General features: G+C 42.5%; 2 protein-coding genes across 9 annotated transcripts; one reads left to right on the top strand and one right to left on the bottom strand.

The window, feature by feature from the left end:
- The first annotated feature begins 11,644 nt into the window (after positions 1 to 11,644).
- Positions 11,645 to 17,863, top strand: zbtb11 (zinc finger and BTB domain containing 11). Its single transcript, XM_011474429.4, has 10 exons — positions 11,645 to 12,119; positions 12,702 to 12,931; positions 13,049 to 13,280; positions 13,345 to 14,357; positions 14,442 to 14,756; positions 14,823 to 15,237; positions 16,101 to 16,218; positions 16,299 to 16,457; positions 16,833 to 17,008; positions 17,091 to 17,863. Exons 1-10 carry the CDS (start codon positions 11,810 to 11,812, stop codon positions 17,630 to 17,632), a joined length of 3,510 nt encoding a protein of 1,169 aa, XP_011472731.1. The 5' UTR covers positions 11,645 to 11,809; the 3' UTR covers positions 17,633 to 17,863.
- Positions 17,864 to 19,122: 1,259 nt separating this feature from the next.
- tp63 (tumor protein p63) lies at positions 19,123 to 45,670 on the bottom strand. Of its 8 annotated transcripts, none has more exons than XR_013655631.1 (14): positions 45,423 to 45,670; positions 42,066 to 42,197; positions 41,860 to 41,989; positions 31,527 to 31,778; positions 25,238 to 25,424; positions 25,050 to 25,165; positions 24,736 to 24,845; positions 24,527 to 24,651; positions 24,195 to 24,277; positions 23,981 to 24,105; positions 21,899 to 22,894; positions 21,567 to 21,714; positions 20,534 to 20,627; positions 19,123 to 20,436 (listed from the first exon to the last, which is right to left on the bottom strand). XR_013655631.1 is itself a non-coding variant. In XM_023954479.2 (14 exons), the coding sequence occupies exons 1-14, from the start codon at positions 45,476 to 45,478 to the stop codon at positions 20,140 to 20,142; spliced, it is 2,013 nt and encodes a 670-aa protein (XP_023810247.1). In that variant the 5' UTR covers positions 45,479 to 45,666; the 3' UTR covers positions 19,123 to 20,139. The 8 variants fall into 8 exon arrangements, 7 of the variants coding, with proteins under 7 accessions (XP_023810247.1, XP_023810248.1, XP_078802408.1 ...); XM_023954479.2 differs by having other exon boundaries at positions 21,899 to 22,044; positions 24,515 to 24,651; positions 45,423 to 45,666; XM_023954480.2 differs by having other exon boundaries at positions 21,899 to 22,044; positions 45,423 to 45,666.
- Between the last annotated feature and the right edge of the window lie 26,262 nt (positions 45,671 to 71,932).

Here is a 71,932-nt window from a genome sequence, read left to right as displayed (position 1 = left end):
TCATAAAATTGCTGAGATGATTGAGTGTTAAAGAATCAAATTGTACCAGGGAGAGATTTTTTTTTTCTTGATACAGACATAAAACTGCTTTTTAACGGAAGGTCCAAGCTAGTGAAAGGTCAACTGCATGAGTGTTAAACATGTACTGAGGCTTGTCAGCAAGTTAATCTGCCCCGTTGCCCTGAGGCCCAGACACAGAAAAGGGCATAATTCTAACCCTATTGCATTACACTGAACAGGCTCATCTCACACCCCACAGCATGTTCTTGTGTCTGTTGTTTAGACGAACTGCAGGAATTCCTCATGATTTCAGTGATCTCAGGGTTCACAGCACATAGTCACTGTTGAGGAGAATAGAGTCACATTCTGGACACAGAGCACTGATGGATTAAAAAAAGAGGTCAATAAAGCATCTATGTTCAAATGGAGAAACCTTCTCTCTTTAGAGGGGGAGGTCTGAGACAATTCTTGTCTCCTGTGTTCAGTCCTGTGTTGACATTTTTTCCTCAGGAGACCAGAGTGTGGTCACACCCACCACGCACCAACAACAAACCACTGATGTGTACCCCCCACCACTACAACAAAGGAAGAACATTAGCAGATCATTCTGGATTGTTGACAATGCAGAGGTGCTGCATCCTGCATCCATCCACTGTTTCCTTGAGGCAAGTGGTAAGTACTACACTACAAGTACTACACTGCAATTGTCAAATTTCCTGATCTTTCTAACAGTCGCTACGCGTAAGGAGCGCTCAACGTGGACTCAAGGAGCGTGCACTTACTTGAACAGCACTAACTGGCCCTTGCACAGTGCAATAATTTGGGGGAGGGGGTAAAAAAAAAAGGAAAATAGGTACGACATGCCTTTGTCTCACCCACCTCACCCTTACTTATTATTATGTGTTGTTCACGTGTTTAGTGTGAGAATTTGGCCGCAGCATGCCCGTAGAAAACGTGCATGAAAGGTTTGCCCTGCAGATTTATCGAGAGGTTAACAATCTTGATAGATTTTACACAACCACCTGCGTGTCCCGTTCACATTTGTCCATTTTTCGCCTGCAGACACCCCGTTTCCACATGACTGAGGGTTGACTTTTTTGCCACATTTTTAAAGCAGTCAGCACATAAAAATCCTGAATTTCCCCATCAGCTGTTAGAATTTAACAGCCAAACATCTTGAAGGTGAACTTTTAAAGTTCAGATGCGCTGAAAAACAGAATCTTTTGACAACATGACCTGGATAACTGAGAATCTCCACATGCATATTCTTAAGAAGCATAGGCATTTCCAAAAGGAGGGCCAACGAATAACACGGAGATTGTGGGCCTCGTCACAGCGTGCCACATAGTTGACCCCAATGTCCGTATTATGAAATTGTTGTAATCTCTCTGGTGCCAGTCTCCAGTACGGACTGCCTGGCTGCCTGCGGAGGTGCAATACTGCACTGTTCCCTGGTGCCAGTCAGCGTGTGAAATGAGAGTCTTCTTTCTCTGGGGTTGCCACAGCGAATCATCCTTTTCCACCTCACTCTATCATGAACATCTTCTACCCTAACATTATCCAACTTCATGGCCTCTGTTAAGACATCCATAAATCCATATATCCCCCAAAATTCACACTGCTTAGGAGTGGTGCAACAAAACTTACTGAAAAGCTACTGGAAGAATAAACAAAATGTGATATCCACATTATCTTTGATTCCAGACAATGTTGAAAGAAATATTTAATATTACCAAGCGTCATGGACAGGAACTTCTATCAGGAGTGTCCAGGCAGATGACAACAGGAACAAAGAAACAAACAAAACAAACAAACAAAAAAATCAGCAACTACAAGAACATAAGGAATATAAAATAAATTTAAAAAATGCAGAAGCAAGGTTGGTGGTACAGTGGCCTCACTCAGGCACTGTGCCACAGCGGGAGGGTCCTGGTTCAAATCCTGCTGGGACCTTTCTGTGTGGAGTTGCATGCTCTCCTCATGCACGTGTGGGTTTTCTCTGGGCTCCCCAGCTTCCTCCCACAATCATAGGTTGTTTGGTTACTCTAAATTGTCCCTGGGTGTGACTGTAAGTAGGTAATGGTGTGGGATTGTGTGGCTCTGCAGCCGGCTGGCAATGTGTACAGGGCCAACAGTAGCCGGGGACAGGCTCTGGAAAACCCAGAAAGGGATGAATGGATGGAAAAGCCTAAGCAATGGAGAAGAGATCTGGGCACTCCACTGTCCTCCCACAGTCCCAAAACATGAATGATAGGTGAATTGGTGACTCTGAGGTGTAAATGTAAGTGTGTGAGTGTGTGGCCCTGAAACAGACAGGCAGTCTGTCCAGGATGTACCTCGCCTCTGTCAAACGAAAGCTGGGTCGGCTACAGCAAGCGTGATTCTAAATGGATGGATGGATGGATGGAGGGATGGATGGATGGAGAATATGAGACTATTTGGATTGTGGCAATTACCTTTCAAAAAAGACATCAAGGCAATCCATTTGGTCTGTTGCCTCCATTTATTTTCTGCTAGAAATTTGAACTAAAGGGACAATCCACAGAGTGCTACACTCAGGAGAAACTTTTGGAGTTTTTGAATGAGTTTTGGGCATTTTGTCTAGTACTTTGTGGATTGTCCCATAAGAGAATTCATAAAATCTCTTGAATTTAATGTGGAATCAGAACAATAATAGAATAAAATAGTTAAAAAGCAATGATAGGGATGAACACAAGCCACAGTGTGACAGAAGAAGTAAACACCACGGATGATAAATTGAGTTTTAGTAGAGCTGGAGATCACCCTGTTGGAGCAGATCGGCTGGTGTGCTGTGAGTTGGCCTGATATCTGTGGGCTGGGCTGGGACACGCCTCACCATCAGCTGGAATAGCAGGAAGAGATGCCAAGACAGGGGGAGACCTGAGAATCCTTTTTTTTTTCTAGACTGGCAAATGTAATCATGAATTGACGGTCAAATAAGTTGTTGGGCTGTAGCAAAAGTATTAAAAAAAAACTGAAACTGAGTGGGGTAAAGGAGGGGTCCTCTCCTTTCATTAATCTTGTGGTTACATGGAGAATGTGTCTGGCTCCAGCTACTTAAAAGGGCTTCAACCAGGAAGGCATGAAGTTGCCCTTATGGCATAAACATGTAATTACAGTCTGAGCTGAAAATGAAGAATACCACAGGCAGATACTTATTAGTGTTCCCTTGGTATATTGCAGTTCCTATTTCGTGGTCTTGCTGTCCCTCCATTTTTTCTGTTACATTGGTTAATGGCTCACTGTGTTCTGTGTCCAGATTGGCCGGAGACCTTGTCAATCAATCTCCTCCGTGCTGTGTCTCCTGTACAGATACATTTAGCTCTCCAATTCTACATAAATCTTAGATCAGATAGGTCTTTGTTTTCATTCTATTATGTTGGACTCATTTTTCTACGAAAGTTTAACCTTTGAGAGTTTAAACAAGACAGAAAAGTGTGAAAATGTTCGTGTCATGTCCTTGAAGTGTAACTCCCACAATGAACAAGGGAACACTATATAAACAGGAGAAACATTAAGTTTTTGTTTTCTAGTACCATGATGTTTCACGAAATTATATAAATTTTAACTGAGATCAGTAGCTTATTTTTCTTTTTCCATTATTCAGCAATAATGCTAACTTGGAAAAATTACTAAGTTTATTAAGAGAAGACATTGAGTTTGAGTTTTTTTCTCCATCTCAAATAACATTTTATTTGTTTTGGAGCTTCCTGAATCTTAACCAAGCCGGGCAAAGCGCTGAAGGATCAGTCCAGGCGGTGGCATGAGCAGAGTGGTGGCCATGAAGCTCTTACATCATCCTCTTTCATTCGGTGGTCTTTGTGATGCACAGCTCAGTTTCCTCAACACGTCCCAACTGCCAGCCACCTTTCATAATGAACTTTCCCTCCTTTAGTCTCTCGTGTCAGAAAGAAGGTGCAAAAGAAATGTGACCGATTCCTCCATTTTCAGAGCAGTCAAATCTTCATTGCACGGGCCTCCCTGCCACTCTCTGCTGGCAAAAGGACCCGGTGTGTAATGGAAAAGTACTTGACTGCCACAGGAGCTGCAGCAGGCTTTGAATCTCTGTCTGGCCTTGGCTATAACAAGAGTGAGACAGTGAAAGATAAGCCTGTCTCTGCTCGCCTGCCTCCCCAGCTGTGACTTTCCACACACCGACATCTTTATCTTGTCCAGGAGTCAAGGAAACATAAAGCTCCAGTCCAGCACAGGTAGTAGTAGTTCAAGAGATGGGAATCAAACACAGCAAAGTGTTGTTAAAAACTCAAAAGTGTTTTTGGTCCACAAATCAATTTCCTACTGTCTGTATGTGAGCTGCTAATCTATAATAAATGTAAAAAAGGCAAATCTAATGCTTTAAAGAAAAAAAAAACTGGAAAAAAAAACAATGAGAAAATAATCTTTCAAATTATTAAGTAAAAAAAATACATTACCTTTATTTCAATTAAAATTTCAAATCCAATTTCAAACTGTTGAGTTAAAAAAAAACTTCCTCATAGATTTGTAAGATTATATTAGAGAAAAGTTAAAAAGTCAAATATCTTTGTTTTTATTACATTATTTATTCAACATTTTTTACTTACATAATGCCCTTTCTGTAACCAAAAAGACTGGTTGTAACTCACTTTTTCTAAAATAAGAATGTGCTTCAGAGCTTTATTTTGGGCCATTTTTCATTTTACAAATCAAAGTCCTATATCATGCACCAAACAAACATTTATTTAGCTTTTAAGTGTCTTAAGCAGTGTTTTGATCCGTTAACACATTTCTGAGGATTCCTGCGCTCTGAGTACCAGACCCTCCCTTGAAAACGAGCGGGTTTTCTTACATTGTGACGCAGATAAGTGCGAACAGCCCCGTTCAGGAAGAGTCTGTGCTGCCAGCACCGCCCCCAGGCTAACTAACACGCGCACACACACACACACACACACACACACACCCACCCACACACACACACACACACCCACGTTCTCCATGGAGCTGGCGGTGATTGGCAAGAACGCTTTCCTTTTATATGCACAGTATGCTCATCCATCTTTGCAAAAGTTCGGATGTTTTTTTGTTATCGTGGGTAAAACACAGAAACACCACCGAGGCCGACTCCAGGATGACGTCATGAGATGGGCGACACCCACAAGGAGCGAAAGCTGGTGCCTCAGAGATCCAGTCGTCTCGTTTCCTGATGGGAAAAGAGCTCAGGAAATGCTGAAGTTTGTGCTCCTGCATGGAGAAATAGCATCAGCTGACTCAGAAGCACTGAGGAAGATAATCACAGAGAATAATAATCAATCGGGGGATAATTACGGTTCTCTGTATCCCTTGTGCTATCTTGGATGACCCCACCCTTACATTGACATGTTCTCCCTACCATGACAAAGGTGGACCTCCACCAGTGAGGTTCACAAATCACTGAAGAAAAAATGTTCAGCGCACTGTCTAGTGGGTCTAGATGACCCAACTCCCAAAGTTAAAGTGCCTAGGATAGCACAAGGGTTACTCGCGGATTCTGCGGATTCGCATGTGTCTTTGGTCCCTAACCCCAACGAATACGGGGGAATACTGTATTTAATTAACAATTCATTTTTTATGTGCCAAAGGTAATATATTATATACATGGATTTTTTTTACTATAAAAGGCTCAAGAATAGCATAGGCCCTTGAATGTAACAGCTGTTTAACAAATGCACTGCAGGGCTCTTTTTGATTTTAAGTCCCTTTAAAATTAGACTCAACAGGTTGTTCCTATTTTAGCTAAATCAGAGAAAAAGACAAACATTTAGGATAGGAGGTGACAAAGGGGTGGAGATGAGTGCAGATAGCAAAGTCAAACTGAAAATATGCAAAGGATTAGTAGGAACTGCTGTGCATGTTTGACAAGGAAAAACTTAGAAGGAACCGAATCTGAAAGCAGATCATGACTGAACACACATATTGATTTAAAACTAAAGTGATAGAGTGAAAATCCTTGTGGAAACTTAACACTATAAATAAAAAATGTTGCAATAAAATGGCGAGTCGCTAATGAGTCATGTATGGGTGCTCTATACTGCTCTCAAAAAAAAGAAAAGAACATTTTGTTCCCTTAAGCAATATTGACATAAATAGTTTTTGTGCCCTAACCCTTAAATTTGCGGGTTCCTACCAGAATGTCAGATGGTGTTCTAGGTCTTAATGGGCTAAACAGCAAACCAACAAGGAAACAATATTAAAATCAGGTGAAAAGGGTCCAATTATTGATTTAGGTTCACTCCACACCTCAGACCTTCGCATGTTAAATGCACACATTACCAGCAGTTATGACTCTTAACAGTTTTAGGTCAGAGGTCAGAGCGATTTTAATTGCCATTGTCAGTGAAATGAATAAAACAGTTTCACAGACTAGGAAGTCCTGCGGGGCCAATGTGCCACATACAACACTAAGAATAAGAATAAAATAAAAATAATCAAATAAACTGTAATGAGCCACAAACATAGACACAGAACAATAAAAATAAATACAATAGTGCAACAGAGAATTAATGAAGTGCATGTTTACCATATGATTTTCCACCTCAAAAATACACGAAATTACAGCAGTTTTATGATTGACATCCCTAACAAGTACCTGTCCTAATGTCTGTAAAGAAAAAGCTCTTTTTTAAGATTGTGGGCAGATTTGTGTTCAGAGTCTGAGAGACTATCAGAATAGCCTCTAGCCTCTCAGACAGTGAATCTTGGTTTAACCACAACAGCAGAGGCACCTTAGTAAAGATGAAACATTTCTGTTTACAGACAATATCGGTTTACAGAAAACTGTAATAAAGCAACAAACACAGACGGTCCACAGATGAGGGTTATAGAGGCTCTGGTGAGAGGCCTCTCCCACACCAGTGTTTACTCTGCCTTCAGGGCTGAAGAGTGAAGAGAACAATGACGAAAGCATCAGCGCCGGTTCAAACTACAGCGAAGGTAGAACAGCAGAGTGAGACCAAAATGAAACGAACATGTTTGGGGGGTTTGACTTAAAGTCATTTGAAAGAACGCGGCCTGGTCTGCAAAGAGAAAAAACTGAGAAGAAGATGAAGAAACTGAATCAGACTGATGACAAAGTAGATTTTTTTTAAAAACAAAAACTTTAAATCTTAGATGTTTAAAAACAGACACAGTATTAAAACTATATCCTAAATCCAGTTTCTTTACTTGTCACACTAGAATTATTTTCTACAAGATCCTAAGAAATAAAAACTCGTGTATTTCTAAAACAAAACAGTTTGTAGCAGTGGCGATTTCTGTAACCCTTGTGCTATCCTAGGCACTTAAACATTGGGAGTTGGGTCATTTAGACCCACTAAACAGTGCGCTGAACCTTTTTTCTTCAATGATTTGTGATCTTCACTGGTGTCCATGGATTACATGAAATCTTTTCCACCTTTATCCACCTTTGTCATGGTAGGGAGAACACGTCAATGTAAGGGTGGGGTCATCTAAGATGGCACAAGGGTTAAAGGCCCGTTCACACCGGGACGAATTTCGCCGGCGATTTTCGCCGACGTTTAACGCCTCGTGACTAAACAAAGGGCACCAATGAGAGTGTGCACACCGACGCGAAAAAACGCCACGCGCCAAAGCGTCAAAAAAAACAAACGCCTCGGGTTTGTTTGTTTTTTTCGACGCGTTGCGTCGAAATCTATTTGACCAATGAGAATGGCGCTTTTGCACACGTGTCTGGAGCTTCTGAAGTTACAGCAAAACACAACTTGGGGGCGCTCAAACACAAAACTGCCTTGCTGAGCACACATACCAGCGAAGAAGATAGACGCCAAGTAGTGTCTACACTGCCGCGAAGAAATAATGACGGACATTCTAAAATATCCCCGAACCAAGCACCAGTTGGAGCTACTGGTGCTTGAAATATTCATGTTTTCTTTGTATTATTCTGACAAGTGCGTAAATACTTGCTCTCTTCTTCTGAGTCAAAAGCGACTTTAAGAAGCGTAAAGTTGCGCAGCGCCACCTTGTGTACAGGAGTATTTCTGTTTACATTAAGCGCCATCTAATGTCAGGGAAGGAAATTGCATGTTCGCTCGGCTCATCGTCAGCGAAAATCGCCTGGGTGTGAACACAAAAAACGTGGCGAAAAACGCTGGCGAATAACGCCTGGCGAATATTCGTCCCGGTGTGTACGGGCCTTAAGACTGCAAGGGAAGCTCGACTTCCCTTATAATGTCACAAAATTAATGGTCAAATATGTACTATTGTATTAACATTTTACTGACTAAAAATGCATTAGAAAACGTTCATCTCAAAGACGAGTTCCTTCAAAATCAGTTACATATAGCAGGTCGGCTGACTCGATTTCCTTCTCATACATTTCCGCAGGGTCACAGTGCATTTCCCTATTGAAGCCCAGCGTCCATTGACTTCAATGGGGCTGCTTTGACCGTTTTTTTTTCAGCGCTTCGAAACTAGACGGTCATTGGATAAACACTGCGATTATGTCTCGTCCACGGACGCTCAGCGTCTCTGGGGGTGAAGGGGGAGTGGGCTCCGAGCTTCTGCGTGATGATTGGAGGGTCTGTCGTAAGACTGCATCTCCTTTTGACAGACAGCCAATCTGTACTATAAGGAATCACTGAAGCTATTCGCGCTCAGTCCCATCGCGGATTCCTCAAGTTCAGTCAAAATAAAAACTGCTGCAACCTATTTCTTTGATATTTGCTTCGTGAAATTGCTTGACTTTTTACTTTTAAATAAATAGACAATTTTATGATGTAGGCCGAAAATGAGCTTCCCCTCTCTGACAGACCAGTAGCCGCCACTGGTTTGTAATAACTGCTACCTGATAAGTCACTGAATTTCATATCATGTTTAATAAATTATTTTACTAAACTAATAAACAGAGATTATGAAATGTTGGTACCATCCCGACTACAAAGAAAACATTAAGTACAATTGAAATAAATCGAGAAATATCAGTTTTTTTTTTGTTTGTTTATTTTTAGCCTGAAAAAGCACAAGGTCAGATTTGGCTCCTTTTTATTATTATTTTATTTTTCTATTTTTAGCCCACTTTGAATTCCTGCTACCCAAAATGATTTGACGAAAAACGTATGGTCAAAATAACCTTAAAAGCACAAAAGAAACTTGCTCATGGGTTTTTCAGAGTAGAAAAGATTTTTTTTGCCATTGATCAAGGTTTACAATTATGCAGATAGCTGCTCCTCTTTTCAGCAATGTGGTCATCATAACAGATTGATAAGCAAAGTCCATCAATCCATTTTCTTACACCGTTTTATCTCTGTCGGGGTCACTGGGTTGCCAGAGCCTGTCGCAGCTATTGGTGAAGGCGGGGTGCACCTCGGAGAGGTCACCCGTCTGTCGCCGGGCACACAATCACTCCCACACACATGCACAACTATGGACACTACAGTAACCAAATAATTGTCATTGGAGTGTGGAAGGAAGCTGGAGTGCTCATAGAAAACCCACGCATGAACAGGGAGAACATGCAACCTCCACGCAGAAAGGTCCCAGCCGGGATTCAAACCAGGACCTTCTTGCTGTGAGGCGAGAGCGCTTTGCAGGCAAAGTAAAACTATAAACAGGTAGCTACAGATATAAAAATGTTCTAATATATTTACAAAAGTGTGAGATTTGCAAAAAATGCAATTTTCAAGAATGTGCAATAAGCATTTACATCCAGGTAGTGACAATGTAGGAACAATAGAGAGCAGAAACGTTATTGCAGGTGGGAATGGGATGAGAAGAACAGCTTGTGGGTAGAAGTTGTTTTTCTGTGTTTCTGTTCTGGATTGCATCAGTCTGTATCTTTTCCTAGAGGCTAATGTGGTAAACAATAGGAGTCTGGGGTGGGCGGGGTCATTGGTGACATGCTAGTTATTCTCTTCGTGAGTCGACTGGCACAAACAAAGAAGAGCTCATAGTCCAGTCAAGTGCCCTCCCCATCTGCTGCAGGTCCTTCTTGTTTGCCTCCATGCAGCTGCTGAACCAGGCAGTGCAGCAGGTCAGGACGCTCTCACTGCTCTCACAAATGAAGTTGTGCTTTCTTCCCCTGGTGGCTGATATGTGATGTCCAGGTGAGGTCAGCAGAGATGTTCACAAGAAGAAACTTAAAGCCCTCAGCACATCCTCTCCTTGTATAAAGAGGGCAGGCTGCTGTGTGCACCTGGATTTACTAAAGTCCATAATTAGCTTCCTTGGTTAGCTGATTTGTTTCAATTTTTTGTAAAGAAGAAATGTTTGAACATTTGCTGTAAGTTTATTGGAAGTAGGCTGTATCTGGCTTTATACATGATGAGAGCCGTTTTAAGTTTCACTAGATCCCATAGTTTCAATAAACACGACTTTAAAAATAGAGTATTTGTAACTGTCCCATAATCCACAATTCGAACAGCTTTTTTTGGTAAGACATATAAACACTATAGGTTTGATTTATAAGTATTTCCCCAAACTTCTACGCTGTACTGTAAATATGGTAGTATTATGGATTAATCTGAACGACCCTGGGAGTATTTCAGGCAGGCAACTCGAGCAGTGCGTTTACCTGGTTACTCCTCCCTGCGGGCGGTTCAGTCTAATCAACTCACCTGTTCAGCGTCCTACTTAAGTTCCAAGTGCGGTCCAATCCTCTTGTTCCTTTTCCGCGAGCTCTGCGTTCGTCAGCCCACCCTCCTCCCCGGCTTCCACCTGTGAGCTCTGTTAGGGGTAGTTTAATACCCAAAGTTTTATATGGAGATCTTTGCTTTATGTATTTGAAAGGAGCCTTGTGCCAAACTAAAAGAAATATGGAAAAATTATTCTTTACTGCATGAGTTGTCTGACTGAAATATTAGTAAACGTGCTTTGTGAGTAAAAGTATGGTGGGTTTTTCCCAAGACTGCTTTGCTTTTAGCAAATTTAGTTCTGACCTGCTTAATTTGTGGTTTCCAGCTTATTCTTTCGTCCATAATTACTCCAAAGAACTTGATTTCAGTCACTCTTTCCAGTACATGATTGTCAATGTCCATGATTCATGTCCAGATTCTGGCAAGATTTTCATTATTGGCTTAGTCAAAAAATAAACCTCACACAATTCACAGAAAAATATATTTTGCTTTATAACAGTAAGTTGTCAAAAGAGACATCAAAATTAGAAACTTCCTTCTGATTTGGGGAAAATATCATTTTCATGAAAAAAAGTGGAAAAAAGATCGGCCGAATTTCCTGTGTTTTAAAAATGAAGTCAGACTGTATTTATAACCTCATTGAAATGTATTCAGAACTCAAGTTCTTTCATTGACGACATTTGTAAATCTACTTCAGAGTGGTTACTGATTTAAGATCCAGATTGTTGATTGCCTTAAAATCTAATTTATGCTGAAAGATTTCTATATTTTAAAATGTATACGTTTTTTTGTGAAGAGCTGTGCCTTGCATCATTGTGTCTGCGAGAGTTTAGTAATGACGATATTTCAATTTGAATAAATAAATACATAAATACAAACAAATACCTTTGACTATGTCGCCATCTTGTGGCGGAAGCCCTTCTTGTTTACTTCCGTCTTTGTCTACGCAATATCCGGTTGTGCAGCAGCCATTTTGTCTGTTCGGGCAAGTCTTCCGTTACGGCAACGAACAGCAGTTCCACCTTAAAAAACAATTTGAAATGTGAATTTATTGTGTATATCTCTGCTTAATCTGCTTTTGAGCGCTAAATAAAAAATCTACTATTTAAGAAGCATCACAGAGCTCCACTCTTTGGCACAAACTCGCACGTCGGCGCGGAAAACGCGAGTAAGCAGAGACAAACATGTCGTGTGAAGAAAGCTACTTGGCTATCAGACGCTATCTGACGGATGAACGGGAGCCGTATGCACCGGGGACGCCAGGCAACACCAAGAGGAAAATCCGAAAAGCTGCTGCCTGCTACGTTGTCCGGAACGGGACTTTGTTTTACCAGCGACGACTAAAGGGTCAGAATGATTTCACGGAGCTGGAGGTTGTACTGCAGGACAGCCGGAGGAAGGAACTTATCAAAGATGCGCACACTATGGCAGAAGGGGAGCATTTCAACCAGCAACTCACATGGGAAATTATCTCCCAGAAATATTGGTGGAGAGGTAATATGCTTAATTACCTTGGAAGAACCTGGGGAATTTTTTTTTGGTAGATCTGTTTATTCGGTGGAGACGTAAAAAATCGACAGCAAGTGAAATATGACAGCTACGCAACCCGGTGACGCTCTACGCACCACGACTCTTTGTCGCCATCTGGTGTTTTTTTGATATACTTAACGTTTCATTTAATCTTTTGTTTATCCTAGACTTACCTATTTTTTTAAAATCTTTTTTTTATGTAACATACCACACTATATTTCTACAATCATGTCACAGTTTTTCTAGTGGATCTAGAAAAACGTTTTAACAGAAGTAACCAGGATGTTTTTGAGCATATATTAAAATAATTTAGATCTGAGAAACCAATTTAGCCCCCAGACCATAACACTGCCACCACAGAACAGTACTTCTGTCATAAGTCTTATGAGAAGATTCAATTAAATTCTGGAAGATAAGATATCTGTCTTGCAAGCATATAATTCACACAGCTAGTCAATAACTGCTTCATAGGTTTAACCTTTTTGGTATAAGTTTGCTACACAGAATGGCAAAGCTGACCTTTTACCCGTGTTTCTGACATTTGAGGAATTCTGAAAAACGTCAAGGACCACATCAGGGAGTGTGCTCACTGTCAGAGCAAGCGGAGCATGGACGACGGGTCTGGATCTCGGTCATTCTCCAGGACGGGGAAGCGCCGGCACGACGAGGAGCCGGAAGAAGAGGAGGAGGAGGACGATGGCTTCTTCGTTAAGGATGTATCTTCGCAGCAGAAATCCAGGGCGCCTAAAGAAAAGGGCAGGCATGAAGTGGTCTTTGTAAGTGTCATGATTCTATTTTGCTTCAAGCCAAACTCTTTCTGAAGCAGAGATGCAGCACAGCAGGGAAAACACAAGCTTGACTGAAAAGGTGAGACGGGTTTATGTCTGTTCCAGGTGGACAGCAGAGGGGAGGTGAATCAGTTTCTGCCCAAACACAGCCAGACGATGCTGGACAAACTCAACAGGCAGCGCCTGGAAAATCAGTTCTGTGACATCACGCTGCTGATCGAAGGAGACGAGTACAGAGCGCACAAAGCGGTTCTGGCTGCATGCAGTGAATACTTCAACGAGCTCTTCTTCGAGAAGGGTGCTGTGACCACACACGAAGCTGTGGTGGACCTGAGCGGTGAGCGGCGTTCCCGCCTTTGCCGGGTGTTTTCTCTCTTCTCTGATTGGTCCCCTCTCTGCAGGTTTCGCTAAAGCCAGCTTCCTCCCGCTGCTGGACTTCGCCTACACCTCCAAGCTGACATTTAACTTCTGCATCATGGCGGACATCGCCAACCTTGCCCGCCACCTGCTGATGACAGAGGTGTTGCAGATATGCGAGTCTGTGCACAAACAGGTGGAGGACCACAAGCTGACGGTGTATCAGAAAGGGGAGGTGCACACCGTGGTGTCGAGTCAACCGGCTCCCCAGGAGGCTATGAAGGATGAGCCCGAGGCGTACGTGGTGACCATAGAGAGCGAGGACAGCGAGCCTGTGGCTTACGTCACCTCGTCCAAAGACGCCTTCATGCAGCAGCCCATCACAGTGGTCACCCAGTCTGTAGAAGGAGAGGCGGTGCACACCGAGGAGGTGGCGCCGATGGAGCCTGTGGCTCTGATCGCTCACAGCGCGCACGTTGAGGAGGCAGAAACAGTCACCCTGATCACCGGCAGCGCAGACGGGATGGAGGGCGAGGCGATGACTGTAGTGACCCACAGCGGTCAGGCTGGGGCCAGCGAGTCCTTGGCTGTGGTGTCAGCCTGCCTGGCGATGGAGCAGCCTCAGGTGGCCGAAGAAGAAACGTATGTCATCAGCGTAGACCTGGAGGAAGCGAACTCCTCAGAGGGGGCCAAGAAAACAGTTTCATCCCAGCAGCAGGGGGAGCAGCAGCAGGAGAAACAGCAGGAGGAGACTGTGGTGATGCAGAAAGCAGAAGCTGAAGTTGAAGTTGAAGCCGTTGTTGTTCCTCCAAAACGCAAACGAGGACGCCCGGCTAAAGTGAAGAAGGTGGTGGAGATGGAGGACATGGTACCGGCTGAGGAGGTTCCCTCTCCAGATGAAGGCTCCTCTGATAAGCAGGAGTCCCTGTCAGATGACCCGAGGAGAAGGCGACTGCGGCAGCGCTCCATGGCTGAGGGTGGCTATGCTCGTCTGCATATGGGCCTGGAAGAGGAAGAGGAGAAAGGTTCAACTCTGCCCCGTGTCACCCCCCCTAAGGTGCAGAAAACCCCTCAAAACAGGGATTCTGTCAGCATGTGTGAGTGGCAACAGGTCATACATGTAACAATGTGTGTGTTTAAGGTGGGTCCCAGGCACGGCAAGAGAGGAAGACCACCGAAGCAGCCAGTGCAGGTCGACGCGACGGATCAGGCTGGGAGTGATTCTGCAGCAGACGCCAGCGAGGTGCAGAACGACACCGCTGCAGAAGCCACTGCAGAGGAAGCTTCAACCAAGGAGTCGGAGCCAGAAAGGGCTGTCAAGCAGCTCCAAGCCGCATCAGAGGGCGCCGTGGACGGAGAACACACGTGCTCTGAGTGCGGCATGTCCTTCCAGAGACGCTACTCGCTCATCATGCACACCCTGAAGCACGAGAAAGCTCGGGGATACAAGTGCAGCGTGAGTTTTCTGCTAAACTGTGGTGGTGCTGTTGTACGCCTGTGCTCAATGCTCGTCTCTTTGCAGCTTTGCAGTAAGGAGTTCCAGTACTCCGCCTCTCTCCAAGCGCATCTGGCCCGACACAAGCAGCACAGGAGCCAGTGGGGCGCTCCCGCCAAAGTCCCTGCAGAACACGGCTCTCAGGGCAGAGAGGACGCCGAAGCTAACGACAAGACCTCGGCATCGGCCACCAAGAGAGAGTTTGTGTGTGACATCTGCGGGAAAACGTTACCCAAGCTGTACTCGCTGCGGATCCACATGCTGAGCCACACCGGCGTGCGGCCGCACTCCTGCAAAGTGTGCGGCAAGACGTTCGCCCACAAGCCCAGCCTGAAGATGCACCGCGCGCTGCACGACAGCGCCAAGCAGTTCCAGTGCGAGTTCTGCAGCAAGACCTTCATGAGCAAGAGGAGCATGGAGGAGCACACCAGCCTGCACACAGGTCAGAGCCGTCATCCCAGTCTGCCAGGTTCAGACGACTTCAACCGTCAACGAGGATGGAGATGGGAGTCGTTTGTTTTTAAAATTCCACCCTGATCAGCTTTAGATCTACTTTCAGTGTGATCCCAGTGTTTTTTTTTTTGATTTATGATTATGCTGTTTTGAACCAAAATCAAAAAACCTGTGTGGTTTTCTAGGTCGTAGTTTCTATAGTGAGGCAAGAGTTGATTCAAAATTCACAACTGTTGGCGCGGAGCAACCCCGCCCCCCTTCCCCTTCCAGTTCCAGCGAGCTCAGAACACGGAGCTTGTGGACCGTTGGTGTCTTTTCTACACAACAATGCCGTTTCTTTCTAACAGCATTTTTTCGTCTGCTCCTGATTCCTAACAATTTAAATCAAGAAATATTTAGTTTGAATTAGTGTTGTCTTTAAATACGTCATCAATTATCAGAAAAATGCCAGAAGAACGTGTTTAAAACACCAAAAACCAGATTGGGTCTGTAAGGAAACTTTTCTAAAAACCCACAATACGCACAAACTGTCATTCTTTATTTTATTTTATTTGTTTTAAGTTTACTATTGTAGTTTCTAGTCGGACATATCCAGCTGTGCTGGTGTCTCCTCATTTCACCTGCAGCTCTGCAGGAATGGATCAGGAATTCCCAGACTCTCCAGTTGATGCTCGAGCTGCACCATGAACTGTGTTGGCATTTTGGTGTTCTGATTGGGCACCTCTGGTTCATCTGTGGTGTGACTCCAGGCTCATATGTTTAGCCCTCAAATGTTGATCGAATCTCTGCGCGGGGGGGGGTTATCTGCCGTGTTTCTCATGAGAACTGATTGTTTTTCTGTCAAATCAACAGGTGAGTCAAAGTACCTCTGCAACACATGTGGAACCACGTTCTACCGAGCGTCTGCTCTGAGCAAACACCTGAAGAGGCACCAGCCCAGGCCGGAAGTGCGTCCGTTCTCCTGTTCCCAGTGAGTAAACCCTTCCTCCTCTCCGCTGCGACCGGCCGATGTCGGCCGCGTCCGCCTCACACTCCTTCCTCTCTGTCCAGCTGTGACAAGAGCTTCTACGAATCGAAGGACCTGCAGCAGCACATGAACAAGCACATGGGCCTGAAGCCTTTCCAGTGTCAGGTGTGCGGGAAGTGCTACAGCTGGAAGAAGGACTGGTACTCGCACGTCAAGTCCCACAGCGTGGCCGAGCCTTACAAGTGAGTCTGTTTGTATGATGAAGGTGAAGATGTTTTACAACAGATGGAAAACTCCTCACTACAAACTCTCTACACTTCTCACAGACAGACATGAACAGAATTTCACACACTCCTCTCCAATCTGGACTCAGAACACAGTGCGCTGTTAGCCCTTGTGCTATCTTGTGGGGTCCAGATGACATCATCTGGACCCCACAAGATACAAGGGGTAAGGTTGAGCTGGAAAAAAAGCCCCACAAAATAATTGGACAGCAAAAGGTGAACCGCGACATAGCGAGAGAACGCCGTCACTCACAAGTCCAGGGGTCACCATGACATTGCAGAGGACAGTGCTGAGGTCGTGAGAAAGGCTGAAGTGCGGCGTTTTGTCCTCAGGTGTAACGTGTGCGGGAAGGAGTTCTTCGAGAAGGCTCTGTTCAGGAGACACGTGAAGAAAGCAACGCACGGCAAGAAGGGCAGAGTGAAGCAGAACCTGGAGAGGGAGTGCGAACACTGCGGCAGGAAGTTCACTCAGCTTCGGGAGTACAGACGCCACGTCAATAACCACCAGGGTGAGGAAGGCGCGGCCTTATTTTTGATGACACTTGTTCTGCGACTGCGTCCTCACGTAGAGTCGAACATGTTCTCTCTTAGGGGTGAAGCCCTTCGAATGCCTGACGTGTGGCGTGGCCTGGGCGGACGCCCGCTCCCTGAAGCGTCACGTGCGCACTCACACGGGCGAGCGGCCGTACGTGTGCCCCCTGTGCCAGGAGGCTCACATCGACGCCCGCACTCTACGCAAGCACATGGCCAAGTACCACGTGGACAACCTGCCGGGGAAGATCATGCTGGAGAAGGACACGCTCCAGTTTCACAACCAGGGCACCCAGGTGGAGCACGCCGTCAGCATCCTGGCGTCCGACCTGCCGCCCGAGCTCCGACCCGCCCAGCAGGCGGCCTCAGAGGAGATCGAGACAGTGCTGATCACGGAGGAGACGGTGGAGGCGGTGGAGGCCGTTCAGGCCGTGCAGGGAGCGAGCGACGGGTCGATGTCGACGCTTTCGGATCAGGGGATCATGCAGGTGGTCAACTACGTCCTGGCCCAGCAGGGGCTCACAGAGGTGAAGCCTGACGAGGCCCCAGAGGTCATCCAGACCATGGAGGTGGAGGTGGCTCATGTCACCGAGGTGGAGTGAACCAGACTGAACGACTCAGCAGTTTTCTTACAGTCTGTATAAAATGTACAAACATTCTGTACGAAACAAAGCTTAAAATATTTTTCTGAACATGTAAATAACGAGGCTGGCTTAGCCCTGGAATGTGTGTTTTCTGTAAATAAAGGAACAGAAGTAAGATGACCCTGTGAGTTCAATTTCGATGAAATCTGGCACTTACAAATAAAGGTCAAACTAAGACTTTTTATTGAATTGCTTTGTTTAAATTCTTGCTCTCGACTTTTAGTCTAGGATGTGGTGGAGTATTATCCTCCATGAACAGAAAGTTTGGGGTGTGCTGGTGGAATTGGGGGATGATGATGGTTCTGTGATGTCTCTGAGGTAAGAATGTGCAGTGACTAGATCAGCTACAATTACTACATCAGTTTTGCACTGACTAGCGATTGCCAGTCCGTTCTGTTGTACCTCGTCCACCAATGCCAACCCTGGGAACCATGTTGACCTCACCTCGCCTTCTCCAGCAATGCTAACCAACACCATTTCTGTGCAGGGAGACCGCTCATCAGTGAACAGGGTGGTAGAACTACATTGTTCAGGTCACATGGTGTTGTGTTCACTGCAAACATTCACAGCGGTCTCTTGGTGTCAGTGGATTACGCTGTCGTCTGACATTCAAGTCAGTCGAGGCAGTTGTGAATGGTTTGTCTGGAAACCCTAGTACCCCTCACATCTGGTAAATGGACCTAAGTGCAGAGGTTCTTAGGTACTAGTCATGGTTGTGGTCTGTCAGTGGCATGTCTCCACTGCTGGGTCTGTCACAAACTCTGCCAGTAGTTCTGTGTCTTGATGCAAATATGCTGATGACACTTTGAGAGTTTACCTGCAACATATGTTGCCTACTTCCAACCTGAATGGCTTATTCAGCGCACTGTCTTGTGACCCTACTCCGAACGTTCGGATGGCACGAGGGTTAAGCGACATTGTGTGTTCATGGCTGTTTGGATGATGAACTTGGAATGACTTACTGACAAAATCAGCTTTTTATATCCACAAAATGTTGACATTGACGCCACATTGAAAAGGTTTTTCTTTGACAGCGTTTTGGTTTTGGCCTCTGTAACCCTTGTGCTACCCTAGGCACTTTAACATTGGGAGTTGGGTCATCTAGACCCACTAGACAGTGCTCTGAACCTTTTTTCTTCAATGATTTGTGATCTTCACTGGTGTCCATGGATTACATGAAATCTTTCCACCTTTTTCCACCTTTGTCATGGTAGGGAGAACACGTCAATGTAAGGGTGGGGTCTTCTAAGATACCACAAGGGGTTACAGTGCCTAGGATAGCACAATGGATAAGTAAAACAGACTGTACCTGTACACAGTGAGACCATGATGTGGAAAACACAAAATGAGGATTAGTCTATCACCCCAATGCAATCACCTCCCTATCCGTAAAAAAAATCCCTACCTCATTGTGAGCAATGTAAAAAAACCAAACTGACACAAAGAGATGTTGACATGCAATATTGCAAAGTGGTTATTTATTTAAAATTCATATCAAAATACCCATGATAAAATGCAACATATATACAATATACAAAAATAATCTGGGAAACGGGGCTGGCTTTGGGCTGATGGCTGCAGATGAGCATCATGTCGGTTTCGTTCACAGGGAAATCAGGTGCTTCTTTTGAGGAGACTATACAGATTTATGTACATTTTGATCAGTTTCTTTGGGTAGTCATCGTTAAGAAGCATTCCCCTCAAACAGGCGTCCTGATTCATAAAAAACAAAAAACTAACTTGGCATGAGCTTGACAAACAGCCAAAAAAAAAAGCAAAACATAAAAAACCAAAATCAAAGCCCACGTTTACAGTAAACAATACTACAAAGATCAGTCAATACCCTTTAACTGTAAAAACACTGGGTCATGTAAAGCCTACATATTTAAATGGCTACAAGAAATGAATTCACTGAATCACACATTCTTCACAACCACCTGCACATCATGTACACACACACGCGCGCAGAAATCCAAAAAAAAAAGATGGATCCAGTCACATAATACTCTTTAAATGTATAAAACCAATGTCATTTGTCATAAAAACAAAAGACAAAAGAACTGACCGGCTATATGAGGCCATAACAGTGAAGAACATAAAGTAAACTAAATTACACTTGCTATGGTCCACAGCAGAAATGTAAGCCCGAATAAACCCTCTGTTTCCAGTCATGCTATGCTTGAAGGTGATTCCTGAATACTAAAATACACAAAAAAATATCTAAGCAACGATGAAATACTCAGCATTTCTTAAGTGCTCTCAAGAAATTTCTATAAATGCGCCTCTCCTCGACAACATCATGTGCATCTTCTGGGATCTGGAGCACAAGGATGGAGATAAGTGCGTTTGGCCGTATGTACAGCAAAGCGTGTACACTGAGAAGGTTTTCATTTGAAATGTTTTCCTCGTGAAATGACGGTATGGGACGTGGTGGGGCTGGTTGGGGTGGGGTGGGGAGGGGGGAGTCACTCCCCCTCTTCTTTGATGCGCTGCTGTTTGTTGCGGCGAGAATCCAGGTCAAAGGAAAAGTCGGACCACTCGTCGCGTGGCGGGAAGGAAATGGTCTGGCGGAGGGTGAAGCGCACTGCGTCGATGACGCGCTCCCCCCGGGCCTCGGCGGCCCCCACGCTCACAGTGGAGGCTCCACTGGTGGTGCGCACTATGTGAGGAGGGGGGGAAAAATCCATGGCCTGTCGGTGCTCCATGATGCCCCTCCAGATGATATTCTGGAACTCTGTAGGGATCTTCAGCCTGCACAGGTCCTAGTGGTCATTACACAGGGGAGCGTTAGTACTCGCAGGGGGAGCCACTCTTGTCTCTAACCCAGCATTGACTCGTGTTGGATAGGCAAGGGCTCACCTCCAAGTTATAGTTCTCAATCTGGTAGATGTTGCTTAGACCCTGTGCTGTGAAGTAATCCAAGCAGCCTGCGCAGCCCAGTCGTACGAGGAAACTGCAAGGAAGCAAGGAGCAGATGCCGCTTTAGACTCTGACATGTATTTCGCAGCAGACTTTTATTTTTTACTAACATGTTATCAGAAAGGTTTGCATCTACACTTTGGGTGGATTCATCTTCTAAGGAGAGATAATATCTACCTAAAATGCCAGAAAAAGGACAACTTTCATTTTTGAAAGCTGAACAAACGTGGAATGAACTTGAATGTGAGGAAATCTTATTAAATCTTAGGGATTAAACAGTTTATTTTACTCAAGATTCAGTTCAAGTTCAAACCTCTTTTTTTGGGTCATGGTTCTGTTCTGGTTTGACTTTTGATTTGTGTTTTCAAAAGTGAAATCTTTTATAAAACCTTTTTTTACATTTGCAAATAAGCAAAAGTGGTTGGTTAAAACTATGATGTAGAAAAAATTGTTTGACTCTTTTAACGTAAACACCTTGAATGCCCACAATTAGAGGGTTCAGTTTTGAATCGAGAACTGTTGCATCCCTAATGAAATCCTGTCAGACATTTAAATTTACAGGGACCAAAGGCAATTTTATTAAAAAACAACTTAAATTCCAAAAACATTAAAAGAAAAGCCAAGATTCCACCAGACAGTACAGTTCAGCTCTGCTCAGTGCGGCAAGGTTTGGATCGTTTTTTTTCAAAGTTTTGTGGACGTTATGTGATTTCTTAAAAGAAAAAAAGGAAAAAAAATCAGAAGCAGGTTTTGGTTGAAGACCAGTCAGCATGATGTTAAAGTGACTGATCTGCTGCACAAAAACAGTAGTGTGCATGGCCTAATTGTTTGGGAGCCGTCCCGCACACGCAGTGCAAACGCCACGCTGCCAGTGTGACACCTGGGTGAGCCCTGGGCTGCCTGCGTTTCCTAGGAAACCGGAGCGAACTGTGTGTGCTCAGTGGAAATCTGGCTTCAAGCTTTGCTGAGGTACCTGGCGATGCTGCTGTCCATGGGGTAGGGAGGAGGGGGGGTACAGTGGGAGGAGGGCACCAGGGGTAGCTGTGGCTGCAGTGCGTGTGTGGGGCTCAGTGAACTCATGTCAGCGTTCATGGGGATGTGGGGGGCCATCATGGGAGTCACTGCAGAGACAAAAGGAGCTGCGGTGAGCCCTCCGACACTGTTCCTGCTTTTACGACATAAAAGCTGGCGGGGTGTGTGGGGGCAACGCATTTATACAATAAGCCCACAAGGTATCTGACGACTGGCGGAGGTGGTGGGGTCATGGTCTGGGACAGAGAAAGAGGACTGAAGGAGCACACTTACTGTCAGTGAGGCCTCCTGTCATACTGGAAGGGGTGAGCGTGTTGCGCTGCTGGGGGTTGATGAGCTGGCTGACAGACGGCAGTTTGTTCACTTTGCCAGGGGTGGGGGAGGTGGAGCCGAAGGAGGGCTGAGATGGCATGGAGGTTCTAGGGTAACAGACAGGAGGGGATGGGGTGTTAGTGACACCCTCAGGGCTCCAAACACACACACACACACGCACGCACACACACACAAACACCTCACGTTTTCCATCATCAATGACAAGAACCAGTTTCAACCTCCAAAAAATCAATTTATTATGTTCTGACAAAAGTTCAGAAGCCTCCAAATGAAGCGTCTGTCTCAAACAGAGTGGTCACACAGAGTCTGCTCCGTCACGTCAGAAGCTTCTCATCCAAGCGAACACAGTTAAACGCACACAAACTGCTCTGCAGCGAACTTAAAAAACATGACCAGCACTGGGACATACTTTGTCAGTATCACAGTCTTTTCAAAGAGTCCAGCTCCATAGACAATGCAAAGGCTCAACAGGCTTAAATAAAGTACGTCAAGTATAATTTGGGGGGAAAAAAATCCGGCTCGGCTCCAGTCCAGCTTCAGAAGGACTGGAGGGCAGAAATGTTCCAAAGCTTCACAAAAAGCCTCGACGCTGTGAGATCAAGTGGGAGACTGAGGGGGCCGTCACATTCGGCAACCCTGTCAAACGCTCACACTGACAGAACAAAAGCATGCAGGTAACAAACTAAAAGAGCTGAGCAAAACGACGGACAAGGAGGCTGCAGCAGCAGCAGACGACTCAAGAAGACAGTTGAAATCCTCGGAGCAGAAGATGAGCAGATATCAGAGAAAGTTGACCAAAAAGTAGACAGAGGGAAGGTCCAGAGGAGGAGGAGGAAGAGGGGGAGGAATGTGAGGCGGCTTCAGGAGGAGCTGCAGCGCCGCCTCTGCTCTCCTGCAGGCTTCAGGAGCTGGCTACCCAGGCGGGCTTTAATCAGGCTGCAGGGAGGAACCAGAAAGAAAGACAGAAAGCAGAAATAAGGGCTCACTAGCAGAAGAGGAGAAGGTCCCAGAGAGTTTCAGATATCAGCTGAAAAAATTATACTCTGAGGGAGAAAGAGAGGTCCTCACAGAGTCATGTCACACAGCTGAGAATCACAATAAGTGCACTGTACTAACACCATCTACCAGGAGGTGGCGCCAGACACACGCAGGTCTTTTTTTCAGGCTCAGGAAAACAGGGTGTTGTCTTTAGCATGAGTAAAGATAGGAGAAAGATCTGGAGGAAATATTTTCTTAAGGAAAAACTATAGTTACAAAAATAAGGAAGGAGACACAGTGGAAAAACCCCAAACTGTCAGATGATCCAGGTACAAGCTAAACATCAAACAAGGCCTTTCAATCCCATACGTTTTTAAACTTTAAAAACTTTTTACAATCTAAGATGAGTTCTGGAAACATGTTTTTATGTTTAGCAGCACTGTGTTGCCAACAGAAGCGACGCAAGCATGGCCTCCAAAGAGTGAGGAACATAACATAAGCAGTAATTATCATCCCAGCACTTCTTCATTGCTTTAAGGAAAAGGGTGGGTCGAAGCAAAGTTTGCATGAACATGTGCATCAGAGGCGCTTTTAATTATACTGCAGTTAATAGACAGAGCTGCAGATGCTCTTTGCTGCTGTTGTGCAAACCTGGCAAAGCACCCAAAGGCGTAACCATGTTTTTTTGGAAGCGTCTCCTTAACAAAAGCGTAGCCAGGTTCACTTGTCACGATTCATCAGCTTTGGCTCGTCTCCCATGAGAGGGCAGAAGAGAAGAAAAACAGCTCGACTTAATTCGAGGCTTGTCCTCTGTGGCAGCCAGCATTCAGCAAATTCTGAGTAAATTCACTGAACCTGCTGATGACAGAACTACACCCAGTCCTGACCTCCAGATCCTGCTTTTCTAGATAACAGACACCACTAAAACCATTCAGGCCATGGCACTCAGCGCAGTGACATCTACAGGTCAGTCATGAGTTTGTCCTCATTCCAGGACAAGCTGCAGACTCCCGGTCTGGGGAGGGGTTCCGGACTGGTACTCACTGTTTTTGAAGGAGATTCTGCTGCTGCTGTCTGTACGACTCTATTGTGTGCTGGGGCAGAAACTGCATGAGCTCCAGGGATTCTTTGATTTTTACCAAAATCTCATAAATTTCACGGCCTTTGATCTGTAAGGGGCAGAAAGACGGAGAGCCGTGAGTGAGCAGCCCGGGACGGAGAAGGAGGCGATGAACAGAAGCAGCAGATGAACTCTTACAGGCAAACAAAAGACCTCCTCATCGGTGGATCTTCTCTTTTTGATGGTGGACATCTGTATGCCGTGGGAAACTTGGCGATAACCTGAAAGAGGACAGCAAAGACACTGAATACAAGTAGCCATGTGCTGGCAGAGACAGTCACCCTGAGCAAGAGGAGGGGGAAACAGGCGAGGAAGCAGGCAGGCGGGGCGGTGAAGAGTGGCCAGCGCACTCCGAGCCACAAGGGTTAGTGGATGCGGTGGAGGAGGCTCCTGGACACGGGCAGCATGTCAGGTGAGACAAAGCTGGACAGCCCGCCACCAACCCCAGCACTACTTACGGCGTTTCGTACCCTCACTGCTCTTTGATGCGTCTGTTACGTGCTGCTTGCGGATGCTGTCCTCGTCCGCCTTTCTGTCTCGACCCGGGCAGGCGCAGATCCTGGCCTCGAAGCAGCGGCGGCCCAAAACCTGTCCACTGGGAGAGGAAGGAGAATCCGTGAGAAACTGGAGGTTTGAGAGCAGCTCAGGACGATGAAGAAGAGACAAAAGTGTGTCTTACTCTCTGGTTTCCAGGGTGACGATGATGAGGATGGGGCGCCGGTTCATTCCTCCCACACAGCTGGAGTTGCACATGAAGTTGTACAGGATGGTGGTAAATTCTGTCCCCACCTGAGGAGGAGGAGAATACCCACAGGAAGGGTGAGCAGATATGAGGCTTTAGATTGAGCCATTAATCCATTTTGTGTGTGTGTGTGCATCTGTGGAAATGCTGCTTCCTCATGGATGCTTAACATTTGACAAATAAGACCCCCTAAGATGTCTGGAGGCTTTTAAATGTCTGTCTCTTACAGGACTTTCATTCATGCTGCTCACCTGAGGAGGCTCGTAGGGAACCAAGACGCTCTGTCTTCCTGTGATGGAGTCCTCCAGGTACTGGGCGTGGTTGTTTCCCTCCACTCGGATCAGATGGCTCGGAGGTGCGATTTGGCCTGGAGGCAACATGAGCTTCGTTATAAACAGCTGAAGCTGGAGGATAATCTGGAGAACTGTGAGGAACCCACCGTCATTAAACTCGCGGCTGAGCTCGTGGTTCGGGCAGCGCTTCACCACCTCAGTCACATGCTCGGCTTTCTTGTACACTGGCATGGCCCTGATGACGGCTCCCTGCGGCGGCGGGGTCAACACTTTGATCTGAATGGGGCACGTCTTTGCAATTTGGCAGTACAGCTTCTTCAGGTCTGTTGAGTACTGAAATATGGAGAAGAAAACAGAAATGTGACTATTTGCTAGGAGGAAAAAAAACCCACATTTTTTTCCTAAATTCTTGGAGAAGTTTTGATCTGGGCAACACCTGTTGGCCCGATTGAGCACTTCTGCTTTCCCTGAAGCAAAAAAAAAAAAAAAGGTTAAACACAACACTGTGATTATGATCCGCTTAACAAAAACAACACCCGTGCAGGGTTTGGTGCTACAAGTGTGTATTAAGCGACCTCAAAGATCGCCTTCAGGACTTCCGAGGCACGCCATAAAGTGGACCCCTCCAGGAGCAATTAAACCAGCCCCGGCTTTCATCTTCAATGGGGGAGCACTCTGCTGAAGCATCTGATGGCCACTTATCATCCAGAGCAGGGCCTCTGAAGTGGCTGGCTGAGTGCAGGAGCCACAGAGGACGGCTGCTGCCAGAGTGTGCGGCTGCTCCCACAGGCTGGCAGAACCAGCAGTCACACATAATGGATGTGCCTTGATCCCTGGCACTGTTGGAGCTGATGAGTAGTAAGCCACCAGAAAGACGGAATTGTTACTAATAGGCACAACCCAACTGTGTAAACAAAGCGTTGAAATCAGTGCTGTGTAAGCAGAGCTTTAAATCCTCTCTGTGCAGGAGACACAGGACGGGGGTGGAGGGAAATATTTCCCTGTCAGGTTTATTTCTGGGGGAAGAGACGTGAAGATTGTGAAAAACTGCTCGCGGCTGCATTTGACAATAATGCAACATAAAATTCCACATTTATTCAATGTGGTTTCCGTGAAAAGGAGCTCATCCCAGTACCTGTCTGCGCCGATTTTTAAATATTACTCAAGCTTGCCACAGACATTCCCCCCCTCTGCTCCCCAGGCACAGCCTTTGTCTTCACAAGGACACACGTAAAACAGCTTTTCCTTTCCCAGCTGCGTGTTTTTGGCCGGGCACGTCACCCACGGACAGAACGCCCTCGTAAAGCAAGTGGAACGGCGTAAAACAAGAAGAAAACAGTGTTTTGATTTGCCGTTTGTGCATGAATGTGTGCAATTAAAGTGATCCAGACTAGAACAGCCCAGGCTCTGTTGTGTGAACGTCAACACAGTGGCTCAACTGATTCTTCCTCTAAATCAAAGCGACTTTACAAAAAAGAAAAAAAGACAAATGGCGGTGCTTGTCCTCTCACTCCTAACCTGATACTCTCCGTGCTCCTCTGTCAATCAGCTAAATGAGCTGGAGAAGCCAAGCAGGGGAAAGAGCTAAACACCGAAGAGAGGGGAGGATTAGGAAGCAAAAGGAAAGGAAAAAAGTTGTGTGTGTGTGTGTGTGTGTGTGTGCGTGTGAGCGTGTGAGGGGTCACCGTGTGGAGTTTTGAATAATTACGCAGAACATTTTTCCTTTTTTTTTCTTTTAGCTATAGGCAATAATAACACAACTAGATCTAATCAAAGACGTTTAAAGCAAAAACCAAAGTTTGTTTAGAAGATATCCCTCTATGTCAAACCCACACAGCAGAGAACCATCCCTGCCCTCCAGCTACAAACTTTGAGCACACAACTATGTGCTGCTGGGGCTGTGTTTGCAGAGTGGGGAGCGCAGGAGTTGCTGCTGCCTGCTGAAAGCAACAAGCTAAAGCCAACAGTGTGCAGGGTGGAGGACAGCCAGTTGACTGATGGGATTCAGTGGCTCACACAGGGTGCGGCGCTCAGGTGTTAACGTGTAATTATGGGCCTTTCATTGGTCGCAGTGTGAATTACACAGTCCAGGAACGCACGGCGCACAACGCAGGGCCGCTCCATCACAATCATTTGAAAGACAACTCTTGTTTGCGAGCTCCCATGTGACACGATTCGGCTGACACACGTGTCAGAGGGCCATGAAAACCGGAAAGAGGATGAACTCCGACAGCACGGTGCAAGAACTAGGCCACCCGTGCACAAGGAGAAATATCTACACGATATTCTAAACTCCTTCATCAGAGGATCTGAACAGAGGCTTGGACCGTACAGCATTTGTGCCGTTTTACTTTCCAAATCCTGCAGCGCTCGCACACACAAACACACTTCCTGCAGTGCAGGTTGGGACAGGCCCACAGCTGAAGCCCTCTTTTCTCCCTGACAGGCGCTGCGGGCGCATGCAGAAGTCAAGTCCTGACAAACATCAGGCCTTAAACAAGCGTCGTTTGGCGCCTCTGGTCTTGTCTTCTTCATACCTGACATGTCATGTCATGCCTGCGGCTTCTCCCAAACCTGTTTAATTCAAACATAATTCAAAGAGATTGTTTTTTTTTTCCCTTCACTCTTTTTCCTAAAGTTAAGCACCAGATTTGTTTGAAAAACCCTTCGGAAAATGGAGTCTAACTGTATTTTTTAGAGTTTAATTTTGTCAATACTTTTTATACTAATCTGAGAAATGCTCCGTGCGTTGAGCCCTTATCTCGAGGATCTGATCTCAGTGATGGCTCCTGTCCCGAGGCTGACCTGTACGCTGCCTTGTAGCTTCATGTAGACACTGGGGCGGGGGGGGTTCAGTGTCCTAAATGATGCTTTGACTACAACTTTTTCTATTTTAACTTTAATGGCATGAAGTGCATCTTAAAGCCAAACTCACTGAAAAGGGGGTATTAAAGCCTTTTTTGGTGCAAGCAAATTTCACAAAAGAAAATAAGTATTTGTTTAGATTTCCTTGTCAAAGGCAATGACTTGTTCTCCTAAATGATTTCCAACACCTTTATGCCATTTCACTGAGGTGTTACATTGCATCTGAAGTAACAAAACAGGGTTGGGCCTTGGTGGGAAAAAACAATAATGGACCCTGGACTGTCGGAATCTGTTTTTCCATGACGCCTGTGGTAAAATCGAGGAACTATCATAAAAACTTTTCCAACTCTGCCTTAAAAAAAATCCCTTTGCCTTTTCCCATCTGTACCCTTCAGGGCTTGTCTTGGCTATGATGGGCGAGTCGTGACAAGCTTCTTGACACAAACAAGTCTCAGCCCCATCTTGTGAGGCGTGGGACGGGTCCACAGATGTTCCTGGGACAAGCTGCGTCTTGCTACCTTTCGCTGGAACACTCTTCTCTTTTAAACATTCACAGGCTCTCCTCCTCCTCCTCCTCCTCCTCCTCCTCCTCCTCCTCCTCCTCCGGCGCAATGTGAGATGTAGCCGTCAAGCTTAACTCTCTCAAAAAGACAGAGCCCACTCCAAGAGCACAGAGTTCAGGAAAGAGCCACACACTATTTACACAAGTATTCTCTACAGGTCCTTACTCCATTACTGTAATCCCCCTAAGCTCCAGAGCATCCCTCTGATGGCTCAAACTATGACATTCTTCTCCTTTGACTGTGTGGTGGCAGTCTAATACACAGGGCAAACACAAGCTATCTTCACCCTCACAATAATGGCATCTCGCCCCAACAATGGCTGATGCACTTGCAACAGCCCATTAGTTGGTAAAGCAAAGAAGATAAAACATCCCTGGGCTGTGTATTCATTTGACCTGGCCGAGGGATTTTTTCTAACTGAAGTATGGAGGTGGGAACGTCAGGGAGACAGCGGGAGTGCCGGCCAGGAAACTGTGTGGGAGGAGTTCTGGGAAAAGGTTGATGTGTGCATCTTTTTTTTTTTTTTGAGTCGGTGTGTCACAGTCATGCTAGACAGGAAGAGGTTAAGGTGTGGGTAAGGGATTAGGTGTGTCTCCGTAAGAACAGTCATCAAAAAGTACAGTACACAGTCTTCTAAGTCCCATGGAAGATCCCGCAGGTCTTCAAAAGAGCGCGCTTGCAGATCTGTGACAGAGAAAAGCCATGCTAGTTCCATCGACAGCAGTGCTGTGCCATCAGTCCATCAGTCCAGCAGTTGAGCTTTTGAGCTGCGATTATGGGGGCTTTACAAGAGATCAGGTGAGGGAACCTCCTTTGAGATGAGAAGCAGCACTTCAGTCACGGATCTTCAGAACAAGTTAGACCACTGCTGTAAGCCAGAAAGAATGACTCTGAACCACCAAGGAAAGTCATCAGACCAAGAAAATAATGCCTGGCTGAGGATAAGTCAAAAACTTTAATGCGTTTTGTATTGGAGGAAGATGAGTAACAGGTTCCTTTAGTGACAGTAGAGTCAAAACATTTGGAAATCTAGAAAAGAACTAAAATTTTCCAAGGGAGCCAGCATTTCTTCACCAAAAAGTACCATTAATGAGTATTTTACCAAATAAACTTTAAACCTTTAATCTGTTTTTTATTTCCATCTTTGGTCCAGCAATTTTCTTGCCTAACAATAAAAAAACATGCTTTATAAAGAAGTAAATGTCAAACCATTTTTAAAAATGACACAATGGTTGTACTGATGGAAGCCAAACATTTGTAGCAACAATAATAAGCAGTGAACCAACTTCCTGTTGGACATGTGCAACGCACATTGACGTTTGATGCAATGAGAAGCAATGTCAACTTTTCGCCATCAAGACGGAGTAATCCAACCAGCCTTGCGTCATGTGTTGTGACTCTGGGACACAGTCTGCTCCACTACATGTGTTTGGGATGGCCTGTGCTGGGGCGTGCCTCTCCACAAACCACCCTCCTCGCCACCTCACAGTTGAACAGAAGACAAACACTTTTGTTTTTGGGCTGTGAAAATGAGACGGATGAGTATGCAGTGTGGGAATTGGGTAAATGTCACAATCCCACAGTTGGCGTGGCCGAGACGTGAAGCGAGCTCCTCCCTGAGTGTGGAAGGAGCAGCCAGAGTGAGCCGCGGAAAACCTGCTGAGCCTTTATCTGACACAGGGGACTTACAGCAGTAATGATGTCTCATTCATGATGACAGTCGCTATGGTAATGCAGGTCCATTACGTAATTATCACACGTGTCGCAGGAAGCAGGTGATGCAAGACATCTTGTGGCAGCTAGCGCTCATCTTTGACAGCACAAGGACAGCACTGAGAGCTTTTCTACTCCCTTTCAGAGTCAGTCATTGAGCGTAATACTCGGAATTCTGAGTTGCAGATCAATAAGTAAGCAGGCGGAGCAACAGCTGTCGCTCAGTTCTGTTGTCACACTTAATGATAGAGCTGGACTGGCTGGTTGTGTCGTTTCACTGAGGATCACATGGTGACATCTAGCTGCACAGGGAATCACCACACCTGGAGCACAGCCTCAACATATTTACCTTTCTCATCAACATCTCAGCCTCTAAATTTGAGCTTTGAAAATAAATAAATAAATAAATATTTTTATATACCGTATATATATATATACCGTATATATATATATATATATATATATATATATATATATATATATATATATATATATATATATATATAACATGGAGGCATGTTAATTAGTAAAAACACTTAAATAAAGTTTGCAAAGTTTCAAGGATAAATGATGAAATCCAGGAAGTGGAGGTCTGCCTTACAAAGAAATGGGAGTGAAGCTCCCCCTCTTTGTCTGTCAGCAGCGGTTTAGTCCTGATTTCAGGCTCTCGGGTGACGTCCTTCCTTGCCAGATGTAATTGTGCAACACAGAACTTCAACGTACACCTGAATTAGCCTGAAGCACTGACAGCCAGTTCAAAGGTAACGTTTCCTTATCTGCAACGCTCACAAATTACTCACACCATGACAGCTTCTGCTCCCATTCTCACATTAAAACAAATCCCCATCAGTGCTCATGCACATTTTTAAACTTTTAATATTTACATAGTCAATTTTTGATAATGTAATCACACAGGAAGTGGCACAAATAATATTACTTTGGCTTTAGACAATTTGATACAAACATGCTTTTCTTTTTTTTACAAATGTGTTGTTTAACATTTTATGTGATCTGGGGGTTTTATGCAAGTTGTATTTTCTGCAAATAGTGCAACAAAATGAACTTTTCTTGATTGTTGAGTGTTTTATGACATTTCCATCTTAAAATAAGACAGACAGAAAAAGTCCTGAGTGCAGCAGTTTGTTGAATTTGTCGCAGCACTTGAGGTCAAACTTTGTGATTCTTTTTTTAGGGACATTATCCAACACTATCAAGGATCTGGACCCAAACTACTCTTAGAGTGTAACAGAAAGTGAGCTCAGAGAGAGGATCTTTGGCTGGTGCAGATTCTTACCGTCCAGGTGGCAGATTTCGCTGTGCTGGACTGCTGGAAGGACACGTCAAAGGAGTGCGGCCCGGCGTAATCTGTGTTCGACGGGATGGCCGGCGATGGGGACAGGGCGTCAAAGGTGGAGCTGGGCTGGGCGTAGGGTGACGGGGCGGTCACGTTGTTCTGAGCGTGGTCGTTGTTGTACGGGCTGGTGGAGGTCGAGCTGCTCTGGATGTTCTCCATGTTGTTCAGGAGTCCCAGGTTTGTGTACTGTGACTGTGGGAGGGAGGGGACAAAACCACAAACATGGTTACAGGAGACAAGTGAGACGCTTCTGATCTACCATTAAGGAGCAAATGAGATTCTTGATAAAGAGCTTGGATGATAGAGGACATTTACATGTAATTTATAGTGGAAATGAAAAAAAAAGATCGGAATTTACGCAAGAAAATAAATGAACGGTCACTCTCCCATCCATCCTGAAAACTATTCTGACAGGAGGAATGGAGAATCTGCATGGAGAAAACACCTGGGTGGGAGCCAGGCCCTTCGTGCTTGCTCTGCCGGCCATTCACTCCATTCCTTTCCATTTATAAACACCACATTCCTAGAAGAGGTGCCGTGTCTGTCACTCTTTAGATGGCCATTAATCCCTCCAGGGCCTCTTGTTTATTTCAAGCATGGCTGACCACAGCTGTCCAAATCACATCCATCGCACTGCCAGGTGTTAATGCACCGCGCACTGACCGACATAAAGCGGTTTTTTAGGTACTAAGTTATTATGCAGTGTTGTGGACTTTGACAAACCCACACGGACTGAGACAGACTTACACAGTGAGACGGACACACCTGACCGAGGTCATCTGAGTCCATCTGAGCTTACATGTGCAACAACACCACAGGATTGGGCGAGGACAACTATGTGGGCAGGACGGCTCAACACCCCCCCCCGGAAACAATGACACCAGAGCTTATGAGAGCCAGTCTGAAGAGCAATTATGCTAGACATGCAGGTGTTGGAGGACAAGTGATGGCTGCATCCACAGACAAAGACGGTAAAAGCTCGGTTTTCCTGCAGATCCTTGAGTCTTTAGCGGAGAGGCTTCCTCAAACACTCGCTCCCTCACAAAGGATCTATTATGCACAGATTTTAGGAGTGTTTCACCTCAGCAGACTGCAGAAAAAAACAAAGAGAAGGGGTACCACCATGAGTGGTCCACCTAAAAATAACCAAACACATGAAGAAACGGCATCAAGCTTAAAAAGAAAAAAAGGGCGGAACAGAGATCCAAGGATTACCCAAGTCTCCTGTTTGAATGGCAGCTTCCCGTAAATGAGAGTGACTGATGATGATATCAGAGATCTTTTGAACTGGGGTGTATTTCCAATGAAGCGTTCAGGCAGTGAGATCAAAGCCCCCCCCCTCCAGCACCTAATGCAGGCAGCCGATATCGTGGAAGTGACAGGCACCAATTATCAATTCCAAATTATTGTTCCAAGGAAAAGCTGATGGTGGCCAGAGATCAAACAGAGATGAAAGCGAAGAGAAGTGCCTCCAAGATGGTCAGAAAAAATGCAAGCATCAAAAACACAACTGAGGATAAAACCATAATTGACCAGTTAGACCAGCAGAGTCTCACCTGAACTCATTGCTTTTAATGTTCAATTGACCGGAAGGAAAGTGTCAAAGCTTGAGTTTTTTTTTAATCCAAGTTCTCTTCATTTCCTCTAATCAGATCTTGTTCCACTATAATACAGTAACAGTTTAATCATCACATTAGCAGCTCTTAAAAATTCCTTCTGTTTATAGCCCACACTGAATTTGGGCCTATGGGACGTCAGTTGATCAGCAGGAGGGCAGTAAATCAGCGGCCCCCGACGCCCAAAGCCTTGACTAAAGATTTTCTGCCCGTTTGAGGTCTAATATCGCCGCTTGAGGAGGACAGAGGCATTGTGGGCCGACGAATGGTCCAGTTTGTCTCCCTGTAATCAACAGAGATTTGATCACCTCTGAGCCTCGTGCAAACAGAAACGTGAGAACCACAACAATGTCTCGTTTTCATCACGTAGCTGTTTATACTGAAAGAACGAAACAGATAGAAGTGCTTATAACGAATTTGTGCAGCTGTGAAGGTGATGCCACAGACGGATGTGACCCACAGCAGACCTGCCCTGGGGGAGAATATCTTCCATTCCAGGCTCTCTGGTGACCCGCTGCACATTTCTAGAGCCAGCATCTGGGAGACTGTGATGAGTGACCACAGGGGAGGGAGGCATTAAAAGCTCAACAGGGCTGGGGGTTGTTGTGGGCCGGGGCGGGGGTCTATCTGTTTCTTTATACCTGCTAGGGTGGGCAGACCAGGTGATTGTATCTACATCAACATACCATTAAAGCAATTACGACCCTGGACTAAACAGCAACGCCTGGCCAGTCCCATTCTAATGGCTGCAGCGGCTCCCCACAGACTGTGGACGGGGGAACCCGATACCTCACACGCTGGAGGTTTGGAGCGGGACACCACTTAAAGACCCCCTGCTCAACAACTTGAAAGACAGCGACCTGACACACCTGCTATCTGCAACCTGCAATCTGAGAATCCATCAGCGCTCAGGCGCTCTGCATCGGTGTTGGAAATAGAGTTAAGCTGTTGAAAGGGAGAAATCCAAAGACAGCGCCAGTTTGCTGAAGCAACCAGTGATGGAGGCCTAAGAACAAATAGACTAACAGGAGGATGAGATTCATCAAGATTAAGGCCTCCCTTTAGAAAATTGATAAAGTTTTGACAATAAAATCTTCAAAACCTTTTTTTTTTTTTAAACTTCAGCTACATTTGACATAAATTGTTATAACCACTGAGTTAAACATTTAATGTTCTCCCCTTAGCTAAAAACTGCTTTGGATCTTTAAGAGAAAATGCATGAAAATCCCCAAAACATGAAAAGGTTTTTTTAACTCTTGCTGCACTGCAAACATCCATTTTTTGTTCTGGAAAGACGATTTTTGGAAAAAAAAGATTCTCATTTAACTTCATTACTAAACCTTTTTCTTCCACTCTGACTTCTTTTTATCTATTTATTTTACAAACTTTCCTATTAATCTAAAAGAAAATGTAGTCAAATCAGGGCGTATGGTGTTAAAAAAAAACCACACCTCAGTGTTTTGAATCAAAACAGGCGCCCAACACACAACGTAGACTTCCCCGGGGAGAATTCTGAAGTCTTTTACAAAGTAAGTTCTTCAGAAAATTCGATTCGATTTCGATTAAATTCGAAAATTTGATTGTCAATTTTTAGAAAAACAGCTAGAATCAGAGCCAATCAGATGTAATTAACTGCATTCCAGCCCGAAAACAGCCATTTCACAATAAGAAACCAGGTGTTTACATTCCCCTGCTCTGCAGTCTGTCACATGCACGCAGATGCGCTCAACAACGCACAAACTGTCAACGTTTAAACAAAAAACATCAAACTATAGCCTCAACGTAATCAATTCCTGTAATTATTCTTCAATTTGAAAAAGCTGCCTGTCCTTTTGCCATCGAGTTTTTGGACCATAGTTTCTTAAATAAAAGACATTTGACGGTTTGAGTAGGTTATATTGTTAGCATTTTTATAGGAATTTGACACTGATGTGTCTTTAAGCCACAGAGCATCAACGCTCGTCCGCAGTTGGTCCTACCTCACTGTACGTTGCAGTGGTCCCCGGCTCTATGTACAACATGTTGGCGCTGAGATTGAGCAGAGCTGCTGCTGTTTGCTCCACTGGCTCCAGGATTCCACAAATCTCTTCTCCTCACTCTAAAGGAGTGATGTGGGCAACAATGGCAAAGTGGACAGGCAGAAGCTTCTATGGGACCCTATTGGAAGTTCCTATATACCTGGAGGAGGAGGGTGGGGTTTAAGGAGCTACCTGTCCAATGCCAGAGTCCACACCCATCCCAAGAAGACGCAGCGTCTCCTTGAACCTCCTTCAAGAATTAGGGAAGAAAAAGAACTTTATCCATTTGGAGGCCGCGCTTAACTTTGACTGCGACAACAATAGTAGGTTTTTACGCGACCCAAAAGAGGGAAAACTGTGGAGAAAAAAAGGAATTTTTAAAGTTACACCATAAATAAGTATAAGGTACATCTTTCTTAAGTAAATTTTTGTCACAAAAGCTAAATTGGGAGAGAGGGAAAAAAAAGTACAAACGGTTGTTAAATGCAACTGTTTTTTTTTCCCCCTAAACGTGATCAATCAGTGCAGAGAAAGAGGGACGAGGCCATCAGGCTGCAGACTGACTGCTGCCGTTTGCATAAGAATTGCTCCTCTCTCCAGGTGATCAATAAGAAAGAGAAGGCCTCAGAGAAACAATGCGACTCCTTCACATCACTTGTATCTATCACAGACGACTCTTGTAGATCTGTTTTGGAAACACAAACTGTTTCTCAGGTACAATAAAGATTTTGGCATCGAGCAGCCACCTCCCCCCAACTTTATGTTTCATAATTTTCATTTTCACTATGCGTGGCTGCAAAGGGAAACAAAAAAGTCTTTGAATCCTGACACTATGAGAAAAATGTTTTCCAGTTTTTAAGCTGGCGGGATGATATTGACCGTTTTTGATTATAGCAAACCTCCAGATTTGTTGTGTTCTATAGTGCATTCCATGTACATGCATGTAAACTAATACAAATGTGAATCCATACTGCAGAAGGAAACAGGACCGTTGCATAAAAAAAAAAAAACCCAGGAGCAGTTTTAGGACACAAATGACTTCTTAGCACAAGGCCAGAGGGCGCACAAATTTGTCTTGTGGTCAGAAAGTTTTGTGGTCATCTGAAGACTTAAGCACTGCAATGACATGAATTTGGCTTCTCCAATCACCGCCCACGCCTTGTTCTGGCCTGAGGGCTGCATGCCCCTGCAGCTCAACCTGCTACAATATGCAAATAAACCCTTGAAAGAGCTCAATCTCAGACTTCCCTTGACAATGATGAATGCTAACAGAACTTGATCAAATAGTGTAAAAAAAAAAGGGACAAAAAGAGGCGTTCAGGCGAACTCATCTCAACTTCAGGACAAATTTCAATTAACAGCAGAGAATCCGTGAATCTGCATTATCTGAAATGCTAAAGAAAATGTTATAATAATTAAATCTGGAGTTGAAAAACCTTATATTACTGTAACAAAGTTGGGAGGGAGACTTTACTTCTCCATTGTCTGAATCAACTAAACTATTGGGAGAGCTGGCAGCAGCCGAGGATCTGCAGGGATCAACAGATCCAGGGGCTCAAACAAAAGAAGCTTTTCTACAGTTTTTCTTTTTTAAGAACCTCTTCCTAAAGTCAGGCAGATTAGTTTAGCATCAGGTGTCAAGCCGCAATAATAGGAAGGCACGGACACCTGACCTAAACCACAGCAGGCTTCTGAACAGACTGACAGGTGAGAGCAGAGCATGCGTTGCTTGGGTGGCAATTCCTAAAAATCCAGTTTCCCTAGTGCTAACACCCTTTATTTAATGCTTAAAATGTTCTTGCACTGCCATTTGTCTGCAGTGAGACGTTTGAAAAGGTGTACAAAACCAAATCATTATATCTGAGCTTTCTTCTTTATGTACACCCGTCTTATTTTTAAAGAAATCTACTTTTAAAAAAAGGTGGATTTTAGAAATTTTTTTTATAGGATACTAATCTGACATATAGGATAATTAGCTTCTCAAAGCATCAGAGCATGATGGCATTTCATTGGAAAATAAATTCTCATAGAGGTTGAATCTAAAACATTTCTCCAGAGAACTCTCTGGAACCTGCTTCCTCTCTCCCCCTCTGTGTGGAAACATTAAGTCATTCAGTTGGACCATGATGAACCCTCGGATTATGGCGTGATGACTTAAAAACCCCTCTTTATATACTGGAGGCAAACTGGTGGAGCGTTACAAAGCGACGTGCTGCACTCCTACCTTCAAAAAAAAAAAAGCAATCTTAGTAAGTAGATTCAAAGGAACAGGTCTTGATAAATCTAACAGTTCAGGCTAAAGGGTTTGTGTGATTAATATGATGATTAACATTTAGCAGACATTTTTGCAGAAAAGTAAAGTGGAAGATGGGTTGATAGAGTCAAAATAGACTGCAGAGAAAAAGAAAAGACGAAACAAACTGATCCATATCACATTGAATTTTTTAAGAAAACTCTATTAAAGTTAGTTAACAGCACTAAACTGCTTGTGTGTGACTGCGAGGGGAGTTTCATTTTAGAGTTAAGGTGAAAAAGTGTGAAGCCGACACAAACGTGTAATTAGATCTCAGAGAAGCTGTGTGTCGACAGAGCTTCTCCACGACGAAGGTGCCTAAACTCCAGCCTGTAACTGAAGAGGACCGTGGTCCAACAGCTTAACAACTGCACCTTCACGCACAGCTGATCAGAGCTTTATCTCAACAACAAATCAGCTGTTTGGGGTTAGACATAGCATTTTTTCCAGCCACCATTCCTCCTACATTCCTCCATGTTATCCTACCCTCTCCTTATCCTCTTACTTCCCCCCCTTCTCTGCAACCCCCAACCTTTACCTAGACGCATACTGATAGATGAGAGCTGGGAGCTCCAAACAAGAGGCAGGTGTTGTGTCAAGCTGCTGCTAAGCGAAAATCCACAATCTGAAGAGATTTTTCACAAAATGTAAACTTCATGAACATAAATAAATTACTCCGAGCACAAAACGGCAAACGGCGTTCAAATGTTTTGGTAAACGGGACGCCTCAGATGTGGTGGAGGGGCGGGACAGTAAACCTGCGGGTGTGTTTGCCCAATGATGCTTTAATGAAAGCAGACTCCTGTCTTGGTTAGGACTTGGGCAAGTGGCCATGCTGGCAAGCTCTCTGGCTGTCATGGATGCTGCTGGTATGCTGATCATCAGACCACGCCCACGCCGGTGTGCATGAAAATGGGTGCTGGGATTGGAGCCATTAATCACCAGTTCAAAAGAGCACAGGCCCCCTTAGGGGATGCACAGGGCAACATTACCCAACAATTAAAAAAAATAATTTGCTATTTTCTACCTCCCTGGCTGGACAACAGCATTCCTACACTGGGAGTGGAACTTCACATCATCCCAATAGTAGAACTCTCTGCAGGATATATGGCCCTTCAGAACAAGTGAGCTCAAATGGAGAGTTTCTTTATGTAATAGCTGGAGGTTTGAATAAGATGACCTCTTTTTTCCCCTTTTTTTTAAATGACCAACAATTTGATTAGAAATGTAAATTTAACCCTTGTGCTATCCTAGACACTTTAACATTGGGAGTTGGGTCATCTAGACCCACTAGACAGTGCGCTGAACCTTTTTTCTTCAATGATTTGTGAACCTCACTGGTGTCCATGGATTACATGAAATCTTTCCACCTTAATCCACCTTTGTCATGGTAGGGAGAACATGTCAATGTAAGGGTGGGGTCATCTAAGATAGCACAAGGGTTACAGTGTTTTAAAACTCTAAAAACACCACCACCAAAATGTTTTTCTCACATAAGTTAGTCGTGGTGTGATGAAAGAGAACGAAACACACCATCAAAGAGTAGAAGTGAACTTAAATTACATGAGCAGTGGGCCATTTGAGTGTGGATAAAATAAAAACAGCAACAGTATTTATCCTAAAGTTAAAAATAAAAGCCCTGAATATAAACTGAGAGTTGCAAAGGTGGAGACTTTATTCTACAAGTACATAAAATAATCAGGTTACAATCTGTTTTATTAACCCTTGTGCTATCTTAGGTGACCCCACCCTTACTTAGACGTGTTATTTCTACCATGACAAAGGTGGATAACCTGGTGGACACCAGTGAAGATCACAAATCATTGAAGAAAAATTGTTCAGAGCACTGTCTAGTGGGTCTAGATGACCCAACTCCAAATATTAAAGTGCCTAGGATACGAAAGGGTTATGCAACTGTGATCACTCTGCATAAGTTAACTATGCTAAGGTCAGCTTGTAGTATGGTATCAATGTTCTTTCAAAATTTGTGCAAGTGCAAACTAGGCTCAGAACAGTTCAAGCTAAATCCTGCCACTAGACATAAAAGCTGCCCCCCTCCCCCCACGCTTAAATCCTGATTAAAAATAGATGTTTTTAGTGGGATTTTTAGACAATAAGCAAGCTGAAAGCCAATATCCCCCTGTGTTGGGCTGTGATTCTAAAGTTGGTCCTGTTTCCAGTGGTTTCCTACTACCTTTGCTAGGGGTTGTTTTTATCAGCCATTCAAAAACGTTCGATCAAGATTGTGAACAATGAAATGCAAAAATATGTCAATTCGATCAATGGCTCAACAGAATGGACAAATGGTGTTAGCTCACACTTGTGACATCTGTATTATTTTATGTTCATTTCATCACCATATCTGCAAAAATGTATATAAAAAAATTATATTATCTAACAGATGTACCACTGAGCATTTTTTAATTAAATGAGGTCCTGTTTGTGTGTAATAATAACTGCTAGGAAAATGGATTAAATCCCAAACAATAAGCTGGTTAAAGAAAAGCAAATATAAAGATTTTTTTCAGCTAATACCTGTGAGCATCACTGGTCCATTTGGATTAGCTAATGCAGACTATGCAACCCATTACAGAACATGTGGGCTGCCTAGTAAAACCTTGTTACAATAAAAAGTATTGTGATTATGTACTTTGCATTACTAAAGCTCTGTGTTACAAACACTGGACAGGACATATTGGAGGAAGTAAGTTGGTATCCTGGAAAATCCATCCCTGATTATTAAAAAAAAAAAGTTATCTATAGATTTATGTGGGTAGTTACGGGGAAACATGACTTTTGAACACAGAAGCCTGAAACGGACATTTAGACGTTGACATAGACCTTTCATTGGAAGTGGTTGCTTGAACGCGTGCTGCAGGGGGCAGTGTGGACGCTTAAGGGAGTGCCTAGCCACCCTGCAGAGAAAACTCAAGATCGAATCCTTTCCGACATGACTCTGTGGATGTCATGGTTGGAACATAGATTGAACAGTAAATGGAGTACTATGTACTTCAGTTTAGTTCTTTTTTCAAAACTATGGACCAATTCAGCAACTGCATCACTGCAGATGCTGCTCCCATCCCCCTTGTCAATCCTTTGCTCTATCCTTCTCTCAAAATCCCAAGATACTTATACTTCACCTCTTTACACCTAAAAAATCTTTGCCCAGGGCCCTGAAACTAATCCAAACCAGTTTGTCAGATTATAGTAAAATATTTTAATCATATGGCATGATTTAACAATTGACAGAATTGGCTAATGATGGGGAAATGAAGAAAATGTTCTTGCTTCAACTGAACTTGCATATTTTGTAAAAAAATATCATACAACGAGGAAGCTATTTATCAAAATTCCCTTAATTTTCAAAATAAAACTCCTGAAAACTCTGCACACTAAGCCAAGTTACCTTCAGAAAAAGTCAAGATAGCACAGATTAAATCGAATTTGTGCTTTTTAGATGCAGTGGGACATGGAGCTGAACTGCAAACAGAGCGAAAACAATCTTACCGGTACTTTATGTACCGTAACTGCAACCAAAGTGTCCAAGCCTCAATTCATGCCCATATTTGAAATATAATTTGATAAATAATTTGATTGGAAACTATAAAGCAAGCACTGATTTCTTAATTATGTTTCTGCTCTAATATTGTTCACTTGTTGAGAATCAAAACAGTTTCTATCATCTACAAAGAGGCTCTCCTGCACAGTCATGGCACACGCATCCTTCAGCAGATGGTCTTTGTTTTTACATCATGTAGTTTGGGGTTTTTTGCCTTGATGCTGGGTAAGTGAAGAAATATATCAAAAGGTCTTTTGTTTCTGCTGGCTCTTCATGTTGGTTTGGTGTAAGGAAGAAAGCCCTGATAACATCTAAGACGAGAACAGATAAACCATTCCCTTTTAGTGGTGTGTTGAAATTCTCTGTAAAACCATCCTGGAAAAAAAAACCTACAATTTAAGTAAAAAGAAAACGACATTTTGGGTTGGCTAGACGAACAAGCAGTTTTAAATATTTTAACGTTGACATTAAGAAAACGAAACATATTAGTTTTGGATTATGCATTGAATGCAGTTTATGAAAATGATTTGAACAGGTTTGTGGTCAAATCAATCATTTAGTCATTTGCTGAGATTGGAAAATCCTAACCAATCATACCTGCTGTATTATTATATTATAATTGTTGTTTCTGTCATAAAAATATTCATTTGGGAAACATTTTTTTGGATTAAGAAAATAACTTTAGTTAATTGTTGTCTTTTGCTGTGATATCATGTCCCAAAAACGAGTATAACAGGTGAAAAAGCAAATTAGACAGTGAGACTTTCTGTGAAACCTTCATACTTACAGAGACCGTCTCATCCGGCTCATGCATGGTGATGCAGTCCATGCTGATCTGAATGGTGTTTCCTGTGGACCCATCAGTTGGACTGTCTGTGAAGTTCAGCTCAATGGGCTGGACTGAATGGATGGCGGATCTGAAACCAAACAGACCAATCTGGACAACAGTTGCAGTCTTTTTTGTTTGTTCGTGGAATTGTCTCTTCTACTTACTGGTCCAGCATATCAAACAACTGGTTAAACACATCTTGGCTGGAGAAGTCGGACTGTGCTGACTGATTTTGGGCCATGGCAGTGAGGAACGAGCTGTCCCTCCAGGACAACCGGGATGTAGGGTCCCTCAGTCTGCGGAGTGACAGTGTCAGCTTAAGTCATCATTTGGATTCAAAACTACCTGCACTCGTCATTGCGCCTTTTCTGAAAAAGGCACGTCTTAATTGTAGTTTTAAAAGTTGCTTTGTCAGCAAACACGGAGCACGAGGATTTATGTGCAGGCTGGAGATTTGACCACCCAGCCAGTCAAAGAAAGGAGGAGGAGTCCTGCTGGCACTCATTCATGAAGAGAACTTCCATTGTGAAGAAGTCAGCCTGCATAATGCTGAATATTTGTACTACACATAATGGTGATTATGCACCATTCAGACAGAGGCACCTTGACCTGCTTCCTTGAAACTTTACACCTGCTTCGGCACTCAGCCTGCCATTGTTCCTGCTGAGTGGCGCATGCTGCAGTCTGAGACAGGCGGAATTCCCCCCACAGTCTATATGATAGCGCTGCCACCACCTCTGGAATGTGTACAGCTGGACGATCTCGGTACTGTAGGTGGGTTGGCAGAGTGACCATAATCTGAAGCTGGCACTATTTTGGGCTTTGGAATTCCCCGACACTGTGTGATGACTGATATTAATACCAGACTTAAACACACAGGCATATCTAATGAGGCAAATCATTTTACTTATGCAGGAGACGCACCAGAGGGGTTGAAGAGTTTTCCCTTATGTGAAGCTTAGAGGTGGAGTTAGATATCACTAATTGATTAAGAATAGTTTTTTTCAGTATTAAGCCAAGCTGAATTAGGAGAAAAAATAAATCAACAAAAAGACATAGTAATTGCGTGATACTTTACTTTTTATTTTCCTGTTTTGAATACTGAAATAAAGTAAGGCGTGTGATTTATGCATCAATGTTGTAGGATGAAAATAAACATGCCATTAAAGTGTATGGGATGAATTCAGTAGGAAGTATTTTGTCGTGAATTCATTTAACTAATTTATAAAAGAAATGACTAACAGTGCTTTAAACAAATCATTGGTGAGCCTGTTTATTCATTTAGCTTGATCCATACTGATCTTAGCTGAACTGTGGAGTTTGAGGAGATGTGGACTTTTTTTCCAGGTCTTCCTAGTTTTCTGCTTAATTTAGCAGCAACAACACAAAAAGGCTTGGTTCAATTTAGGCAGATGTTTCCTTTGTAAAATTAGACTTACAATTATTTATACATGTATTGATAGTCTGCATTCACATAGGTGTTGGGGTGCTTGATGCCGTTTTTTTTAACTTAATTAATTAGAAATGTACTCGAATTAATTAAATGGAACTTGAATGCTGTCAGATTAAATTACATTTCAGGGTCATGACTGCAAACATACGGAGATGTGCAACTTGTCATAAAAAATCCTGATTAGATACTTACACATTTTTGTAGTACTTTAGAGATAAATGTGAGATTCTAAGTGAAAAAGTTGCTCTAGTACCAACTACAGCACAACTAACGAAACTTAACTCATTATTTGTCTGATTTGAAGATCATCAGGTTACGTTTCTAATAACACTATATTTTTTGTTAGTTTGATTCAGTAACATTTATAAAAATGATGCAACATGTTTTCAAAGAAATAGAAATAATCACTTCTCATTACCAAGACATTAAGAGACGAAAAATACCTGATCCTTTATAACCTACATATGCCTTTAGGAGTTATTTATAAATATTTATAGCACACCTTTGAAACTTTGTGCTCTTTTTTAGTTTAACAACTATAGCTTTAGTGCCAGTTACAGGGCAAACCTCCACCTGTTGGACAACATAAATGTGTAATCTTTCAGCTTTCAGAAGCTCAGAAAACATGGGTGTTTAAAACCCCATGGCCCTTACAATTACGGAGGTTAAAGTTTATTTTTAAATCCTTTTTGTCCTCCTAAAAATTCCAACATCTTATCTCTGTATTTTCCACTGAAGGATTGTTTTTGCTTGGATGGCGTTTGGGTGAATCATTTTGTCCGTTTTCTGACTGCTGTTTACCTGCTTTTTGGTGTCTGGTTACTCAGGCAGTTTTTCTCGTAGCCCGGGGCAAAGGCTGTTCAGCATCCACTTAAACACAGCGCAGCGCCTCCAGACGAGACAAGGCCAGAGGTCAGCACTAAACAGGGATGGCCATTGTCTCCCGGCAGGTTGGGCACAGCGACCGATGAAAATGCAATCAAAACAAACAGCCCGGCAGATCGCGGGGCCTTCTCCAGTGTCATTATTAATCACTTTTCAAAAGGCCCCAAACCCTTTTTGTCTCATCTGTCAGCTCTGGCTGTAAGAGGAACATGACTGCAAAACAATAGAAAGCTCCAAAGTTTCTCCTGTTTTCCCTGTTCTTTACAGAAAATGAACATGGCTAAAAAATGGATTGGATACAAAAAACAAAGCAAACCGTGTTCTTATAAATCAGAAAAAATGCTGGTCATTCAGTTTAGTGCAAAACATCAAGTAAAAGCATTTTTAGCACCAGTTAAACTTAATAACATGTTTGCTTTTGGAAGAAGCTACAACTGTCCAACAGCAGCAAACAAATTCAGCTACACAATAGAATTAGAATCACAATGTAAAGGCAGTTGAGATAATATTTTGCTTTATTTTCTTACTTCTTATTTGCTTTATTTATGCCATATTCAGCTTTATGTATTGATGCATTTTTCACATTTTTGTACACATTTTTATGTAATGTTCTATTTACTTTGTCTTGCATTAATTTTTATTTTGGTGGGACTTGGGACAGTTCGTTTTTGCTTATCTCGTTTATTTAATATAAACGGCAAGGGATTTTCACATTTACCTAGTTTACTAAACATGAACAAAAGCATTTATTTATGTAGACACATGATGCTACATTAGCAAGTGAACAAAAAAAGTTGATCAGGTTCATATATTTGCGAATTTTTTTTTTTTTTATCTGTAAAGGTTTATTCTTCTCGTCTTTAAGCTCCTGTTGAAGGATGTGACCCAATCTATCTCTTATCACCCGTGACCTCACTTTACGCACACATCTTTGCTAAAATTATGCAAATAAATATATCGCCGCTGCTGTGGATCCATGCAACAGTTCTCTGGATTTTCGCGCCCTCCTGATGGCTTCAGAACAGGTCAAGGAAGAATAGTGACATTCCCACCTTCCACCCATGGCCGTTGGAGTGAACTGGAGGGTTAACTGTATGTAGACTATGTTTAGTTTGAGCAGCCAGGTTAATAGATGTCACAAGTCGCATTTAGTAATCAGTTGGTGATGTGTAGGAGTACTTACCGATGAGGGAAGGGGAACTCTGGGTAATACTGCACGGCTTGGAAAGGTGAGTTCATGTTGTCATGGCAAACTTCACTTCAAAATGGTGAGCATGTCATAAAGACACGTGTATAAAAAAATAAAAAAAAGTGCTTGAGCTACAAAACTACCGTAAATATAACTAATGGATAAGAGAAGTATCTGTACATACATCCAAATGAACAAACAAACAGGCCTGCATTAAAGTGCCAGAGGGTACAGTGCAGAGTGAATGAGCTTTGGGAGATGTTTTGACTTTAGGCATGTTTTCTTCAGCTGCCCAACAAGTGGGAGGGGCTTGAGCCAGCTGTCCGACCAATCCAATGGTACGCTTGTACAAGATCTCAGCCGCTCTCTTGTTACTAGGACATAGATATCAAGCAACTACAGTTGACCCCTGCAACCCCCTACAGCCCCACCCAACAAATGCCCACTCACAGATCCTGACCCCCTCACTACTTGTGTCCCTCTCCATGTGTTTCTCCAGCCTTGTTCTGACATTTCCACCCAGATTCCGAAGCATCTTTTAGCCGGCGTTGGACATGCATTGTTGCGTCATGCTGCCATCTCAAATCCATTACAATTTCAGGGCATTTTTCGTCCAATGAGGCACCTCCAAACAGCAGTGGTTACTATATCTGTGCTAAAAGACATAAACATTCACCATGTGGAGCGGTGGAAAAAACTGAGACTTCAGACAGAAACACTTTGGGTCTTCTTAACCCTTGTGCTATCCTAGACACTTAAACATTGGGAGTTGGGTCATCCAGACCCACTAGACAGTGCGCTGAACCTTTTTTCCTCAACGATTTGTGAACCTCACTGGTGTCCATGGATTACATGAAATCTTTCCACCTTTATCCACCTTTGTCATGGTAGGGATAAAGGGTCAATGTAAGGGTGGGGTCATCTAAGAGAGAACAAGGGTTACACACTGAAAACATTTTTTTTAAAAACACTTAACATAGTCATCTTCCGATTTCGAGCTACATCCCAACTCACCTGCCTCTAATCTGCACAGTATGGCAATGTAAACCAAGAGGTCCTGTGTGGTTTTTAGAGATGAGCAGCAGATGAATCAGCATGCTAAAATGAAGAGGCAGGGTCATTGCATGAGAATGATAATAAATAGATGCGATGTATCCAGGCAACACACACCTCGGAGCTGCTCTCTCAAACAGCGTCATTGTGCGTCTTCACTGCCAGCTGTACACCAGGGACATTCATGCTTGTCAGTCTGCGGACAATGCGGTTTGCATCTCATGTTTTACAGTTCAGATTTGGCCGCAGAATAGACGGTAAAACTCCCCAGTTATGCAGCAGGAGCATTCGTTTTCTGTTTACTGGGAGGAAAATGGTCTTGTCCTGGTCCAGCATCTTTGTTGGACCTATGCTGTGTTCACACTACCCTCAGCAACACAAGTTCAAGCGACCACGTTCAAGAAGAAGTCTTTGTAAACACAGGTATAAACACATTTTGGGCTCCATGTTCAAAGTTTCATTTTCATGTGTCGCTGCGCAAATTTTAAGTCCATTTTCGGGCTCTACACACAAAACGCCCAACCACTGAATGCGTGTTAAAAACTAAACCAGTTAAACTTTGACCAATCAGGGACTCGGATTTGGCAGTAACATTTTGCTAGCATCTTTCTTAATTCACAAAAGTGCCAAACGTTTTATCATGAAGGAGAAATGAATAATTGTAGTTTGTTCCTGGCTGGAATCACAGTATAAAATACCAAGTCTTTCATATAATGGAATAGAGTTGTGAGAGAAAAAGCCTGGAGCAAGATTCATGAAATTTGCACCGCTTTCACATTTTGCACCAAACCTGAGTACATGTGCTAGTATTGGGTGGTGACAGTCCAGTCTGAAGACTGTATGCTGAAAGCACGTCACAGCGTGTTCAAGAACATGCTTTTAGCATTTGGCGTTCATTATGCGTAGCATTGGAGAGGTATGGTAGCACTTCATTTATTCATCTTTTTATTCGTTTTTCCCTTTCGGGGTCACGGGGCTGCTGGCCATTTGTGGATGAAGGCAGGAGACACCCTGGACAGGACGCCAGTCTGTCGCAGTGCCACAATCACACACCTATATACACACACACTCACACCTAGGGACAATTTAGATCAACAAAATTAACCTATGAAGTAGCACTTCATGTAATTTTTAAAAGAGTTTAGCTGTTTTATATTTAACCCTTGTGCTATCTTAGATGACCCCACCCTTACATTGACGTGTTCTCCCTACCATGAAAAAGGTGGATAAAGGTGGAAAGATTTCATGTAATTCATGGACACCAGTGAAGATCACAAATCATTGAAGAAAAAAGGTTCAGTGCACTGTCTAGTGGGTCTAGATGACCCAACTCCCAACGTTAAAGTGCCTAGGGTAGCACAAGGGTTAAAGAAGCACAATTCGGGTAGATCTAATAGACAGATTTGTATTTTTGAATTCCCAGCAAAGAGGCAAGGAAACAAATGATTGCAGTTTTCCTGGAGAAAAAAAATCTATTGCCATTCTTTAAGGAAAACTGGAATGACTTGCGATTAAAAAAAACACAAACAGAAGCATTTTACATTACTGTAGTCTTTAATCAATTTGGAAAAGTTTATTTGAGTAATAACTTACTATTATGACACAAGTCATCCGTCAGTAAAAAGGAGTTGTCCTCATGTTTTAAAAATACTCTGGTAACACAGCTTTTTTCTATTTAAAAAAAATTGCTTTCTTTTTGGTTTTTTAAAACAACTTGTTTTGACTTAAAATGATAAAAACACAAATCAAAACATTTGATTTAATTGATTTTTTGAAGAGTAAAAAAATCTGTTGCATTTGGAAAGAAAATGTAATCACAACGCAATGACTTGACATCTGGTTGTTATGCAGTAATGATCCTGCAATTACAGTCAGGAGGACAGAGCCTAAAAAAAACATCAAGTATAAAAATGTTCTCTTTACTCTTAGACATAAATCTCAAATATCAAAGAGACCTTCATCAACATTTCACTGTGAAGTTGGTTCACGGTCATCATAAATTTAGTTACTAAACCCGGTTTAAGATGTGTCCCTGTTTATTTTCTCAGGTATTTATTGTTTCTGTTGTTTAGATTTCTAAAGTTTGGATTATTTTGTCATATTTTACATATGATTTACAATTTTAAACATCTGTTTGGGATTATCATAACTGATCTTGTGTCAAATAATTACTCACCACAGCATACAAGGACCATGATTTGTGTTGTTTCAGTGCCAAAATCCTGTTATATTTAATTTCAGGTGTGACATTTTGTCATTTCTTTGACTTTAAGTAATAATTAGATCAATAAAACATCATTGAATTCCTTTTATTGCTTCTGCTTCTATCCTTTAATTTCCAGATCTGTTGGATTTAGGTCCTCCAAAATGTAATTTCATGACATTTGAAACATCAACAGATAATTATTACAATTGAAAAACAAATTTCAAAGTCCTGATAGATGTCTGCATGATCTAGTTATTGTTGCTTGGGCTTAAAATATGTAAAATATGTAAAATACAGTTAGCTAAAAACTGCAGTTTCAGCATTTGATTGAGAATAATTTGGAAACTTAAAACAAAGAGTGTATTAAGGGGGTTACACAAAATTTTAGGGGCTATAATGATTCTTTTAACAATTCGATTCATTCTATAAATTGTGGTTGATCTGGTTGGATCTTAGGAATATCCATCGATTCATTGATTAAGTCCATCAATCGTTGCACCAGTACAAAATATACAAAGTATGGTTTACTTATTAACAAATTTTTTGAGCAAATGTAGGTGGATGTGGATTCTAAATTTACATCTGACTCTGCGTTCAACCTGCTTCTGCCACTATTTGTCCTGGAGATGCCACTTGTTGGGTTCCAATAGAAAACCATATCAGTCTCAGCTGACAGACCCACCTTCAGTCCAAAGCCTCTTGTAAAATGTTGTGCTGATAATTATCTTTACAACAAAGTTCCTCCTGTAAACGCACAGGCACACGCTCCCTTTGACTGAATCCACCTCTCACTGTAACAAGGACAAACTGACCTCAAGATGTTATTAAATGTGATATTTACAATGATATCTGAAACCCTTACGTCACTAATTACTCTGAAGCTCAGGCACCGGGGAGCAGTCACTGAACCCTGATTACTTCATTTGAGATGTATGTGTGTGTTTATGAGCTGGCAGCCACATCAGTTACATCTCTGGTACTGTCACCAGAGTGAGCGCACGTAAAGTCCAGTGGTTATCACTCCAGCAAAGCTCTGGCTAAAGAGCGATAAGCCGGATTTCATCTGCAACTGTATGTGAAATCACAGCCCCGGTGACCAAAGCCCCAAATCTTCTTAAATCGTTCAAGAGGGTTCATTGCTCAGAGAGCATTAAACCTACTTCAAGCCTCATTCATGTCAAGAGTTTTCCTCCAGGATGCCAAAGAGCAGTTGGCGCAGCAGCTGATGAAGCGGTCCCGACGTTTCCTGTCCTATGGAGGGCTGTCTTACCGGTGTCAGTCATATACACCCCACCAATCACTCTCACACAGAGGGGGATATGTGGGCATACTTGTGTGCCTCTGTGTATATATTCCAGTTGGTGACTAATGCAGGGGAAATCCAGATGAGTCAAAACTACCAGTGTCCGATGAAGTGTCTGTGAGGCGATAATTTACAGCCTATGGACTAAACTGCCCAGCAACTTTTGTCAGAACATCCCTACAGGGAACCTTAAATTTGACTTGACAACACCGTATTGGAGAAGCGGTGGACTAAAGAGAGACACAGTAAAGAGGACAGGCGAACATTGCTAACGTTTAGTTTGTGTTTAACATAAAAATGAAACCAAGTTGTTTACAGTTTGAACTAAATTCAGTTCCTGGAGCATGGAATATTTGCAGTCCCATACAACCTTTCCTGCTCTTCCATAACGGTGTTGCAGATAAACAGTTGTAAAGTGGCGCGAGATTTCCCATGCGACCAGTTAAACCTGTATTTCTATTTATTCACCAAATCACACGCAGTCATTTTTAGACTCCCAGACAATTATTGATGCTTTCCCACGATGTGATTCATCTTTTTTTTTTTGACTGGTGTGTGTCTTTTGTTACGTTGATTTTTTTTTTTTTTTTATGTTGGGAAAGTCAATTTTGCTGGCAGCAACAAAGTGTAAGTAAGCCAGAGTTCAATAATCCATCAGGTCCAACCACCTGCAGTTGAAATCTGGTTTGTTTGCTTGGTGTTTACCAGTAATCTTCTTTAGAGCACAAACTGAGATAAAAGAAGAGGCTTTTAAAAAAGCAATTTAATAGAACTCAAATAGGTTTTTGATCACAGAACACCGCCCTGTGTCAGAGCTGGAAAACCTCTGGCAATGCCTTATTGTTTGGTAGTTTCTTTCTTTTTTGTCATTTCGTCAAGATTCTTAGGTTGCATCAATTTCTTTTATTTGTTTTGTTTTTGTGGTCTTTGTATCCCGTGGCTGTCTTTTGTGCATGTTTTCGTCAGTTTGGACACAACAGGAAGCAAAACATGTTTGGTTACCGTTGTAGCCAGGCGAGGTAGCCTTTCATATAGTTTGGCTCAAATGTTTAATGTCCCATTAAATACATTTTAAAATCTCCCTCCAGTCATCTTCTGATCTAAAATTATTCCCAGTAGCTTTGTGGTTATGGTTATGCTGTTTTTAGCCAAAATAAAAAAAAAACTGTGTTGTTTTCTAAAACATTGTTTCTGCAGAGCGGCAGGGGTTTAGTAGAGATTTGCCTTCGCGTTGTGGGCAGGACTGATGACACGGACTAAACCCAACCCCAAACCAACATTACCGGTGCAACAAAAATGGGGACCAATTCTAGAGCTATCCAGCTGTACAGTTTTGAGCCAGATGGCCGCTTAGACGAGGAAAACACAAATGGACGTGGATCTATTTGTGAGCGGAGCAGGGAGCTCCTGTGGCACAACATTAAGCTTTTTCAAACGACAGTTTTTCGTCTGCTCCTGATTCTCAATGATTAAAAAAAAAGCAATACTCAGAAATGCAACTTTAGTCTGAATTTTCTTAATATACGTCCTCCATCATAAGAAAAATGCTGCAAGAAAAAAAAAATGCTGCAAGAACATGTTAAAAAAAATATTTTCATTGGAGTGGATCTTTGATATCGTTTCTGTGCAAACCTCTCTTCTATTAAGGCTGGACCGTCTTAACTTCATGTTAATGACCAGCAAGTCATCAACCACAGCAAAACCGACAAACTGAAGTTCAGATAGGAATGCTATAGGAAGTACATCCAATTTACATCCATCTTCCTCCACATATCCAGGACCGGGTCGCGGGGGGAGCAGTCTAAGCAAAGATGCCCAGACTTCCCTCGCCCTGGCCACTACCTCCAGTTCCTCTGGGGGGACCCTGAGGCATTCCCAGGCCGGCCGAGAGATGTACAGTAATCCCCCGCCCATTAGCGGGTTTAATATTCGCGCCCCGCCCATTCGCGGGTGGCCACAAATGACGCAGAACAGCGCTCATTCCGCGAATTTTGAAAAACGATTTGCTCTGTACTTTACTGTAAAGTATTGTTTACGCATTTAAGATGCCATCCAAATGCCCTGCATCATCTCCAGCTTCTGGAAATGAACCCAAACGGCAGAAAAAGGTTCGGACTCTGCAGAGGCTCTGGCTCTGGGAGTTTTAAAACAGCGTCAATTATTCGCGGATTTTCGTTATTCGCGGGGGGGGGGGGGGGGGGGTGACCCCCGAGAATACGGTGGGAATACTGTAGTCTCTCCAGTGTGTCCTGGGTCTTCCCCGGGGCCTCCGACCAGTGGGACATGCCGTCCAGGAGGCATCCGGACTAGATGCCCGAGCCACCTCAACTGGCTTCTTTCGATGTGGAGGAGAAGCTGTTCTACTCCGAGCTCTCCACGGGTGACCGAGCTTCTCACCCCATCTCTAAGGGAGCGCCCAGCCACCCTACGGAGGAAGCTCATTTCAGCTGCTTGTATTCAGGACCTCGTTCTTTGGGTCATGACCCAGAGCTCATGACCACAGGTGAGTACTGGAACGAAGATCGACCGGTAAATTGAGAGCTCTGCTTTTTGGCTCAGCTCTCTCTTCACCAACTACGGATGCTGCTCCGATCCGCCTGTCAATCTCACGCTCCGGTCTTCCCTCACTCGTGAACAAGACCCCAAGATATTTAAACTCCTCCACCTGGGGCAGGGACATTCCACCCACCGAGAGATGGCAAACTACCTTGCTCCGGTCGGGAAATGGCCTCAGATTTAGCTGTGCTCACCCTCATCCCAGCTTATCACACTTGGCCGCAAACCGCCCCAATGCACGCTGGAGGTGAACAGAACCGGTAATAAAGGGAAGCCCTGCCGGAGTCCAACATGCACCAGAAACAAGTCTGACTTCTTGCCTGCTTTGCGAACCAAGCTCTTGCTCTGTTCACACAGAGACCGGACAGCCCTCAGTAAGGCTCCCCAGACCCCATACTCCCAGAGTACCCTCCACAGGATACCACGGGGGACGCGGTCGAACGCTTTATCCAAATCCACTAAATACATATGGACTGGATAAGCGAACTCCCACGAACCCTCCAGCACCTTAAAGAGTCCCTTTTATCAAATTGGTTTGGACTGTGATGCCATTAAAAAAACGTTCTTTGTGAGTTTTAATGGATGTTAGTTTTAAAAATGCTTCTATTCACTTTGGGAAACTCAGGATTTGAACCTACAGGTTGAGAAAATGGTCGCTAAAAAACACAGTTTGTTACCAAGGAAGCATTTTTGTATAGGATGTCCCAAAATCTGAATACTGTCCAGACATTTGACAACGCAAAGTCATTTGATATTTTTCAACTTAAAAATGCTAATAAATATATACATGCTTTATCTGAATGAGGTAATTTCCTTTCACCTTTTAAAATGGGTGCAGTATTTTTGCTGTATTAAAACCACGCCTAACCATGAACTGATCATCAGCAAACAGAAAACGTTTGCTTCAAAAACAAAGCTGACAGTTTTCCTTAAAGGGAACCTCGCACCTAGGATGATTACCAAGCCTTCTGGGACTTTAGTGTGAACAAAAAAAAAAAAAAACTGTGGATCAAAACGTGTTTCAGATCACTCGAGTAATACTGGATGGCTTTGTTTTTTTTCCCAGGGGACAAAATCCCTTCTCGCACTGCAGCGAGCACAGTCAGTAAACACAATCAAAGCTTTCCACAAACCGGTCCTGGACCAGAGTGCCAGATCAACCGGTGAACCGCAAACCATCAATCACAACTAATCCAACACTAAACCCGCCTTTGCTGTCTTTGATGTAAGTCAACATCATTCACAGAGTGGTGTTAGTATAGTTCAGTGCTAATAATTTTCCATTTACCACAGGTAAATGAGCCAAAACGCAGGCAGTGAGACACAGAAAGAAAGGTTTATAGCCAGATAATTGAGGAGATAATCATTTCATTGACATTTAGGGGGTCAAATAAATCTCCTGTCAGGCCTTAGGTCAAATTAAAATCAATATTAACAGCAAAAATAAAGATAAAATGTTTAAGAGGTGACCATGTTTCCCCATAAATTACCCCTTTTCCATCTAAACATTACCAGGAAGACAGTTTATCTGGATGGGGGTCGTGTGCGTATGGCAAAATGGCATTACATTTGTGAATTGTTCAGGGAGGAGTTCAGGGGTGATGATATTTTCTACTGAAAGAGCAGGTGCTGCAGGGTCCTGCTTCAGCACTTCCGTGAGGTAACACAATATTCTTTCATATTCTAACTTTCAGAAATATAGTCCATGATGTAAAAGTCCTGGACTGGTGTTTAGCAACTACACCGGCTGTATCCTGGCAACAGGTTGACAAGTGTGATTGGTCTTTGCCTCCACCTATTAAAAAGCATGCATGTGTAGAACATAATGATGCTTGCACCCGTCCGCATGTAATCTAAGCGAGGGGTGAAAGTGTCCTTTGTCACTGGATACGCTTTAAAAATAAAACACGCTGTCGACGAACTGGGACGCTTGAATGAAAGTTGATATTTCAAAGGCATTTCTTCAAGTCTCTGATGAGTAGATGGATATAGTTCATCTGCGACATACCAAAGCCATCAAACAATTACATGTTCAGCATGCTGTGAATTGCAGTTATCATGATGTCAGGAAAAAATCCCAGCGTGCCATTGAATACGGGACAAAGCCTAATTTACATTTTTGAAAGAGAATTTTGGAATTATGTTATCCTCTGGTGGTTGTGGTAAACTTCCGAACTGTCTATACCCAAAACTTTAACAATCAACTTTGACCCTATATTTTTTTTTTAAGCTTTTTATTTTGCTGACATGAGGTCAGTCCCAGAGAAGAACCGTGAAATCCTCCCCACTAATTGACAGGCTTATTGAATTTACACACCTCTGACCACAGGTGACAGCTGATCCGCCGGAGCAGGGGGCAGTGGGATGGAAATGTTTGAGGTGATAGGTGGACCAGGTTCCAGCGAGATTACGTCACGCATCATTCTGCGTTAGTGAGGGTGATCATGATGTTGGGGTGTTATGTCGTGGTGGTACAAGCCTGTGTGAAATTGGCAACACGTTGGACGTCGGTTCCGCTCTTCTCGTCTTACTTTCAGTACATAATGTGTCTATTTGGTGCCAAACCATGCCAGTACAGCAAAAACTCTCAGTAGGGGGTGCACAGGATGCAGATGCTGAAGATGGAGAATGTGTGCGCACACCTGATAGTTTCAAAAGGGGCACTTGTTAACAGAAGATGTCAGTATCAGTCTCCAGCTTCACTTCACCTCACCGAAGTGCCGTCTGAGTCACTTGGCAGTCTGCCTCAGTGACACCCGGCTCCATGCTGACACAAAAACCTCCAGATGGTTTTTAACTCTTTTTGTTTAGTGAGCTCAGTATCAGTCAGTGCTGCTTGAGTCAGCCGTCTTTCTTCTGATTTCTTCTAACAATAAACAACTTCCAAACCAAGAACCTGTGATTCAGTATCTTGATAAACCACCTTTACGGGAAAAAGTTTGGAGTGTTATCCTTTTTGTTGTACATGTTTGTGACCTGCTCTTCCGCTTAATATTGTGTCACTTTGGCGTTAACTCAAACTTCTCAGGAAGTCTTGTCGCAACACTTCAACCCCTGTAGGTCTGAACTTTGCAGCCTTGCAACACCTTGGTGCTGTTCTGTCTTTGACATGTAGAGCTGTTATATTTTGAATCAATAAACTGTTGAGTGACCTTCGTTGAACCCCAATATTGGCTAATGGAAAATGGTGCCATTTCTGAATCTTTGTTAAACAAAAGCATTCACGACCAAATTAATAACATCCAGGTTCAGGTTAAAGCCTTTGACTACAAAATAAGCCCACATCATTTGTCTCCCACCACAGTTTTTCACACTAAAGAGGTATGTTTGCGCCACACCAGTTTGTTTTTTTATTTTTGTTTTGATGCTTTGCTTGACAGGTGTGAAAGCTCACTCGTACATTGAAAATAAGGATCAGAGGGTCACTTGCATTTGAACCTTGGTGTGGTTTTTATTTAATTCAAAACTGTTTTATGTTTGCAGCTTGCACTGATGATTTCTTCATCTTTGTTAATATTGATACTAATACTGACTCAAAAATTGGGCAAAGTGAGGGGCAAAGCTTTTGGAAGGGGAGGGGGGCATCGCCCCACCTTTCCCTTGTAGCTCCACCCCTTGTTTTCCTGGAGAAAAGTGTCATTTTTTGTTTGACATTTTCAATTGGTCAGAAGCGTTGACATTTAGGTGAGGTGCCACCTTCTCCAAATAATTTTGTTTTTTTTTGGCATTTTTTAGAAGAAATTTCAAAATGTTCAGAAACTGTAGAAAGCAAAACAGTCACTGAGTTGTCACTGGGATCCTAAATCAAACTAGATTTTTCTTTTTTTAGTTTAGATACCAAACAAGTATCACAAGTAAGTCCTGAGTTTCAGTAAGCTGACAACCTAAGAAAGACAAGAAAGAAAGTCCAATAATTTGGGTGCATAAACGTCGCATAAGTTTTGTATGATATAAACGTGATAAATATCACCAACTTGCGTGTTTCTTTTAAATGCTCTTTTTCTAGAATAATGAAGCAGTCACTATGAAAAACAGCAGTTACTTCAGAGGCAGAAGTAACAATTATTCTTCTCTTTTAAACACAGCGCATGCATTCAGACTTAGGTTTTCCTAAATCATAGCCACTGACAAATGTAAAATGTTGTTAAGCTCTAGGTGACCCAATTCTAAGTTCTAGACAGGACACGAAGTTTTGGTTTTGGCTGTACACTTTTTGTTTCATAATAAATCACCTGCAGAGGCAGCCGTTGCACAATGGCTAGCCTCCTCCCACTGTAATTACTCAACAAATGACTAAGGTGTATCATCCTTCTGATCGCAGGTTCGTACATTGTATTCTGAAAGATTTCAAATGAGGCAACAGTGCAATGATAAACCTTCCCAAAAGATGAAATTTGATTTTATTACTATTTTATTCTAGGGTCATATAAGTACACAATGATAACTGTCTTAGCAAAAAGATAAAAAAGTAAACAAAATGATCCCTTCTGGAGTAATCCTAACATTACACATTGAACCTATTAATTCATAATAATAAAGAAATAGTGGATATTTGATATTAATTATATAGGAAAATAATATCCTGAGTTGACCCTAAACAACAGAAAGATTGCATAAAGATGATGCGGGTAACCTTAAAAGCTTTTTTACCGCCATTTTGCCAAAAATGAAACAAAGCTTCGGGAAGTGTGACCAGTTGTGGCTTAAAAAAACAACAAGAAAGTGTGTTTGTTGTAATTACAGTACCCTAGTCCTTTAAAAAAACTCAACATAATCTCTTTTGCGCTTCTTTTTGCACGTAAATAACAGCTCTGAAAAAATAAATCAGTTCTTAAAACACACAAAGACAGCTGGCTGATGAGGTTGCAGGACAGGTTTGTTGAGCCTCGGGGGCCTTTGGATCCTATTCCACTTGTGCACTCTGCCTCTCTCTTCACTCAACTCCTACAGCACAGACTGTTGCTGATAAACACGCCACAAAACCGAGAGGTGAGCAAACCTGACGGAGACCCCGAAAAACTCTGCGCCCTGTCCGACTCGCATAACAAAAGAAAAACCGACCTAATGTCAAATCCGTGAACTTGCACTCTTTAAGCAAACACATCATTCCAAAAGGTAAAGCAAACAACAGCAGGACCGGCGCTGCTTAAGCTGCTGCAAGAAATGTATTGTTGAGGTCCAACCCTCACCATTCCTTTTGTTTTTGTGAGGGGGAGGAAAAGAGGGAAAAAAGTGGAAAAATGGGAAGAACGTGTCATCAGTAAGCTTTTCCATGTAATCTTGAGACGCCAGATTGCTCCAGGCTCACCCAACCCCTTCTTGGCATGGCCAAATGACTGCATGCAGTCGCAACACATTTATATGCACACACACACACACACACACACACACACACACACACACACACACACACACACAAGCTGCAACTGCAAAAACAATAAAAGTGTTATGTTTCATTATACAAAAAAACAGGTTCCATGCGACTAACTGTTGAGATTTATTCTTGGATGAAAAACATTTTTCTTTTATCAGCTAAATCAGTTCTTCTGAAAACAAGTTTTTCAAAGGGTCAACCCCTAAACTTTTGCAGTTTTTTACGTTTTGGTTAAAAATGTGAAAAGCTACTTCATCAAACTTCAGATAGGTTAATGAGCAAAAAAACGTGTATTTCTAAGTGTCAGCTTCAGCTAAGGCTGTTTGCTTCAAGTAGATTGTCTTAGCTTGTTTGTTTGCAACAGATGCATGGCGCAGTGATGGGAGGCACCAGTAAAATGATGTCAAACTTGTATACAGAAATAGCAAGTTTAACAGGCATGAGCATAACAATGGACTGGGAACAGGTTAGTTGTGCCAAAAGCTTCAACTGTTGTTGCCTTCAGGTCCTCAGTAGGGAGGACTGGTTGATTTTCTTTGTCACTGAACATAACAAAAATAATATTTCCAGGCTGCGTCTAAAGTTTTTGAATTTCTAAAGTCAAAAAGATTAAAAGAAGCAAAAATTAGGAACAGACTGAAACATGTTGCTTGAAAATACAATTGCATTTTTAAACTATATAAAAACACAAAGGCCATAATGTGGACAACAGTCCATGATTAAACACATAATTCCATTTATCTGTTAAAACCAAAAAAATCGAACTATTTTTACCCAGACTAATTGCGTTTGGATGGACACATGCAAAACTGGACATTACTCATGGATGACATTCAGCAATTTAGATTTATTTAGTAGAAGCAACAGAATTACACAGGTCCTTTTGAGTTCATTGAAACCCAGACATGGCACCACTATCTTAACTGTTAAGATCTCACAGCAGATGCTGAGAGACCAATCAGGAGTGAAATGCAGTTGTCAAGATAACCAAGGCCTGAACCTGCTGCTGGGTGGCATTTGCTGTTAAACAAGGGCTTATTTTTTGTATTATCTTGGATAATGCAAGTCTACGTAAAGGCAGTGATGGTGTGATTTAAAAAAATGCTGGTCATCATTCTTAATGTAGTATTCAATGTATTTTTTAAATGCTTAACAGATTGGATTCAATTCGAAGTTCCGTTTTAATATAAATAATCAGGAGTTAAGTTCCTCCCTGAATGCCAAAAAAATGTAAATATTATCATCAGCGTGACTGCTGCATTATCTGACAGGAATGATTGATAAAGCTGTGCATCATCTTCACTGCAGTTGTATGCAAACTCATAAACGTGGAGGTTGTGGAAACAAGAAGGTTTCAGATTAAAGCGAGGAGCCCCAACAGTGAGCTCTGATGTTCTCCTTACTAGATGTGGATATAAAAATTCCATGATAGTAAAATAGACCTCTTAACCCTTGTGCTATCCAAGGCACTTTAACATTTGGACTGGGGTCATCTAGACCAGTGTTTTTCAACCTTTTCTGAGCCACGGCACACTTTAACCTTAAAAAAAATCCTGCGGCACACCAGCATCCAAAAATTAAAAAAAAAGGAGAAACTCATAGTCTGTATTGATCTACAGCCCCTGCACAATCTCACATGCATTTTTGAGATAATTGTTACAGAAAAAGCTGGAAACTGCAGCTGTTTTTTTCTAAAAGATGCAATAAAAGTTAAGTTAGAAGATTTAAAAACAGTTTGTGTGTTCGTTAGTTTCAAGACGTTTAACAACAGATCTCCTTTTGCGCTGTCACTCTCACAACCCAATGCATCATGGGAAATGTAGTGCATAAAACGGCCGAAGATCGGTTTTCGGAGCTTCACTGTTTTGTTAACTTGTTCCACGGTCTGATACCGGATTCTGTGGAAAGCTACACCGCTAAAGACGAGCTTTAGCTGGTATTTTTGTTAGAACTGAGCGACTTTACGAGCTAAATCGGGACAAGGAAGTGAATACTTTAAGCACTTCTGATTGGTCAGACCGATGACATGTGATTAACCCCCCCAACACGGGACTTTCCAAAATACAGCCGAAGGTGCAGCTGAATCGCGGTACGTCATTCTTATCAAAATGTCTTTAATAAAATAAAATAAACGCAAAGAAAAGGTATTTTACGATCTTTTATATTCCTAACTCCTCAGTGTTTTATCAGGATGTTTGGATGAACAGAGAGCTAAAATCCTGGAGATGGGAAATGTTTTTAGATCAGTTAATGAGGGCAATTTCCCACGGCACACTTGGCCATCTCCCACGGCACACTAGTGTGCCGCGGCACACTGGTTGAAAAACACTGATCTAGACCCCACTAGACAGTGCTCTGAACCCTTTTTCTTCAATGATTTTTGCTCTTCACTGGTGTCCATGGATTACATGAAATCCTCTTCACCTTTATCCACCTTTGTCATGGTAGTGAGAACACGTCAATGTAAGGATGGGGTCATCTGGACCCCATATGATAGCACAAGGGTTAAATATGTAAGATTATTCAAACAAAGCAAGGGTTAAGATACCCCACTTTGATTGAGCTGATAAGAGGGTGCAGAAGTCAAAAGGAGTTGAAAGACAGCAGAAAAGAAGAACTCTTTGCTGATATAAAACTCTGCTTTACAGCCCAAGGAGAGGCTCAGGGAAAGGTGGGATTTGACAAATGAGTTTAAAGAACCTCCAGTATGTGAAAGAAATTCTAAAAATAACAGAAGTGGATACCACAGACACCAAAAGAGTCATGTTAACTGCACAGCTCACCCAAGATGGGGAGATCAGCCAGGTGGACCCACACCCTCACCCTTTCCACCTGTACAGGTGACTTTAATCTGCGGATTCCTGAAAGGCCAGCTTCAACATCTAAAACACAGAAAAGACATCAACACAAAGACACTATATAGGTAGCCTGACTCAAAGGCTGAAGGCACTGTCACAATGGAGAACATGCTATATTGGGAAATTGTACTTAAACAATTCACAACGTATTCCTGAAATCCCCCCCCCCCCCAACACAAACACACACTGCCGAAGGGGGGGACTGTACTTTCCCTTAGCGAGGTGTACTGTGTCTCATGATTCCATTTGAAAGAAATACGCTTCCTTATGTTACTTAAGATCTAAGTAATCAAAGACCAGACTGTTTTCATCTCACACAAGGGGGACTTATTATGCAAATGTTGGGTTTCTATGCACATCTATTTTCAAAAAGAGAAGTACACGAGTTAGAAAGGTAAGACCCAAGGAAAAAAGACAAGTGAGGCAGAGAGCGGGACAGCCGGTCGGTCCCCAGGATAATTACCTTCCTCGTGTGGCCAATTGAGTAGGCGTGTACGGCTCTGTACTATTATGGTGATTGGATCATGCGTCTTCTTTTGTTGTGATGGTGCATCATTTTTGTTTGTTCACAATGGTAATGTTAGCTAAATCTTGGTTAACCAAAACCCAAAAGGGGTTCTTCCATGTTGAGAAGCGTCGTCATCAAACTTCACTGGTTCAGGCATCTGACTGCAAAACAGACACTGGTAAAAATCACTGTAAATGACTGTAAATGAGAACTGGACTGAGTGAGTGTGATGCCATCCATAGAAATAAAGATGTATAGAGGTGAAATGTAGATGAAATAAAGATATGATAGGCATACAGAAAATATAGAATAAAAAAACAAACTTTACCAAGAACATGGTAAAGAGGGGATCAGAGCAAAAATGTTTGTCCTGACAAATAGACAAATATTTCTCAATAGAAGTTCAGGGAGTTTGGCTTTTTGGAAACAGTGGGTACTTTTGAACTTTACTAACAGCCACTGATGTTTTGCCTAAACATTAAGAACAATAAAAAAAAAGTGGAAATTGCTCTTGTATTTTTACTTTTCATGAATTTAGGTGAGATAAAAAATAGGCAAATTTCCTTGTGAAATCTATAAAGGAGTTTGATTTTTGAAAACCTGTTCTTGTCAATATATAATTTCCAAGTATTAAATAAAACATTAGGAAATTAATCAAGTATCACCTAAAATGTATCCAAAAATGTATTTTGTTTTTTCTAAATGTGTATTAAAAGGCAATTTTGCACAAAAACAACAACAACTATAAAAATCTTCCCAAAAACATATATATGCAGTCATAAAACAAAAATCTATTGTTCATATATTAATATAAGAAAAAGCTCAGTTAATGTCAGATCTGAAGAGAAATACCTCACCTATCAAATAGAAAGGGACGACATGGAATAAAAAGTATAGAATTTAAAAACATGATAATAAGCTTTACATTATTAGCATACGCTAATACACGCAGAATAGTGACTTTAATCCTCCTGTTATGTTCATTTGTGAGGAACAGAGATGATGTTCCTGGGTCAATTTGACCCGTAACATAACAGGAGGGTTAAGGCCAAAAATTATTAAAATGATAAGAATCAAACTTATAAATTGCATTCCTGGAACAGGTTAGTGTGAACATGTTTGTTTTATTATCAGTAAGCTTTACATCTCATGACGGCAGGTGAGGAAGACGGCAGCAGGTGAAGCACTGCCTGTCACCTGCTTATCCCCAGACCTCACATCACTGCTTTAAATGTGACTCAACCAGGAACTAAAAGCTAGCAAACCCGCCAGAATTATGTCCACCCGCTGACATTTTTGCCCGCAAAGTCAGAAAAAAATAGAGCGGGAAACCACCCAGTCTGGCAATGCTGTTTCTGTTTGCTAACTTGCAGTTTTTGGACTTACTTTTGACTGGAATATACCATTGCTGCAGTAGGACGGGGGAGGAGCAGACACTTTTACATGATTAATCTTGATCCAGTTCAGTGATTTGGGGTGTTTTCTCATGACAGAGTTAAATAATGATTGATGTAAAATTGATTTCAGGCATTTTCATTAAGTGTTCAGCTCATGGCCCCTAGACAGTTGGAGGCCACAAGAGATCACCTACGGTTGCCTGATGGTAAGTCCACTTCTACTGGTGCTTAAGTCTGTTGGTCAAGGGTTTAAATCCCAGTTCTTACGGTCAATATGCTCTTAGGGAAGACATTCAATTCCACCGAAAATGCAAGAAACCTGGGATTCGTGTTGGACAAAGGTTTTTTTTCTAATTAACAAAATAGAAGTTAAAATGTTGAATTTGACAACAAATTGCTGGAAACTTCGCTGAAGGTTGGTTATGAAACAGGAAGCAGCTGTGGTAATTAAGAACTAAAACCAATTCTGATTCGAGCTGTCATATACATTACTTATCATTATGATATATGTATGATAATAACTTTTTTAGTGTCCTAAATTTTCTGTTAGTCTGTCGATAAAATGCACATACTTATAGTTTTCTACCCTATTTTAAGGCCCAAAACGCTTTCGAGTCAAAGTACAGTTACAGTAAGATCCAGCTTATGGTGGAAATACTGTGGAAACCACTTTATCTGCATCTCATGTCTCATTTCTGTTGTTTTTATCAGAAATTAATGAATGCTGACTTGTTTACGAGGAAGTTGTCTGCCTTTTTTTTTTAACTCAAATTGCAGTGATTTCTGGATGAAATGTGTGTTCAAGAATCAGAAATTGATCAAGAAACCAATGTAAAAAGGTGTCTTAGAAGAAAATAGCTATTTTGTTTGAATATATTTTCCACCTCTATATGTGTATATATATTTTTTGAGGGGGGGGCTCTTTAGGTCTGTGTCTAAATCTACTCTGCCCTACTGTCATCACTCTTCTGCCGGCAGAGCACAGACGAGTATCGCCAAGTGAGATCTCACGTCTCCTCTGTTAGGCTCTCCTCTGGCTCCCTGCAAAATTTAGAATAGTTTTATATCTTTACTATCAACAACAAATGACGCAGCTCTATCTTATCTTATAGATCTCATTGTTTCGTGTCAGCCCACAACAGCTCCTGGCTCTCAGAGTGCAGCTCGCTTGTATTTCCCAGAACTTCCAGAATGAGACAGAAAGGCAGACTTGAGGTTTTATTTAGGCTCCTTTTCTGTGAAAGCAGCTTCCAAGTCTGGGTACAGAGCAAAAAAACTGACCGGCTTCTTGACGGAGCTAAAAAAACACCTCTAGAAAAGGTTTCTATGTGTGAGATTTTTGTGAGATACATTTTTTGTATTTTTTTAATACATGTATTTTCTATTACATTTAAAAATGTGCACATTTAAAAAAAACAACAAAAAAACGCTCATCTCTATTGAAGCTTTTGTTTTCTGCAGCTTCAGAAGTGCTTCAATTGTATGAGTACCACAGGAATGCTGTGATTTCACAAATAAAACTCATCAATCTAAGACCCAAAGAATCCAAACACATTTGCTAAAATCACTTCTGAAATATTTTAAGAAAGAAAAGTGGTGCTTTCGCCGCTTTAGGTTAAAATCTTAACCCATCAGATCCAAAAGGAAGCTCCTCGGAAATTATTTTAGATTTTTTACAAAGATAGTGTTCACAAACACAAGTATGGGAAAATATGAATTGCCCATAGGCTTTTGTTTTTTTCTTTGTCAGACATTCCTGAGCATAGCTTAGTTAAGATAACAATTCCACAGGAAGTCATCCTTTTCACAACACATTCTTAACCATTTCTACAAAAAGAAGAACACTTTAGAAGATGTTGAGCAGCATGTTCCGACCTTCTTCGATTTCACATGCCGTCTAAATCAGCTATCTGCCACTTTCTTTCTCTCGCGTCTTTTTTTACATTGCAGCAGCGAAGTGATTAACGGTGGGGTGAACGTGTTCAAATGCCAAACCTACTGTAAGGGGATTCTGTGAAGCCATAGACTGCTGCTTGCACACACAGTAGGCACACACAAGCATAGTCACACTTTGGTGTGACTTTGCTCCTGTGTGTGCCTTGGTGTGACTTTGCTCCTGCACAAAAACAACAACCCTGTCCATCAGCAGGCAGGGCCTTTAAAAACACCACGCTATCCCACTTATCAAAACTATTTCAAGGCGGTCCACTAGAATTCAGCAATGACAGGAAGCTTAGAAATGTGGTTCGAGTCATTTGAGGATCAGTTCAGATCAATCTGCAGTGAGTGGGGTTACAGTGGGCCTGCGGGGCAGAGGCGAATGGACCGCCGCCTGGCAGCCACACGGAGGCCGCTCAGACTCTTCACAGCCCACTGGATGCAGCAGGAATGTAAACTGTGTCCACGCACTGACTTACTGCCGACAGGCCTTTCTGCAGACCTACAAAGTTACACTTGTCCGTGTACTCATGTATCACGGCAGGTTTGGGATGCTCTGTAACTGTAGTCCACCATATTTCAAAAACAAATACCCGTTGATTTTAAAGCCATAGCAACTGAAAACTCATCTATTTTAATTGATGGAGCCACCACTGCAGACAAGAAAATGAAATATTCCCAATATCAGAGTTCTGTCTGAGGTGCATTGACGTGGTTAAGTGTGTTTTGCATGTACAAATGTAATGCACACTGTAAGGGATCTCAGAGTCCATTTGCTACTGAATATTTTCAGATTTTGCCAGACTAGCAGTTACAGACCCCTCCAACACACACACACACACACACACACACACACACACACACACACTCACACAAATAAAGCCCAGTGCGCTGTAATTGATCACCTCTGGTTGGCTGATCAGACTGTTCTGCATTTGATCTGTGAAAATTTGAGAGCCAAAAGGCATTTTATTGAGATTTACTGTTCAGCTTCAATGTGCAAGATGAAGTATCCACTTTTAATTATAGATCTTAGTCAAATTAAAAACTTGCATGCATAAAAAATTACCGTAAACTTTGTAATATTACTGACTCAATTAAAATACAGGCAATATTTAACCTATTAAATACAGTTCATGAACTTTAGATGAAATAACACAACATTCTAAAAGAGTAAATAAATGCTAACATTTTGTGTATTATATGTATACAGAAACTTTTGTACTGAAAGACCCTCTCTGATCATCTGTTGATCTATTTTAAAAGCATTTCCAGTGGCCTTTTAATCATGATTATGCCGTTTTTAGGCAAAGCCTGTGTTGTTTTCTACGTCATAGTTTTTGCAGAGCGGCAGGAGTTCATTAGAAATTCACGTTTGAGATGTTGGAGTGGGATAAGCCCATGCAACAAAATTAGTGACCAATATTGGAGCTATCCAGCCGTGCAGTTTTGTTCCAGATTCCAGCTCAGATGAGGAAAACAAAGATGTTCATGGATCTATTTGTCTGTGGATGCATCAAGCATCAAAAACATCAAAAGCTTTTTTTAAATGGCATCTTCTTGTCCACAACTAAATCACAACGATTTGAATAAGGAAACACTCAGAAGTGCAAGTTTGAGCCTAATTTTCTTTACATCTGTCTTCCATTATGAGAAAATGCCACAAGAGCGTGTTAAAAACACCAAAACAGGATTTCCATTGGAGTGGGTTTTTAAGCTCAAAGCTGTCAGCTTGTTCAAATTCTGTGTTTTAACAAATCTAAATGAAGTGTTTTATTTTTTTATGTTCAACAGACACTTAAAAATGTCTCAAAAGTATTCAGGCAGCATGTTTTGGCGATTGAAAGACTTTCTATTGAGATAGACGGAAGTTGTTGCGATCGGGATTCAACTATGAATCAGTTGTATTTTTAAAATCCTAAATCAAAAAACAAAACTACATTTTTCTTCTGATGAACCAGGTGACCCATGTGAACACTTTAAGGAACAAAACTGAAGTGTGAAAACATTTATTACTATGGCTGTATTTAAAAAAAGTAATGAGTTTCAACATAAAAGCTCTGAAAATGGTGGTCCGTTTACACTGAAGTATTCCCAAATTAACTGCTAGCTATCATCCAAACCTGAGAAAAAAGAAATGTTGGTGTGAAAGAAGGAGCTTTATGGAGCATTTTGTCATAAAAGGCAATGGTTGGAAAAGATCTCACACAGAAACATTTCCGCTTCATAAGCTGGTGAAGCTGAGCAGCTCTTCCTGCAGTCACATCAAACTAACAGAGGTGTCACAGTGCCACCACCAGGCCTGGGACAGGACACAATCTTTGCTTTGCTGGACCCATTTTCTCAGGGAATGTCATCAAGGATCATCAGTAACAGAGGCTCCAGCTGTAAAACACAACCAGCCATCTCTTTGTACGCCTCTAGACCTCATAAAGATGATCCTGGGGGTTTGGGCCATGAGAGCTGCAACACACCAATTCTGGTTTGTCCCTCACACAACTCTGTCTTGTGTGGACCTACTTTACTGCGTGTGTAAAGTAGGTCCAGGGGGTGGCCAGTTCAAGTCAGCTGAAGGTTTGCAAAGGCAGACATCTGGTGAAATTGTAGGCCACAGCTGTTCCCAGTCTGACATCTCTTTGCCTTCGAATTTATCTCCCGCCAGGGGGACATCTGTGCACGACATGCCAGCGATGTGTGGAACATATTTGCAAACTGTGAGGAGGTTGCCGGGGACACCTTGGCTGACACCAGAAGCCCACATGCTCCTGCTGCTGCTGGAAGGTGGGTCATGGGGTAGGTAAAGCTGGTGCACTCAGTGTCAAGCCATCACATTCTTCCCCCCTGGGCTGGAGGTCAGGCTGGGGAACCGTTAAATGGGGGCTGTCTTTAACCACAGCTCAGACTGACATCTTAACCGCACTCATAAACCGCTCCACTTGCTACAGAAACAGGCCCTTGGGCAGAGGTGGCCGCTGGCTCAGACCAGTGTGGTTAAAATTCTTGCGGGATAATAACACTATTTTGACACATGACTCTTGAGGTATGTTTACATACTTGTACACTGATCAGATTCAATGTTGTGAGTCATTACAAGATGCGAAAAACAAACTATTTAAGTCAAATTTATTTGTGATAAAAATTGTTAATAAAAAAGCTGAATAAAATATTTATTTTTTAATTATCAGTTTTACAAAAATTTCCCCAACTTTCATCCCTTCGGTAATTTAGGTGATTATAACTGCAGATGTAAAGTAGACTAAATTTACAACTTGGCATAAAATATACAACCATTAGTGAGTTTTTCCTGCAACACAATGGATAAACAACTTTACTTGTGGGATGTGGTAATTAGAACTTCTTCAGCCTTTTGGTATGTTGTCTCTTTAAAATCCAGAAAGTCCCCATTTAATTTTTTGTCAGCCTGATCAAAACTTGAAATAAGAACTCTTTTTGTAGGAATTTTATAATTTGGCTCCGTTCCTTAACAAAGTTTACTTTCTAAGCATCTTGTAACCCCTGTGCTATCCTAGGCCCTTAAACATTGTGATCTTCACTGGTGTCCATGGATTACATGAAATCCTCTTCACCTTTATCCACCTTTGCCATGGTAGGGAGAACACGTCAATGTACTTAACCTTACCCTCCCAGTGGGACCCCAAAGGATAGCACAAGGGTTTAAAAAAAACCCTGCAGTTTTAGGACACAACCTCAAATACACAAGTATATAAACAATTTTATTAATTTTCCCCACAATTATCTGATCATTTAGGGAAAATAAAACGTTCCTCTTCAATTCCTTGAATATATATATATATATAATGCTGATAACTGAACATGTGATTGTGATGTCACAGTCTCCTCCCAATTTAACCATCTTACTGGTTGTCCTACTTTAATATTGGCTGAATTACGCAACGGGGTTTGATAAAAGTTTTAGTGTTGATGGTTCCTTTAAAAATCTTAATGCACTCTTTCACACCCACATACCACATCTTATTTAAAAAAAGAAAAAGAACTCTTTTATAAAATAAGACATCAATGTGTAACACAAACCGGTTAAAACCCAAATGCAGCAGAGATTTTTAACCGCAAAACATAAAATTACTAAGGAAGTGAAGATGTTTTTAGAATATTTAAAGCAAAAGGGCAAAAAAAAGCGACAGCTTTGCCCATAAAGGTTGCTTTGTACACCTCACTAAACCAGTCATTTCCATTGCAGCAGTAAAATATTATAATAGGTATCAGATTGCAGACAGCTTTGTTGTGCATGTGTATGTGAATGTGAGTTGAGTGCATATTGTGTGTATATGTCTGAGGCTCAAGCTTGTCCCCGTGCAGACTCTACTCATTCTTCCTCCACTGCAGCGTTTCCAGCAGCTTGTCATCAGCGCTTATCCTACAACTGCTAGCTGTCTACCCACAGTCTAATAGGGGCATCCTAAAACAAGAGGCAGGGTGACTGACATGGCAACACAGATTTGCTCTCATATTCTGTCTGAAAAGCAAAGCGCGGCCGCGCACGCAGTCATCCTCGAGCCTTTGGAGGGGAATTCTTTTCAGCGTTGTGATTTTTCTCGGCTTCATGTTCGGGCTGGAGCTCCAGCACTTTCACTTGACATCACCATGCCATTGCTTTCTGGTTTATTTAAGTGAAACAGCTTTTGTAAACTATTATTAGTCGTTATTAATGTGTATTTTCTGGAGAGAGCCTGTCAAAAGTGTCATCAGTTTTCCGTCATTACTTTCTGTAAACAAGCCTTTTTAAAAATGATGGATAAACATACAGCTGGCATTTATTCACGCCTAGGAAAAACATTTGCAGCTTTAAAAAGTCCTTTGCGTAACTGAAGGAGAGTCAATTCATCACATCTGCTTAAGATATTGAGTTCAAAACCGATACATGATATCTAATCTTTCAACAGGGACATTTTTATCTGTCTATTTGCATTCATTTATTTACTGTGGTGGATTCATTTTTGTGGGTTTGTTAGCTTTTGCGTTTCTTAAAAAAAAACAAAAATAAAAAAAGCTTTTAACTGGAGCAGGTGGTTAGCTGGTAAAACTTCAAAAAATGCTTGACTTGACATCATTTTGTCCCATCTTATTCCCTGAGTTCTAGTACTTTATAGGAAACCAAATTCATTCAATTTCTGGATGTTTCATTTCAAAGCGGGAGTGGATGATATCGCAGGCCCAAGGCTGTGTCACACAGTCACTAGGTACATTTTGCCCATTTTCCACGTGTGTAATTCCAGTCTTTCGTGATACTTGCGTGATATACAGAATTCTTAAGTGTTTCTTGCGTTTGTCATTCGTCCATGCGTGCACATCAGGGAGTCGGTCTCTACTTGAATTTGGTTTTGAGCTGCTCAAAAATTTTGGGTGGTTTAGAATTACAGAGTTTGTGCGTATGCAGTTATCATATAAATCTTACGCAATTATGTGTGATTTTTGCAAATGCAGATTTGTGGCTTTTCGTGACCGTTCCACGTATGTCTAAAAGGCTTTTTGCGCATCTACCACCGATGTACAACCTTTCCACTGCGGCAGTAAAATATTGTTTTAAGCATCAGATTGCAGACAGCTTGGATGTGCATGTGAATGCGCACATATCACGTTAAAATTACGTAAGTGACGCTCGAATCCCTAACAAATTGCATAATAACAGCACAATAGTCATGCACGGTTCATGTTCTACATTGAATTACGTGTTCTTTGATTTATTCCTACGTCTTCAGTAGTTTTAAGGTGGTTCATTCGCAATGCATGTCTGAAAACTTTACATAATGACCTCAATGCGTCTGCATTCTGCATGTAAAAGAGCTGCTCCCTTTGTAACAGGACATGGATGGATGGGTTGGGTCCAAATTCCCTCACTATTTAGGGCATTATAAAGGTCGCATTTCTTAGGTATTCACTCCAGGACATCGGTGACGTCATATTTTGCGTTTAAGAAAAAGTAGTTAGGCTGATGTCCGAATTGCTGTTAGTAGTCCCGCACTATATAGCTTTAGTAGTTAGGGAGTTGATAGGAAATTTGGACAACGATTTGGTGTCACTGCATCACAAAGAGAAGAAACCCGTAAAAAGCCCCCGGGATCGTTGGAGTTTTCCGTGCACAGTTTTACTTGAGGAAGGGGAATTTTTTCAGCAGGTGTTCCAAAGCTACATTTGGACCAAAACTGGCATTTTTAAGTCAGGCATTTAAAAACAAGATAATAAGTGGATGGAAAATTCTTTTTTTTCGTTCTCCTGCCGGAGCTGTAACGATTATTCACTTCCATTTTATAGCAATTTGGCTTTTGATGCCCTCATTCCACATCATTGTGTTGTAGTGGCATCTGATAATCATCTTGTCATGATTTTGTATATTATTCTATTATTTTAGTTAGAAATAGAATCTCTGTCTTCCTGGACAAAATTGATGAGCAGGAGAGTCAGATAAAGCTCGTAAGTTTCCTAAATGTCCTTCTCTGCTTTTGTTTTCCACAGCAAGAATCCGGGTGTGTTCAGGGCTGCAGCATTCTGCATAGCTGGGAGGGTTGGTGGATTTGACAGCTCTCCAAGTGTCCCCTGGCCCTGAGTTCAGCAAACACACTCCAGACACAACAGTGACAGCTGGGGGAGGGATAAATAAAAACACTGTCTCTAGCTCCATTACAAGACAGCAATCCAGACAACAACCCAGTAGCCTCACCAGCTAACAGCACAGCGCATGCAAACACATGCGTACGTTTCCTCACACATTCACTGCTTCACACTTACTGCTTTCACCGCTGCAAGGGCAACAGATGGAAAAGCGACAGAGGTGAGAAGAGGGGGAAAGCAACACCAAACACGAGAGATGCTGCTGGACTTGGCCCGTTAGCAACCGGCATTCCTTTGACAGGTGTAACATGTTTACCAAACAAACAGGCAACACAAATGTCAAAAAAAGGAAAATGTTGACTTGAGGTTGCATGAGCTGTGAAAAAAAGCCCTGTATCCAGGCTGGCATATCTCTGAGGGCTTTGAAGGCATTTCAGAGAGATGAGAAGACTGCGTGCCACACCAGGACTGCAAGAGTGTCTCGCAGAATGTGTCTTATGTTACTTGCCCCAAGCATCCCAGGCATCTCTGGATGTTTGCCGAGGCCATCCGGGGTCACAGGGACTGATCGGCAGTTTCCAAGCCTCTTACTTTGCTGATCAGATTCCACTTGGGGGCAGAAGGAAACCCTTCTCACATCGCAATGGGGCGAAATAACCACTTGGACCTGTCGGGCCAGACATGAAGACTTCCGCAGTGAGTGACAATGGCCTTGACCTCCAA

Source organism: Oryzias latipes, chromosome 4, assembly GCF_053564925.1.
Source record: "Oryzias latipes strain Hd-rR chromosome 4, Olatipes_Hd-rR_3.1".
Taxonomy (NCBI): Eukaryota; Metazoa; Chordata; class Actinopteri; order Beloniformes; family Adrianichthyidae; genus Oryzias; species Oryzias latipes.
The sequence above is the reverse complement of the archived record's forward strand: the minus strand, read 5'-3'. Positions and strand labels throughout refer to the sequence as shown.

Bases quoted from the DNA above. Each gene is read 5' to 3' on its own strand.
- zbtb11 (XM_011474429.4), top strand. From the start codon at position 11,810: ATGTCGTGTGAAGAAAGCTACTTGGCTATCAGACGCTATCTGACGGAT. The intron at 16,458-16,832 runs GTGAGTCTGTTT...TTTTGTCCTCAG, and splicing joins AGCGTGGCCGAGCCTTACAA to GTGTAACGTGTGCGGGAAGG. The intron at 17,009-17,090 runs GTGAGGAAGGCG...GTTCTCTCTTAG, and splicing joins CCACGTCAATAACCACCAGG to GGGTGAAGCCCTTCGAATGC.
- tp63 (XM_023954479.2), bottom strand. From the start codon at position 45,478: ATGAACTCACCTTTCCAAGCCGTGCAGTATTACCCAGAGTTCCCCTTC. The intron at 25,425-31,526 runs GTAAGAATCTGC...TCCATATTTCAG, and splicing joins CGAAATCTGCCACCTGGACG to TACTCAACAGACCTGAAGAA. The intron at 20,628-21,566 runs GTACCTCAGCAA...GCTTCCTTGCAG, and splicing joins ATGGACAGCAGCATCGCCAG to TTTCCTCGTACGACTGGGCT.